This window comes from Caretta caretta, chromosome 3 (genome assembly GCF_965140235.1).
Source record: "Caretta caretta isolate rCarCar2 chromosome 3, rCarCar1.hap1, whole genome shotgun sequence".
NCBI lineage: Eukaryota > Metazoa > Chordata > Testudines > Cheloniidae > Caretta > Caretta caretta.
Genome location: NC_134208.1, coordinates 81754143 through 81826231, shown reverse-complemented (window position 1 = coordinate 81826231; position 72089 = coordinate 81754143).

Sequence of the window (72089 nt, the reverse complement as noted above, 5' to 3'; positions counted from 1 at the left end):
GACTCCAGGCATGAGTTTGGCTCTTTCAGTTTACACTTTAATAAGGCACAGAGTCAAAGGAACAATTATCTGAAGGGGGAGGTATTGGTGTTATTATTGTAAGAGTTAACACCCTGTGAAGGATTTATGCAGCAGCAGGAACACACCCTTTCATTGTGTGTTTGTTTCTGCCCTGTGGACTCTTTAGGTCTTTGCTTTCCCCTCCTCCTCTTGTTTCTCCCTTTTATCACAGCAGGTTTGGAAAGGGAGGATGGTTTGGTTTACAGTGCCAATATCCCCCCAGCTGTAGACTCTTCCCATTTCCAATTACCAGCTGCCAACTGAGACAGGAGATTTTTTGACCAACATTTTTATTAAACTGTTCTCTGGTATGATTGAACTGAATACCAGTGAGAAAACAAAGAAGGCTTGAGTCTCCACTGCTTTAAGGACGCTTTATGCCAACCAGGGAGGAATAAAAACAATGACTTTCTCAGGGTTCCCTTACTGGCACAGAGCTGGCAGAAAACTGTTTCCTGGGGCCTGATCCAGAGCCCATTTAAGTCACTGGGAAGATTTCCTTTGACTTCACTGGAGCTGGATCCAGCATCATCACAGCCACTGTTACAGCAACTAGAGCACAGAGAGCATGTTGTAGGATGAAGAGGGATGGAATATGGCCAGAGAGCCTATTCCCATCAGCCCATGGTCCCCTGGCGGCAACAAGCAGCTGAAACCTAATTAAGAGCAGACTGTAGGCTGTCAGGTCCCTTGCCATCCTAAAATTGCTGGATGCATGTTGCAAAGGTGGCTATAAGGTTAAAGTTTACCTTTGCTTCCTTATGGTGCTTCCTTTCTACACATTGCACAGGGAAGAGGGACTTGAGATCAAGGGCTACGACATCTGCATATGCACATGAAAAATGCTGGGCATTGGATCACTGTGCATATGGAATTGCTCAGGGCCGCCCTTACCCATACGCAAAGCACGCAGCTGCCTTATTGGGACCCGGGAATTGCCCCAAATTTCCTGGTGCCCTGCGCAGCTCCACGCTGCTCCAGACCCTGCCCCGCCTCTCCCCCAGGCCCCCGACCCTGCTCCGCCCCAGCCCCGCCCCCACTCCCCTGAAGACTGCAGATAGGCCGGACCCTGCGCTCCCCGCGTGGTAAGTGGAGCGACCCGGCCCCAGCCTGCTCCGCCCCCCGGCTCCCAGCCGCGCCGCTGGTGAGTACTGGGGGGCGGTTCTCCCCTCCCCTCAAGCCTGGGAGCCAGGGGAGCAGAGCAGCCTGGGGCCCCAGGCCTCCGTGGGGGGTGGGAGGAGAAAGGGGGGGTTGGCCATTTCCTGCGGGAAGTGGAATGACCTGACCGCAGGCTTGGGGGGACGGTGGAACCGCCCCCCAGAACTCGCCGGCGGCGGGGCTGGGAGCCAGGGGAGCGAAGCAGGCTGGGGCCGGGTCATTCCACTTCACGCAGGAAGTGGCCATCCCCCATCCCCCACGGAGGCCTGGGGCCAGCCCCCACCCACTCTCCCCGTGGAGGCCTGGGGCCCCACACAGCCCCTACCCCGCCAGGGGGCTGTGTAGGGCACCAAAATAGCTAGGACGGCCCCGGAATTGCTTCCTAAAACAATAAAATTATAGTATAAGTGCAAAAGTTGCATAGGATTAATATAACTGCAGATGTAGCCCTTTAATTAGGGTGTTCCTTTATATCGTAAATTTGCATGACACCAATATCTAGGTATGTATACAGTGAATGTTAATTGGCTGGATTCTGAGGATTGGCTCAGCAGCAAGTGTTAGACAGAGCAGCCCAAAGGCTGAGGTAACCTATGCCCCTATCTTCAAGAGACTGCTTCAGCAGCTGGGAACTTCTAGAACCCCTTTTACTTCAGTATACAGCAGCTGCAACTTGCGGGCTGTACGTGCATGTGTGATAAAGCTGCTAGTTTTATTATTTGTATCACAAGACCAGTCATAGGATATGTCTACACTGTAATGTAGCCCGTGCTTGAGCTCTGGCCCTGGCTCAAGCCGTGGGGGGCGGAGAGGGGCACACAGCCCCAGCTGAAGCCATAGGCCAAGGATGTACAGCCCTGCCTCTAGTTCCACCACTGACAGCTGAAGCTGGAGTCATGGAGGTCCAGTAAAGTGATTCACAGATTCCGTGAACTCTGTGACCAAATCATATCCTTAAAGATGATATAACAATTAGTAGTCACATTTTTCTGCCTCACTGAATTACTCCTTTAGTTTCCTAATGCCCTATGTTATATTTTCTGCACACATAAAGCAACCATGCACTTCCACTTATTTTAGACTGAGAAAAAACAGTTTAACATTAAAGAACTAAAATCAACTCTCTATGTCACCTCCATAACACACTGTACTTGAACTGAAGACAAAATGGTAGCTGCTGGAAGTAGAAGGCAGACTTCTGGAAATTTAAATATGCAATAGCTAGAAAAGAAAACCGTATCAACTCAAACAGCACACTCTGTACTTCTACTGATAAAAACAAATACAGTCAAAAACAGAGGTAATTATTACCTGCTTTTGGAGCACTCTGACTACCTAGTCAGCTAGGGTGGTGAACTACAGTGTCCTTCCAATTAGCACTCCACCCAGGTTGGAGTTCTAGTTGTGAAACAATAAAACTTCCAGAAGATATCTGTGCTGTCTCTGGAGGGGGTTGAGTGGTGGCATGATAATGCAGAGATGGGAAAAGGATTTGAGAGCTAGGCCCAGCACAAGCTAGCTGGAGAGGAAAGGAGACTAGCTGTCTCCTCAAATAGGAGGAGACATCAATGGAGCATCCATTGAGGTGCCAAGAGTAAAAAGTGCCTAGTAAGCTTTACCAGCGTTGTATTTGCTAAATCAGTATGAGCTCTGATTTAGACTCTCAGGGGCCAAATTTGAAGTAAACAGGTTTGCATGCATGGGCATAATTCAAGTACATAGACTGGTCTTAAGGAGTCTGTGGAAGGTAAAGTCAGCACCAGCAGCTGCTGGAATTTGTAGCACAGTACCAACAAGAAAACCTCCCCATTAGCGTACTACTATTTCAGAAAGGTTGAGTTTATAATTGAGTGGGATTTGTAAAGTAACACGTACTGAAGCAAAAAGGAAGCAGAGGTGATTGTTGTAGAATAGGAATGCATCAGGTATAACTTTAACCTTTGCACAGTATGAGCGAGCAGCACATCACAGGACAACCCACTAGACCAGCAGAGAGTCGGGAGGATTCGAAGGGGCAGTGGTAGGGAAATGGAGACACTTCTGAAGAGAGTGCTAACAGTATAAAGTCTTTGAACCTTGGCTACCAGACTATTAAAGATCCAGGACTTGCATAGGCAGTTTTTTTTTCTTCTAAGTTGTAGAAGGGGGCTCATGGGTAGTGTTTACCTTCAAGAACTCCCTTTTGCGATACTGAAAAATGTAAAGTGAAAGTATAACGTTAATTTGTCAAATAGATGTTTTTTCATTTATTTAGTTTGGCAAAAAATGTTACTGTGAAGCATTTGGCACAACTCATGCACCTAATGGGAACAGGAAGGAGGAGAAAAGCTTGTTTTATGTGTTCTCAGAACTATAGTAATTGTCTGAATTTTTACTAACAGACACACAGAAGCCTATGACGGACCTGAGGCTCAATTAATCTTGCTGCAGCTTAAGCTGGTATATGTCCAGAAAGAACCAATCTACCCTGACCTCCTACACAGTCCTCAGTAGACAAAATATATAAAGAAATAAGAAATGTGGAATCATTTCAGTTCTGCTTCCCAATGGAAACAGTTCCTTCTGACACACCCTTTACCCCTGCTTCAGAAAACAACTCTCTCTGGCTACAGTAAGTGCATGGGTGTCACTACCAGTGGGCAGAGCCAAACAACTCATGGCTTGCATCTGTGTTTATACTTTTGTAAGAGACATATGCATGCTGTATGTGAAAATGAGGTAATCTGGCATGTAAGCAGCTTTTCTTAATAAAAAGAAAAGAAAAGAATTGCTGGATGTTGATACATGTTTACTGCCACTCCTACCAGGAAAGTTAAAAAAGAGCAGGCGTTTTCTCAGTGCTCATTGTCTTTCACTTTATTCCAACCTTGAAGGTTCCATTAGTAACTCCTTTGAGGTCTGCACACCGGCTGCTTCCCCAGGGCTTTTGTGACACTTTCATAATGAGAATTCTGAACTCACTGTTCCTAGGGAATAAGTAATCATATGTGCCTATTATATAAATTACTAGCAATTGATAAATCAGCTAATTGTACCTGACTGTTTCTTGAGTTACATACTATGGATATATCAACTTAAAACATGTACATAGGAGAAATGCCTGAATATGGCTGACAGACAAGGTGGGTGAGGTAATATCTTTTATTGGATCAACTTCTGCTCGTGAGAAAGACAAGCTTTCGAGCTTACACAGAGCTCTTCTTCAGGTCTGAGAAACTCAGCATGTCATAGCTAAATACATACTCAGTATGTCATAGCTAAATACAAGGTGGAATAGATTATTTAGCACAAGTATCGAATTGGCCTTGTCAACACTGGTTCTCCACTTGTGAAGTAACTCCCTTCTCTTCATGTGTCATTATATAATGCCTGCATCTGTAATTTTCACTCCATGCATCCGAAGAAGTGGTTTTTTTACTCAAAAAAGCTTATGCCCAAATAAATCTGTTAGTCTTTAAGGTGCCACCGGACTCATTGTTTTTTAGCACAAGTAGTTAACATATAATGTGACAGGGTCGGGCCAGATGGCTATAGGAGAGTAATTTTTTTTTTTTTTTGAAGCATAAAAGAATTTTATTTGTGTAACACTTACAAAGAATCACCAAAGAGAATAAAGCAAAACTATGCAACAAAACAAAGCAAACAGAAGGTATAACACAGCAGCCTTCAGGAGGGAGAAGTGTTCAGGCTAGCCTGGGCCCAGAGCTGGGGGGCTTCCTCGACACTCATGGTCTTCCACCCTCCTGAGTTACCTGGTGGCCTAGAGCTTCCTCGACACTCGTGGTCTTCCACCCCCTCGAGTTACCTAGTGCCACGCCCAGTGTCACTGATTATTCCTCTCCTGAGAGGGCCAGACAAGATGGGCACGGCTGCGGGGTGGGCGGTTTGGGGGTGGGGGGGGTGTACACCCACGTGTTATAGGACCCCTCCTAGGTGACAGTGATGATGGTATCTACAGCGGCAACGGCTGGGGCTGGGGTCTCTCGCTCTTTCCCTCAATCAAAGGGTCAGATGGAGGGAACCGGACGGGGTCGCCAAGCAGAGAACCTCGGACAGCGCCCACCGCTCCTCGAAGGCATCAAGGGAGTCGGTGGACGCCGCCCAGAGGAACTCCGCCCGGATACGTGAATGTACTGAGGATCGAAAAACGGCCCTACAATCGCAGGACACTTCATTAGCCAACCTCCCCTCTCTGGTTTTATAAATGGCTGTTTTAGCTAGGGCTAGGAGGAGGTTAACCAGGAGATTTTGTTAATCTCGCGATTTTGTGGGGCCACGGATGGGGAGTGTGTAAATAAAAAGGTGAGGGGAAAAGTGAAGCCAAAAGCATAATAAAATATTCGTGAGGAGCCGGAAAAGGGGCTGCAATCTGGCACACTCTAAATATACGTGTGCCAGGGTTTTCCTCACGTTGCAGAAAGGGCAAATATCCGGGATGGGGGTAAAACGTGTCAAAAACACGCCCGTGCTCACAGCTCCGTGAAGGAGCCGACAACTAATGTCCCCAACGGGCCGTGGGACCAAGGTGGAATACAGGCTGGCCCACCGAGGTTGCTCACCCTCCAAAGGTGGCAGGAGGTCCTGCCACTTTGTATCAGGGCGGGACACCAGGGTGTGGGCATGAAGGGTGTGAAGTGTGAGTGTGTATAGATATTTCCGTGGCGCAATTTGAAAGCTGACCGGCTGCAGTTCATGCAGCTGGCTTGCAGTGAAAGGGTGAGGGGTTTGTTGGGATCTACGGGGTAGGGGCCCAATTGAAAGGTCCGGCGGGCCTGGGGTGAGGGTGGGCAGGGGGCGCCCTCGCGCAAGGCTCGGTTGAGATAAGCCTGAGCAGCGGGCGTCAAGGCGGCCTTCACCTCCTGAAGTACGCGCCAGGGGGTACGAGGTCTGGAGAGCCCCATGCGCTGAGCGAGCGTCAGGGGATCCAGCCAGTCTCCCCGGTCATAGTCCAGGAGGTCTCCGACTCTCGTGACTTCCGCCAGGACCAAACTCTGGCGCACCGAGCGGAACTCCGCCACCTGCACACGAAGCTGGGGGTTGTGTAGCAGGGGCTCTGCGAGGAGATCTGCTCCCACGGTGACCGCCACGGACCTGGTTGTTGAAAACAGTTTCCAGGTCCGGAGGAGGTCCTGGTAGAAGACCGGCAGCCCGGAGAGGTCTCGCAGAAAACCTCTCGGACAGAGATAAAAGAGCTGCCGGTCGTATCGGAGCCCTTGGAAGCGGCGCAGGAAGGCATGCGCCAATATGCTCCACGTTGAACTACCTGCACTATAAAGGAGCCTCTGCAGGGCCTGGAGGTGGAAGACACGGACCTGAGTGTGCAGACACTTCAGGCCCTGTCCTCCTTCCTTCAGGGGTAGAGGAAGAACCCCAACAGGGGCCCAGTGCATTCCTGACCAAAAGAACTCTAGAATCGATGTCCGGAGGTTGGTCAGGAAACCCGGGCCTGGAACCAGGGTGTTGAGCCGGTACCAGAGTGTGGACAGGACTAGTTGGTTAAGCACCAGTGCTCTCCCTCGGAGGGAGAGACATTGGAGTAGCCTCATCCATTTCCGGAGCTGCTCTATCACCCCGCCTTTTAAATTTTGCCAGTTCTCCAGCGGAGAAGGGTGCGTGTCAGAAAGGTAAACGCCTAGGTAGAGCAGTGGACCCGCACTCCACCGGATGGTCTGAAGCGCGGGTGGGAGGGAGCTCACCTGCCGCCAGTCCCCCACCGCCAAGCCAGAGCTCTTGACCCAGTTGACTCGGGCGGAGGAGGCTGCCGAATAGATGGCCTGGCAAACCTCCACCCGTGCCAAGTCGCCCGGGTCCTGGACCACGAGGAGTATGTCATCGGCGTACGCCGACAGGAGCAGCCGCAGCTCCGGCTCGCACAGCACTAACTCTGTCAACCTCCTGTGGTGGAGACAGAGGAAGGGCTCGATCGCCAGAGCATACAGCTGGCCCGAGAGGGGGCACCCCTGCCGCACTCCTCGCCTGAAGCTACCGGTTTGGTCAGGGTCCAGTTGAGCTAACCAGACACTCTGCGGAGGCATACAGCACCTGGAGAAAACTCACAAACTGAGGTCAGAATCCAAATGCCTGCAGAGTGCTCAGGAGGTACCCATGGTCCACTCTATCGAACGCCTTCTCCTGATCAAGAGACAGGAGGGCGAACAACAGACCGTCTCTACACCAAAAGGTCTCGGACTAGAAATAGGTTATCAAAAATGCTGCGACCCGGGACAGTGTAGGGCTGGTCTGTGTGGATCACGTCCGCCATCACGGGCCCTAGCCGCAGCGAGATTGCTTTCGCTACGATTTTGTAGTCCGTGCTAAGGAGCGAGATGGGACGCCAATTTCGTAAATCGCGGAGGTCCCCCTTCTTCGGCAACAAGGCGAGCACCGCTCAACTGCACGAAAGAGGGAGGACCCTGCCCTGCAAAGACTCGGCCCAGACAGTGGCTAGGTCTGGGCCAAGGATGTCCCAGAACGCGCGGTAGAACTCCACAGTCAGCCCGTCCATGCCCGGAGATTTATTGGTGGGCGTGCGACGGAGGGCTTCCGAGAACTCGGCCAGGGTGAGAGGCAGCTCTAGTCGGTCTCGGTCACCCACGTTGACTGTGGGGAGTTCCTCCCAGAGCACCCTGCAAGCGCCAGGATCTGTCGGATCCGGGGAGAAAAGGCTTTTGTAGAAGTCACTGGCCCTCCCACACACCTCCACCAGATCCGTGAGGGGGGTGCCATCTTCTGCTAGAAGGCAGGTGATGTGTTTCTTGGCCCCCCTCGCTTTCTCCAGGGCATAGAAGAAACGGGAGCCGCGGTCCACCTCCCGAAGGAGGCAGATGTGGGATCGAACAAAGGCACCTCGGGCCCGGTGGTCCTCGAGGGCCCGGAGCTCCTCCTGCTTCTCCCAGCACGCTCTGCAGAGGAACGGGTCCTCGGGGCTGGCAGCCAGATGCCTCTCCATCTCTATGACCTCCTGTTCCAACTGCTCTATCGCTGCATTTCTCCGTCGGCTGGTGCCCCGAGTGTAGTCATGGCAGAAGAGCTTGGCGCGCACCTTCCCTAGATCCCACCATCGTCGCGCCGAGGGAAAGGCACGCCACTGCTCTCGCCAGGCCAGCCAAAACTCCCGGAAGGATGTCACGAAGCCCTCATCCTCCAACAGGCTGTTATTAAAATGCCAATAGGCCGGCCCCGGCCTTTCTGCACGGAGGGAGGCTGTTATGGTGGCTAGATGATGGTCGGAGAATGGGGCCAGCCGAATGTTGGAGGAGTGGGCTTGTGAGAGATGGAAATGGGATAAATAAACACGGTCCAACCGAGAGTGGTGTGACCGATGGGCCTCCACCCAGACAAAGGTGAACGTAGAAATGTCATCTGGGTGGTGGTCACACCAGACGTCCACTAGGGAGTGATGTTCGACTATTCCTCGGAGAATGTTCGCGGCGGCCGAGCTCAGCTCGGCTCCTGAGCGGTCCTGTTCCTCGAGGGTGGTGTTAAAGTCCCCTCCCAGGACTAGGCACTCGTGAGAATCTAGGGTGCCAAGGAAGTCGGACACCCGCTGATAGAATTGCGGCCGCTTCGGGCTCGTTGTCGGGGCATAGATATTAACAAGGTTGACCACGAGCCCCTCCATATGGACTCGGAGATGCAGCAGGTGGCCCGGCCCGGCCTCAGTGACACCTAGCACCTCGGGCCGTAGGTTGGGGGAGAACAGGGTCGCCACTCCAGCTTGCCGAATTGTGAAGTGGTTAAAGTAGACCCCGTCCCCCCACTCCAGCCGCCAGCTGTCCTCGGCGGTAGGATCCGTATGGGTCTCCTGCAGGAAAACTACAGAGTACCCCCCTTCCCGAAGGTAAGAGAGCACCTGGGACCTGCGGAGGGCCATCGTACAGCCCCTGGTGTTCAAAGTTGCGATAATGAGAGGCGTCATGCGGAGAGCTGGGGGGGTGGGGGTTCCTTATTGGCGGGGGTGTTCGCGGCCCCCGGCGGGTCGCGCAAAAATCCGTGACCCATCCCGTAAGTGAGTAAATCATCACGGAAGCCTCAGGCCCGCCCGTAGGCCGCAGCACCGTGCCTTCCTTTCCCTCTACCCTCCTTTATAAGGGCCCTTGTGGCCTGGAGGAGTTGATCAAAGTCCCCCCATAGCTGGAGAGCCAGCTGTACCCTGTTGCGGGAGCCACGGATGTTTTCTAAAAACTCCCGCAATGCTTTTCGCAGCTCATGGGGGGGTGGGGTTGCGATTTCCAGGTTATTCCCTGGTGGGGCTCTTGGTGCAGCCTCGTGGTCCGCTGAGGTGGGCAGGCAGGGTGCAGACCACCGACGGGGCGTCTGACAGGCTAAAGTTATTAGGTCCATCTCACGCCTTGGGGTAGAAGGGGATGGCGGAGGCAAAATTGCAGCTCCTAATGGGTCACGACAGGAAAATGCAAAGGCTGCTCCCTGGGGGAAATCCACAGAAAATGGGAAAGAAATAACCCCAGGGGCGGCAATAGCATTGCAGGAGGAGGTGGATTGGGCAGGGACAGGGGTGGGGGCAGGGGCAAAGGCAAGGCTCTGGGCTTCGGGAGGCAAGCAGTTGAGAGGTGGTGCCGCCTGAGCAGATTCGAGGGTTGAGGGGTGAGGGAGGGGGCTCCCAGTGATGCTAGGCGCAGGCTCTGTGGTGAATTTGGCAGCCATGGCATCAGGTGGTGGACCACCTTCTGTAGGGTGCCCGCCCAGGAAGGCGGGTTAAGGGGAGGGAACATGGGGAAAGGGGGACTGGGGTGAGGTTGCCCAGATCGAGGCCAGCCGGCAGTAGATCATCCTCTCCCTGGGTGACCGGGGTCAAACCTAGGGCCTTGATCTCCTCATACATGGAGGAGAGGTCGTCTTCTGCCACCCCGGGGGGCTCTCCTCTGGGGCCTGCCTTGACGGTCGCTTCGAGGTTCGCAGGGGGTTCGGGTGGTAACCGGGCTGAAGGGGCTTCCTCAGGGGTCTTGGAGGGGAGGGTCTCCCATGGAGGGGAGATCCTACCTTCCAATGCTATTCTGTCTTCCCCTCCCGACACCGGCGGATGGATCTCACTTGTGGGCATAGCGGAAGGCTCAGTATCAGTGCGTCCCTTCCTGGTCTTCCGGGGGGCCTCCGCATCGGATGGGTGCAGCGGAGCTCGAGCCTTCCGCTTGCCTCACTTCCCCTGGACTAGGGTCCAGCCCTCCATAGCATCGTCTGGGGGTTGGTTAGCAGGGGTTGTGTCGGGGGGCAGAGGTGATGGTTCAGGGGTTCGGGGGGGTAACGGTGAGGCAGCATGAGGGGCGTGGGGTTCTCCTTGGGGGGGGCCCTCTCCTATACCTGGTAATATCTTTGCTGCACCCTCCTCCATAGGCTCTGCCGGATTGTTAATAGCAAGGGTGGGACTCCCGTGCTCGTCTGGGCGTTGTAGGGGAGGTGTCTCTTGGGCCCGGACGGGAGCAGCGATGGATCAAGCAGGAGGAGAGGTGGTTTCAGGTGCCGGGGGGCCAGGGGTGTTGGCAACGACGGAGCCGATGTCTTGCTGGGTCTCGGGGGTCTCGGGTGCCCCTCCCCACTGGGTCAAAGGGCAGTCTCTTCGGACATGCCCCGCTGATCGGCAGAGGTAGCATCGGGCCTCTCCCGTGGAGTAAAAGACCCGATAGCGGGCTCCCTGGTAGGGGACTAGGTAGGACCCCTCGAGCGCCTCTCTGTCACGCGCCGCCGCTGGTGGTAGAAGCTGCACTTGCCGGCAGAACGAGAGGACGTGACGGAGGGTGGGGTCCTTGCAGCCCAATGGGAGAAGGCTGATGACAGAAACGAGTTTCCCCAGGGTGGAGAGAGCAGGTAACAGGGCGGCATTCGGTAGAAAGGGAGGGACGGAGGTGAGGACTAGGTGAACGCCCAGGTCCTCTAGTGGCTCCAGGGGGACAAACACCCCCCACACCGCCAGGCCCTTCTCCACCGCCTCCTGGGCGGCAGCCTCCAATGCTAAGAAAAAGACGACCTTCCCATACATTTTGGAGGCCGCCACAATAGCCGTGGGTCCTACCACCCTCGCCAACGCCTGCACGTATGTCTCCACGTGGGGTGAGGCGGGTACCAGGAGGCACCGGATGCCGTGCTTCCTGGTCATGGTGGGAAAGGGGCCCCGGCCGCTAGCGATGGTAGCGGAGGCGGTGGGTGGGCGAGATAACGAGGCGGCAGGCATGCGGGGAGCTGCCACCACCCGGGCATACGTCCTGGGGGCCGGGGGAGGGACGCTCGCAGAGCTGGTGGAGGGAACAGCGGGGAGGGACGCCATGGTCAATGACGAGGCCACAGCAGTGGGGGCAGCCCCTGCCATGGAGGGCCTGGTGGTTTTAGCAGGGCCCTTTCCTTTCTTCACACCCTGGCCTTTCCGGCCAACTGGGGGGGGTTTCCTAGAATCTGGGGGGGCGGTGGGCGTAGCAGCAGCAGTAGTCGCCCCGATGCCTCCTGCTGCTGATGCCCCAGCGGGGACGGTGGCAGGTGTTTTGGCAGCAGTGGTGGTGGTGGGGGGCTTGGGGGTTGGGCAGGGGGGTAGGTGGGGGAGGGGCAACTGAGGTTGTTAGAGGGGCCTCACCCCTCTCATTCCCCGCCATTGTGAGCAGGGAGAGATGGGGAGACACCAGAAGGAGGAGGGGGGAGGGGGAAGCAGATTAACCACTCCTCCCTGCTGGGCTGCAGGCGGGCGGGGGGGGTGCCAAATGGGTCGGACTGGACGGGGGAGGAAACAGGAGTTGGGGTCTGGTAATAGGGGCAAACTGTGGGGTAAACAGTCCGGGGTGGCGTGGGGGGGGACGTGGACCCACGCGTGTTTGTCCAAAGAGTCTCGTTTGGTCAGCTGTTGTTTCCGGTCTGGACAGTGGAATTCAGGGAAGCAGCTGAATCCAGAGGTAGATGGCAAACTGCCAGCAGGGACGGACGGCGGGGGGGGGCTGTGACGGTTGTAATAGTGTTGGGGGGAGCACCGATAGATCGGGGGGGCGGCTCCGTGCTACACCCCCTGTTCCACTACAAACGCAGTTAAGACACAGTCAAACTCCCCCCACATGAGAGTACAATTCAAAAGTTACTCAGTCTTACGGCCCCCTCCATGATGGTTCGTAGCTTCCCTGGGTGATTTTTTCTGTCGGCTATCTTCTCTTCCAGCTTTGTAATGAGGCTTTCAGCAGGCCAGGAATGTTGCAAAGATAAGAAAAATCTTCTTAGCTCGGTACGGGTTCAGAAATAACAGCAAAATGGCTGGGTCTGGGGGCTTCCACTCCCCTCCTCTGGGGAGCGGGTCGGCGGTCCTCCCCGCCCCCCCCGGGGGTTTCAACTAAAGCAATAGCAGCATCCGAGGGCAGGCGTGGGGGGGGGGGGGGGCTGGCAGCAAGCTGGCAACCGACCAGCACTCGAGTGGCAGCAGAAAAACAGCAAAAAAAAACCAAAATGAAGAAAAAGCATCTGGCCCGGTCGGGGGGGGAGGAACTGAAGCAGGGTCAAAAAGTAAGAAAAATCCAGGCCAGGGGGCTTTAGGAGAGTAATAGAAGGCAGATATATTAGCCCCCGGCTAAGTAGGTCCCTTTTCCCTGGGTAAGGGAACAGGGAAGGTTCCAGAACAATCAGGAAGCTTCTGGAGACAATTAAGACAGGCTGATTAGAACACCTGCAGCCAATCAAGAAGCTGCTAGAATCAATTAAGGCAGGCTAATCAGGGCACCTGGGTTTTAAAAAGGAGCTCACTTCAGTTTGTGGTGTGCGTGTGAGGAGTTGGGAGCAAGAGGTGCTAGGAGCTGAGAGTGAGAACGCGGACTGTTGGAGGACTGAGGTGTACAAGCATTATCAGACACCAGGAGGAAGGTCCTATGGAGAGGATAAAGAAGGTGTTGGGAGGAGGCCATGGGGCAGTAGCCCAGGGAGTTGTAGCTGTCACACAGCTGTTCCAGGAGGCACTCTAGACAGCTGCATTCCACAGGGCCCTGGGCTGGAACCCAGAGTAGAGGGGGGGCCCGGGTTCCTCCCAAATCCTCCCAACTCCTGGTCAGACACAGGAGGAGTCAACCTGGACTGTGAATTCAGAAAAACAGCCAAGCTGAGGGCTTCCATGAAGCTCCAAGGCGAGCAAATCCACCAATAAGCACAAGACCCACCAAGGTAGAGCAGGAACTTTGTCACAATAGTTTAGACTCATAGACTTTAAGGTCAGAAGGGACTGTTATGATCATCTAGTCTGACCTCCTGCACAATGCAAACCACAGAATCTCACCCACGCACTCCTATAACAAACCCCTGACCTATGTCTGAGCTATTGAAGTCCTCAATTAGTGGTTTAAAGACTTCAAGTTGCAGAGAATCCTCCAGCAAGTGACGTGTGCCCCACACTGCAGAGGAAAGCAAAAAGAACCCAGGGCCTGTGCCAATCTGCCCTGGAGGAAAATTCCTTCCCGAACCCAAATATGGCGATCAGCTAAACCCTGAGCATGTGGGCAAGACTCACCAGTCAGACACCCAGGAAAGAATTCTCTGTAGTAACTCAGATCCCACCCTATCTAGTGTCCCGTTACAGGCCATTGGGCATATTTACCGCTAATAGTCAAAGATCAATTAATTGCCAAAATTAGGCTATCTCATCATACCATCCCCTCCATAAACTTATCAAGCTTAGTCTTGAAGCCGGATATGTCTTTTGCCTCCAATGCTTCCCTTGGAAGGCTATTCCAGAACTTCACTCCTCTGATGGTTAGAAACCTTCATCTAATTTCAAGTCTAAACTTCCCAGTGGCCAGTTTATATCCATTTGTTCTTGTGTCCACATTGGTACTGAGCTTAAATAATTCCTCTCCCTCCCTGGTATTTGTCCCTCTGATATATTTATAGAGAGCAATCATATCTCCCCTCAGCCTTCTTTTGGTTAGGCTAAACAAGACAAGCTCTTTGAGTCTCCTTTCATAAGACAGGTTTTCCATTCCTTGGATCATCCTAGTAGCACTTCTCTGTACCTGTTCCAGTTTGAATTCATCCTTCTTAAACATAGGAGACCAGAACTGCATACAATATTCCAGATGAGGTCTCACCAGTGCCTTGTCTAATGGTACTAACACCTCCTTATCTCTACTGGAAATACCTCACCTGATGCATCCCAAGACCGCATTAGCTTTTTTCACAGCCATATCACATTGGCGACTCATAGTCATCCTGTGATCAACCAATACTCCAAGGTCCTTCTCCTCCTCTGTTACTTCCAAGTGATGCGTCCCCAGTTTATAACAAAAATTCTTGTTATTAATCCCTAAATGCATGACCTTGCACTTTTCACTATTAAATTTCATCCTTTTACTATTACTCCAGTTTACAAGGTCATCCAGATCTTCCTGTATGATATCCTGGTCCTTCCCTGTATTGGCAATACCTCCCAGCTTTTTGTCATCCGCAAACTTTATTAGCACGTTCCCACTTTTTGTGCCAAGGTCAGTAATAAAAAGATTAAATAAGATTGGTCCCAAAAACGATCCCTGAGGAACTCCACTAGTAACCTCCCTCCAGCCTGACAGTTCACCTTTCAGTATGACCCGCTGTAGTCTCCCCTTTAACCAATTCCTTATCCAACTTTCAATTTTCATATTGATGACCATCTTTTCGAATTTAGCTAATAATTCCCCATGTGGAACTGTATCAAGTGCCTTACTGAAATCAAGATAATTAGATCCACTGCATTTCCTTTGTCTAAAAAATTTGTTACCTTCTCAAAGAAGGAGATCAGGTTGGTTTGGCATGATCTACCTTTTGTAAAACCATGTTGTATTTTGTCCCAATTACCATTGACCTCAATGTCCTTAACTACTTTCTCCTTCAAAATTTTTTCCAAGACCTTCCATGCTACAGATGTCAAACTAGCAGGCCTGTAGTTACCTGGATCACTGTTTTTTCCTTTCGTAAAATAGGAACTATGTTAGTAATTCTCCAGTCATACGGTACAACCCCTGAGTTTACAGATTAATTAAAATTTTCTTGCTAATGGGCTTGCAATTTCGGGTGCCAATTCCTTTAATATTCTTGGATGAAGATTATCTGGGCCCCCCGATTTAGTCCCATTAAGCCAGAGGTGGGCAAACTACGTCCCACGGGCCACATCCTGCCCACGGGACCATCCTGCCCAGCCCCTGAGCTCCTGGCCCAGGAGGCTAGCCTGCGGCCCCTCCCCTGCTGTCCCCCCTTCCCCATAGCGACGCTGCCGCACTGGCAGCACTCTGGGCTGTGGGGCTACGCGCTCATGCAGGGCAGCGCTGCAGCATGTCTGGCTCCAGCGTAGCTCCCAGACATGCTGCTCTGAGTGGCATGGTAAGGGGGCCGGGGGGTTGGATAAGGGGCAGGGGGTTCTGGGGGGCTGTCAGGGAGCAGGGGGCGGTTGGATTGGGGTTGGGGTTCTGGGGGGGGGCGGTTAGGGGCACTTGTCCTCCAGTCTATATCTGGGAAGTTAAAGTCTCCCATGATCACACAATTCCCATTAGTATTTACTTCATTGAAAACATTAAAGAGGTCTCTATCCTTATCCAGATCGGATCCTGGCTGTCTATAGCACACCCCAAGCACTATCCCAGGGGAGGCTCTATTAGCTTTCTTCCCCAATGTGATTTTTGCTCAGACAGATTCTGTCTTATACATTCCATCACTTCTTATTTCTTTACAGTCTACCTCATCATTGATATACAATGCTATTTCACCACCTTTGCCTTTATTTCTGTCTTTCCTAAACAGCACTTTCAGTTGCCATGTCATGATCTGTGGGAAGCTTGCTTCTGATGATGAGCTTGAGGGGTTGTTTGAAGGCCAGAAGAGGGTGTTCAGGAAAGATTTCTTTCACGATGTGTCCACATCAAGTATTGGTTGTAATTACTTAATGATACCTTGTATGGGTTGCAGTGTGGGGTTGTAGGTGACAACTTGTCTAGGGATGTGCAGTCAGAGGGGTTTTTATTTCTGTATTGAATCACATTCTCCTGTGGTATTTAGGTGACCCATTCATGATTTAGTGAAGATGGCTATAAGTGTGTTAAAGGACTTTCTCCTCAGAGCATATTCAGTGGTATCGGAGTGCTTGGCTGTCAATAACAGATTTATTGGTATGTTTGGGGTGGTTCTGTAGCTGTGAAATAGGTGTGGTGATCTGCGGGTTTCTTGTATATAATTGTCTATAGGATTCCATTGCTGAAGCTGATTGTGGTGTCTAGGAAGTTGATGCTAGTGTGGGGAGAGTTCTAAAGAGTTTTATGGATGGCTGGTGGTTGTTGAAGTTGTAGTGGAAATCTGACTTCAGGTCATCTGTCTGGAGGATGAAAATATCACGATGTATCTCAGGTATATCATTGGTTTTGTGATACATTTGTCCAGAAATTCTTCCTCAAGATGGCCTGTGAAGAGGTTGGCATTCTGGGGAGCCATCCTAGTACCCATAGCTGTACCCATGGTTTGGACAAAATGTTTGTTGTTACGGTTGAGGATGAAATAGATGTGTTTGGTGAGGTTTGGGCTGGATATCTGAGGGTTGTCCATTGTTTTGTAGATATTTGAGGCAGGCAGTGATGCCATCATTGTGAGGGATGGTGGTGTATTAGGAGATCGGAGAGGAGCTATGCCATTTTCAGATGGAAGGTCTGTAGAAGTCTTGATCATCCCCAAAAATGAGTGTTGCTGAACATCCTCAAACTGATTCCTCACATCCCCTCAGCAGCTGCCATTGGGAGCACTCCTATGGAATGCCCAGCAAAACTTAAAATTGCCCTCCCCCCAGCAGAAAAGCCCAAGAGAGGGCACCCATAGCACTGGAGTGCCTGGGGTGAATACCGTTGGGAAACGGGGTGGTCACCAGGTACATGGATGCCATTATTATAGGTGCCTTGCAAGACAGCTTAGATAAGGAATTGTATATTATACCTCCTACAGCCTGAGTGAGTTTGGCCCGCTGTTTTACATTTACATTTAATATTCTTGGTTATTTATAAAGACAAAGAGAAGAGGGGAGAGGAAAAAGAAATAAATGTATTGTGTATGACAATGTTAGTTACTAAATGATTCTGTTAAAGTTCATAGCACATATCTCCTTGAGATGAATAGGGTGAGGAAGTGGGATAGGATCCTGCAGTTGTTGGGCTGGAAGAGTTATGAGATGGCTGTATCATCACAAAAGAAGAAGATAGAAATCTGCAGTCTGAAGGAAGCATGAATTCTGTTTAGACCCTAATATCACAGTTTCCTCATTTTTGATTATTGACTCTTAAGTCTGATCAGGGCCAAAGTTTTTGGAAAGGGTAGGGGACAATTTCCTGGTGCAAGTGCTGGAGGAATCAACTAGGGACAGAGCTCTTCTTGACCTGCTGCTCACAAACCGGGAAGAATTAGTAGGGGAAGCAAAAGTGGATGGGAACCTGGGAGGCAGTGACCATGAGATGGTCGAGTTCAGGATCCTGACACAGGGAAGAAAGGAGAGCAGCAGAATACAGACCCTGGACTTCAGAAAAGCAGACTTTGACTCCCTCAGGGAACTGATGGGCAGGATCCCCTGGGAGAATAAAATGAGGGGGAAAGGAGTCCAGGAGAACTGGCTGTATTTTAAAGAATCCTTATTGAGGTTACAGGGACAAACCATCCCGATGTGTAGAAAGAATAGTAAATATGGCAGGCGACCAGCTTGGCTTAACAGTGAAATCCTTGCTGATCTTGAACACAAAAAAGAAGCTTACAAGAAGTGGAAGATTGGACAAATGACCAGGGAAGAGTATAAATATATTGCTCAGGCATGCAGGAGTGAAATCAGGAAGGCCAAATCACACCTGGAGTTGCAGATAGCAAGAGATGTTAAGAGTAACAAGAAGGGTTTCTTCAGGTATGTTAGCAACAAGAAGAAAGTCAAGGAAAGTGTGGGCCCCTTACTGAATGAGGGAGGCAACCTAGTGACAGAGGATGTGGAAAAAATTAATGTACTCAATGCTTTTTTTGCCTCTGTCTTCACAAACAAGGTCAGCTCCCAGACTACTGCACTGGGCAGCACAGCATGGGGAGGAGGTGACCAGCCCTCTGTGGAGAAAGAAGTGGTTCAGGACTATTTAGAAAAGTTGGATGAGCACAAGTCCATGGGGCTGGATGCGCTGCATCCGAGAGTGCTAAAGGAGTAGGCGGATGTGATTGCTGAGCCATTGGCCATTATCTTTGAAAACTCATGGCAATCGGGGGAAGTCCCGGACGACTGGAAAAAGGCTAATGTAGTGCCCATCTTTAAGAAAGGGAAGAAGGAGGATCCTGGAAACTACAGGCCAGTCAGCCTCACCTCAGTCCCTGGAAAAATCATGGAGCAGGTCCTCAAGGAATCAATTCTGAAGCACTTAGAGGAGAGAAAAGTGATCAGGAACAGTCAGCATGGATTCACCAAGGGCAAGTCATGCCTGACTAATCTAATTGCCTTCTATAATGAGATAACTGGCTCTGTGGATGAGGGGAAAGCAGTGGATGTGTTGTTCCTTGACTTTAGCAAAGCTACGGTCTCCCACAGTATTCTTCCAGCAAGTTAAAGAAGTATGGGTTGGATGAATGGACTATAAGGTGGATAGAAAGCTGGCTAGATTGTCGGGCTCAACGGGTAGTGATCAATGGCTCCATGTCTAGTTGGCAGCCGGTATCAAGTGGAGTGCCGCAAGGGTCGGTCCTGGGGCCGGTTTTGTTCAATATCTTCATAAATGATCTGGAGGATGGTGTGGATTGCACTCTCAGCAACTTTGCAGATGACACTAAACTGGGAGGAGAAGTAGATACGCTGGAGGGGAGGGATAGGATACAGAGGGCCCTAGACAAATTAGAGGATTGGGCCAAAAGAAATCTGATGAGGTTCAACAAGGACAAGTGCAGAGTCCTGCACTTAGGACGGAAGAATCCCATGCAACGCTACAGACTAGGGACCGAATGGCTCGGCAGCAGTTCTGCAGAAAAGGACCTAGGGGTTACAGTGGATGAAAAGCTGGATATGAGTCAATATGGATATGTTGCCAAGAAGGCCAATGGCATTTAGGATGTATAAGTAGGGGCATTGCCAGCAGATCAAGGGACATGATCGTTCCCCTCTTTTCGACATTGGTGAGGCCTCATCTGGAGTACTGTGTCCAGTTTTGGGCCCCACACTACAAGAAGGATATGGAAAAATTGGAAAACGTCCAGTGGAGGGCAACAAAAATGATTAGGGGACTGGAACACATGACTTATGAGGAGAGGCTGAGGGAACTGGGATTGTTTAGTCTGCAGAGAGAAGAATGGGGGTGATTTGATAGCTGCTTTCAACTACCTGAAAGGGGATTCCAAAGAGGATGGATCTAGACTGTTTTCAGTGGTAGCAGATGACAGAACAAGGAGGAATGGTCTCAAGTTGCAGTGGGGGAGGTTTAGGTTGGATATTAGGAAAAACTTTTTCACTAGGAGGGTGGTGAAACACTGGAATGCATTACCTAGGGAGGTGGTGGAATCTCCTTCCTTAGAAGTTTTTAAGGTCAGTCTTGACAAAGCCCTGGCTGGGATGATTTAGTTGGGGATTGGTCCTGCTTTGAGCAGGGGGTTGGACTAGATGACCTCCTGAGGTTCCTTCCAACCCTGATATTCTGGTTCTATGATTCTATGAAGGCCACTGTGAATGAATGTGTGACATTGCACTCCAAATGATTTTATTAAAGTGCTAATGAGTGTGAATATAATGTAAATGGAATATGCTTCATGCAAAAGGTCTCTTGTAAGGTATCATTACAAAGTTTATATATACATCTGGGTGACCAGATGTCACGATTTTATAGGGACAGTCCCGATTTTGGGGGCTTTTTCTTATATAGGCACCTATTACCCCCCACTCCGTCCCGATTTTTCACACTTGCTATCTGGTCACCCTATAATCTACTGAATGTGGTCATCCAATTTGTATAAATGTATCATTCTTGTGTCTGAAACTAGAAATATGAAATATAACTCTGAGGTCCTATTGTAATTATGCAAAGTGTGGGCCATTAATGGTCGTTTGGAATCTTGATGGTTCCCATCAACTAGGACAATTGGTTGTAAATGGCTCTGTTTACTTGCAAGCCTTCCTGTGAGTCAGGCCAGGAAGAATGAAGGCTTGGGGTCTCACAGGACATGTGATCATGTCACCTGGTACTGGAATCCATCTTAAACCTGGTGCTTTTCCATTTAGAAAGAAGGGTGGGGACCCAGAGAGACAAAAGATTCCTGCCTTGTGCCAAAGCTATATAAGGGGGTGGAACAGAATAAAGGAGGTTCCAGTCATGAGAAATCCCCTAGTTACCACCTGAGCTGGAGCTAACAAAAACCGTACCGGGGAAGGGATTGGGCTCAGACTAGGAAGGAGTCCAGTCTGTGAAAGAAGCTTGTGGGAACATCTCTGAGGGTGAGAATTTATCTGTAATCAGTTTCTTAATGTATTAGGCTTAGCCTTGCATGGTTTTTTTTTTATTTTGCTTGGTAACTTACTTTGTTCTGTCTGTTATTACTTGGAACCTCTTAAATCCTACTTTTTATACTTAATAAAATCACTTTTGCTTATTAATTAACCCAGAGTAAGTAATTAATACCTGGGGGAGCAAACAGCTGTGCATATCTCTCTATCAGTGTCATAGAGGGTGAACAATTTATGAATTTACCCTGTATACGCTTTATATAGAGTAAAACGGATTCATTTGGGGTTTGGATCCCATTGGGAGCTGGGTGTCTGGTTGCTGGAGACAGGAGCACTTCTTAAGCTGTTTTCAGTTAAGTCTGCAGCTTTGGGGTGCGTGGTTCAGACCCTGGGTCTGTGTTGGAGCAGACTGGCATGTCTGGCTCAACAAGGTAGGGTTCTGGCTCAACAAGGAGGCCCAAACTGGCAGAGAAAACAGGCTCAGAGGTAGTTTCAGCACATCAGGTGGCAGTCCCAAGGGGGTCTCTGTGACCCAACCCGTCACAGAATGCATTATACATTTCCTATTATAAGCAGTGTTGTTGTTGTAGCCATGTCAGTCCCAGGATATTAGAAAGACAAGGTGGGTGAAGTTGGTCCAATAAAAGATACTACCTCCCTATCATCAGAAGACAGTTACTATTTCTCTTATGCAGATTTTTCCAGCACTGGTCTGTCAGGTTGAATTTGATAGTTTAATCAATTCTTCACATACAATTTCTGGCCACGCTGAGAATTTTTTTAAAAAAATTGCTTACAACTTGTTTTATTTTATGATTTTTTTCCAGCTTTCAGATGCAGCGAGTTGTGAGTTATCAGCAACAAACAAACAACCCTGTGGCCAGACTAAGAGACAGTGCTGGTTAAATACTGGCCCTTTGAAGTCAATGGGAGTTTTGCCATTCATTTCAATGGAATCAGAATTTGCCTTTCTTTATATTTTTGGTGGAAATGTGACATTACACCAATGACACATGGTAGCATAACCCTCAGTCTTCACCAGAGGCTTCACTGGCCCCTTGCACACCTCCTGAAAAAGCTTCCTACCACCTGTCCCTGTGCCGCTGCTGCCAGTGTGCTGTCCGCCATCTGGACTAACATACCAAGGTTTGAAACAGGGACCTCCAGGGCTAAAAGCAGGAGCTACAGTTTGAGTTAGAGAGCCAGAGTCTCTTGCTAAGAGTTGTAACAGACTCACATCCTCTGTGGCTCAGGCACAAATGGGGCATGTAATACACACTGACCAGTGAGTTGTACCGGCACAGGGAAGCATGTGGCCCAGTGGAGGTAGCCAGGCCCTGTGAAATCTGACCCGTTCAGTACTAATGGACTTAAGTTCCAACATGAAAGATCCATGGATAGCTCCTAAGCAGAAGCTGCCTATCAGGTTGCTTTATAAACTAGGTTTGAGAATGCTGTGCTAAAACCTGGCTCTGGTCTCACATCTAACACTTCCAGTGACGTTACTCCTGATTTATACTGGTGTAAATGAAAGCAGAATCAGACCCAATCAAACTCATTTTCACTTGTGCGCTAAACAGGACCCCGGGTCCTCTGCTTCCATGGTGAAAAAGGTACCCTTTTATTTTTTAACACTGAAATGGCCCCTGTTCATCGTGAAGGAAGACTGCCTACTACTGCGTGTTCTCCTTGTAGTGCATTTCAGATAGGATGACAGCATGGAAAAATGTAATTATTCCAACATGCTCTGACTTTTTCTATATTGTTCTCAAGCTAAGGTTAATTTGTGCCCTCCCTGATCTGCTAATTGGGATTTATAAAGAGTTTAGGGTTTATTTCTAAAGATAACTCAAAAATGTATCCATGGTCAGATAAGCATGTCTCGCCTCCTGAACTAGGGGAAGGAAGGAAGGCAACTTTTTTTTTTGCTTGCCCGATTTTCTTTTTGACTTTAGCACACCCTCCTGACTCTGTCAGGTTGTTTCATATTCTGAAGGCAGATTTCTCTGTATTTGCTGAAGATCATCTTCTTTCTCACGTTTTACAATTAGGAATACAGCTCTATACATTTAAATACAAATGCGAAGTAAAAAAAACCTTGGAGATGGAACCCCTCTATCAACAGGTAACGCCTGGGGAGTGGTAGGGCAAGTTTCTCCACAAACCCGTTGAAAATTACTTCCTGATTTATTGGACTGATTCAGGATTAGCCTAAGGTCTTCTGAACCATTCAAGCACGTGATATCCATGGACACAGGGGGCCAAATTGTGGTAGTTAGCCACACTGCCCCACTGGGAGTTTGGAGAGGAGCTATACTTCAAGAAGGCACAGTCTTTCCCAGAGTGACCTGCTGTGCAATGGGAACCACGCAGGCTGCAGCACCCTTTAGCTTACGGAAGCCAGCTCTCCCAGTGTGAGCTGGGCTACTCCATGAACTAGTGTAGGGAGAGGAACCATGGCCTTACCTCCTCCTTCAGTTCCCTCTTTTGGACACTGTGCTCAGGAGTTGCACAGAGGAATCAATTCCTATACTCCTGTGAATGCAGGAACTGTAACAGTGACAGGTCACCGGTGTTGCTTGTGCTCTCCCTCTCCCAGTCACCATCCTGACTCTGCAGACAGTCAGCCTCTCTTGGCTAGCTTGATAAAGAAAAAGGAGCCCAACTCTTAAGCACCACTGCTCCCTAGTCTCAGCCTGGTTTTCTCCCAGTGCTGCATCAGTGCAGCATGGGGGAATTACTCCACTCCCTAGGGCTGGGGAAGCCCCCCATGGACCTTGATTTGAGAGACAGTTCGCTCCAGGGTTGTCTTAGGGGCAGGATCATAATTAAAACATCTTGACTCCGGGGGACGAAGTCTCCTTAAAAAGGTGCCCAGATTAAAGGAAAAATTACAGCAACCCTGGCACCACTAAGCACTGCTGCTTTAGTGCAGTCACAGCTATTTCCATAGGTAGGGTCAGATTTTCATCTCCTGTAAATCGGTGCAACACTTTTGACTTCACTGGAACTACATTGATTTCCACCAGCTGATTACCTGGGTCGCTGTGCATTTTTAATTCATCATTAATTCTTTTTAGCTCTAAAAGGCTTGACCCTGCATGGTGCTGAGCAAATCCAGGAGCTGCTAAGCACCCTCAACTACTCTAAAGTAGTTATTATAGGGTTAGATAGAGAGAGGGGGAAACTAATGAAGGGAAAACCCTGTAATACTGAGACACAGTTAAGGGTTTTAGATTGTCTCAGATTGACTGAAGTCAAGGGGAGCCCATTTCAGTGCCTCTTGAGTTGCTCAGCACCTTGCAGGATGGAACCCAAACACTAGACATGTAAGAGGAAAAATGGGATGTGAGGAGAATCCTTTTATTAAACAAAAAGCAGCAGTCTTTGTAGTTTGATATCTTCTGACAGGAATCAGCTAGAATGATCAAGGTTACTGCTTGCTTTGGAGTAACCCCAGTTATCATTACAGAGTTTTTTGTAATGAACACACAGCACAAACCATAGCCTATGATTTTTTTGTGCAGACTTGCAATTAAGTGAGTAATGATGTTGGAAGGTTAAGTAGATAATAAGATTGTGAAAAACCTATTAAAACATTTTTTTTTTGGTCTTCCGTGACTATGAAACATAATCTCAAAAAGCTGCTATTGTGTAACTGCATGGAAGGGCTCACAAGCAGGTATCGCACCAAACAAAAACAAAAACAAAATCCCAACTGATAAACGAAGAGTGCCCTTTTTCTCCAGTTGCCTATAATTGTAACCATCTGCAACGCTGTGTGTTTCTGTTCAGACCTTGCTGAAAAAACATCGCTTTGGAAATCAAAACAGAGAGCTGAGCCACATCATCATTTAAGGTCACTTTATGAGTCTTGATGGTATGCTGTGAATTTTGCAGTTAGAAATTACATGAATAGGTTGAAAGTTACACAATATATTTACCAAAAGCATTGGCACTTCAGTGGGGAAGTTCTGTTTCCTCCTCAAAATTGGGTCAAACTGGATTCTGCTTTGGGTGAGAGTCAACCTGCCAACAGTTGTACCTAAAGTCCATCTTGAAGGTCCATCCAAACTGCTTGTCATAATAATGCTTAGAAAGACATGTATCCTGCATGCACAAAGCCCAGGAAAATGTGATGGGATCCAAAAACAGCAAAGAGGTGTAGAGCAGGTCTGCAGCCCCTCCACAGCTATTATCCCAGCCCTTGCAGGAGGATTTGGGGGCATTCAATAGAGTGCTCAGGGAGGAAAAAAAACATTTCCCCTTGAAAAATGTTCAGGTTTTTACTGAAAACCCGCCAAACCATTTTTTTCTCCCCAGTTTTAAACCGAATTTGGTTTTAAGATGAAAAAAATTGCTTTGGGGAATTTTGCTTTTTAATTTTAATGAAAACCTGAACATTTCCAACAGAAATGGAAAGTGTTCTTTTTAGTCAAAGAAGTCATTTCCAACAGAAAATTTTCAACCATCTGTAGCACTTTAGCCACATAATCCCAACACAGGGACAAGCTCCCTGCTCACCTATTGCCCCCTCATTCTATGGTCTCTTATGCAGAGCTAGTTGTCAAGCCCACTCAGTGGCATGCAGGAAGTGTGGAGTCCAATACCATGCCTGTTTCATGGCTGCCTACCTACTTCACACCTGGAGCTAGCAAAACCTTGTTGCATTCTGGGTCCACCACAGGAATTTTATCCTTATGTATTACTTTTCATCCAATGATCTCAAAATACTTTGCAAACATTAAGACCTCTTAATATGAAATGAGTAAGTCCCCCTCTGAATTCTTTCCTACTACATGCATAGACTTAACATGTCACTCTTACAAGTTAAAGAGTTAAAACAAATAGAGCAATAACTATCACATCCTTATCTGGATATATGCAAATGAGCAGGAATCATTTTCTTATCTGTATTTTCAGCAACACAGTGATTACTAATTTGCATATATACCAATAAAAGTGTAGTGGAAGGAAATAACTAACATTTTGTGGTCTGCTATTTGCTTTACCAGTTATAGCTTAAAATGTGATTTATATTTGGACATTATGGTCCAAATTCGCTCTTGCACCAAGGAAAGGGACTGGTCACAGCTCACTGATTCTCATGGAGCATCTGCACTGGCCTGGCCCCAGAACAGGTTAAAGCAACCTAAAGCTGCTTTCATTTATGCTAGGTAGCAACAACCCCTAAGGTTAGGAATGCAGAACTCTCTGGTCATGCCCCTTCCTCTCCTCCAACCTGGGCCTGATGGAGTAGTGTGCCAGGGTTGGATGTGCTGACTCTGTAACTGATGCAAACTCCCCAGTGCGTCAGCTGGCACAAAATGGTAGAATGCAGAAGAGAATAATGGCTGGTCCATTATTTACATTGTAGTTTGATAATTATTCATATTTATTATTTGAATTATGGTAGCATCTAGGGGCCCCTGTCAAGGATCAGGGCCCCATTGCATTAGGCACTGTACAAACACATAAATAAATACGCATATATTGAAATTGGTCAACATAACATTCAAAGCTCTGGGAAATGCTTGGCAGCTGGAATGTAAGAGGCAATAAAATAGAGCAGAGATAAGAACATTAGGCCTAAACTCCTCCTTTGAGGGGCATTAAGGAGGGATCAGGTATGGATGGCTGAACCTTTTAGATGTCTGGCTGTGTAGGATCCCATGCTCAAATGATACAAACAAACATCTTTTGCTGGAGCATGCTGATTTGAAATGTTCAGAAGGACTCCTTGAGGGCTGTTACATGACAGCATACAGGCCAGAGGCCTTTCAGTCAGATTGGTAGCGTAATATGCTGACTGGCAGCCTTTCCTTTATTACTGATACAGCAGCACAGGTGTGCATGACACTTTACAGAACAAGTGGTTAGCCATGTCCCTGCCCTGCATTGTCTAATGCAGAGATAACAGAGCAAAGGAGGACAATAAACGAAGGGTGGGGTGTCTATGCGAGGGAAGGACAAGGGTTCTTGCAACAGTAAAAGATCATGAGACACACTCATGGTACATATGTGCCATGTTAGCTCCTTTATTGTTACACAGTGGAACTGAATTATTTCAATCATTCTTTAAAGGCTACCTGAAAGGAGAATCAGAAGAGATTTACTGGAAGAGAGCAAGGTTGCATGGCACAGAGGAGGATGTTCCAGCCATAAGGATAAGGAAAGGGGCGGAGTTGCTTGTGGGAGAAGAGTAGAGGACAGTCAAGCTTCACCCAGCTGATGAAAAGTAGGACACAGACAGGGGAGATGAGAGATAAAGTGTTGGCAGGACCCATCCAGTCACCCACATGAGATCATGTTGTTGATTATTTGAAATGTTTTGCATGCAAGCAAAGCTTGCATGTGTTTATTTACTGACTGGCACCTGAAATACTTGTCTGGTGACTGATTCACAGTTCATTGAAGTCAATGGGAGTCTTTCCATTGAATTCAATGAGCTTTGGATCAGGCCCTTCAAGACACTCCATTAGTCCAGTGTCTGCTCCAGACTCTGAATTAAAACCATCCCTTGGTTCATTTGATTGCCAGAAGGAAAAAAAAAATACAACCACTATATGGAAAGACTTTATCATCTGCAATATCGTCAAACTTGTCGGGAACTACCTGGTGTGTTTCTCAAGCAAGCACATTTCTTTGGTAAGATTTACAGTAAGAATTGCTCAGACTTGCCAGCATTCATGACCAGCTAACATTATCATAGTTTAAACCTGTTTGCCCCAAAAATGTTCTATGACCAACTCTGCTTTCACTGTAGTTTAACTCCAGACTTCAGTGGAGTTATTCCTGATTTACACTGGCGTAAGTGAGATCATGATCACACCTGCTGTTTTTTTTTTTTTTTAACAAAGATTGCTCTCTGTGACCACATACAGTATGCACAAAAATCACTTCATTGCAGTGAACAACACAAGCTAATGGCCCCCTTTGGGCTTATTTCTTACAGGTGATATTCACGCCTGTGCAGAGGGCCAGCACAAAGCCCACAGCCCACTTAAGCTCTTAAAATAGAACTTAAGTGGTGCATAGGTGTGATGCTGGCCTTCTGTACAGAAGTAAAGTTCACCTTAAAAGACACGGTAATATTAAGGTACATTCAGCTTTCCCATTTATTATTATTATTATTTATTCTGTGTGTATTACTGTATACCATTGCTTGGGGACTACACATTGATGCGGTGGGAAGTTGTGTGTGTTTCAATGACCCTGAGAGCTTTAACGCCTAGTAGGGCCACCCAAGCCAGGCGGATCAAAGAATAGGGACCAGATGAAAAGCAGTCCACTGGTCCTCCAGGCTGGAGATTGAACTATAAGCCAACACCTTATCCTTGTTAAAAAAAAGTTCAGTAATAGAAATGCAAGAAGATAGCCATTCTGACAAACAGCACAATCAATGGGACGGTAGAACATTGTTCATGCCCTAGAGACCCCATCCCCATTGTGCTAGGTGCTGTACGAATGCATAAAAAAGATGACCCCCCCCGTCCCCAAAAGCTTACTGTCTAAGGGTATGGCTACACGACAGAGCTTACAGTGGTGCCTCTGTAGCGCTGTTGGTGCAGATTCTCTAAGCTGATGGGAGAAAGCTCTCCTGTCAACTTAATTACTCCGGACCCCGTGAGTGGCGGTGGCTTGTCGGTTGGAGAAACTCTTCTGCCAACATAGCGCTGTCCACGCCAGCTCTTAGGTCGGTGTAACTGACGTCACTCAGTGGGGTAGATTATTCACACCCCTGAGCAACATAATTTATATCGACCTAAGCTGTAGTGTGTACATAGCCTAAATAAGAAAGACAGCATGTGGCTACAAGAAAGAGATGCAGCAAAAACTCGGTACCAATGAGATGAATTGTGGCTCCTTAGAGACTAACCAATTTATTTGAGCATAAGCTTTCGTGAAAAGAAAAGGAGTACTTATGCTCAAATAAATTGGTTAGTCTCTAAGGTGCCACAAGTACTCCTTTTCTTTTTGCAAATACAGACTAACACGGCTGTTACTCTGAAACCAGTGAGATGAATAGCATCAGCTTCTCAGCCACTCTTTCCCACGTCTGTTTTCAACAGCTTTTTACCTCTTCCCTGCTCTTCATGCTCACCACCCCTGAAGGCCAAGGGTGAGTGGCCATTCCCAGCACAGATGCTGAGCTGTGTATTAACTGACAGGGACGGCTGTTAATAACGACACAGATAGAACCTCACCCCTCCATGATTAAAAGCAGGATTAGGAGCCTGAGAAGATTCTGATGACAAAATTGGTTGTAATGGGTTTGTTGAAGTTCCATGTTCATCTCAATAAAAAATACAGAGAAATACAGTGAGCAAAATAAAAAAAAAGTGTAATGAAGGTAGATGCTGGAAGCAGTCCCTATGGTGCTACAAAAATAATAAGAGATGAAAATTAATAATGGACTAGATTGCCTCCTTCACCAGGAAAAGAGCCTAAAACAATGTGCCTTTTTGCGCCCCCACAAGGCTTACATCTCCAGTGGAGAGTCAGCTTAAGAGGTAGCTTCAAACTTGCTAGCTCAGCTGCTTTCCTCATGAAATTCACCCAATCAATCACCTACACCCACACCAAGCCATCTACCATCTCTATCAACACAAAGCCAGATAGCAAATCAACTGAAAATTACATACATAATGTGTGGGAATTCACACTTCCTACCCTTGAAGTCACGCAACTCAAAGATATCAGCCACAATGTCAGAAAAGGGAACCATATTATCCTTCTCTGTTCCGTGGGTGAATAAAATAACCAAAATAATAACTTTACATAACATCCTGCATTGTAAGCGCTCCCAAACTCTTGCCACACTGCCTACATATGGGTTCAATTGTTTACCAATGTCTTGGAGGTGGAACTCAGCAACATTTTGTGCCAGCAACACTATCCAAAAAGACTATTGATTTTTCTTCTTCAGAATGATTATATAATAATATATCCAGACCTTAGCCCTTGAAACAGATCGTTGCAAATTCAAAATTAAACTTTAAATTGTGGTTCTGCATCAAAAAGTGACTATGAAAAGAAAGGTTTCAGAGTAACAGCCGTGTTAGTCTGTATTCGCAAAAAGAAAAGGAGTACTTGTGGCACCTTAGAGACTAACCAATTTATTTGAGCATGAGCTTTCGTGAGCTACAGCTCACTTCATCGGATGCATACCGATGAAGTGAGCTGTAGCTCACGAAAGCTCATGCTCAAATAAATTGGTTAGTCTCTAAGGTGCCACAAGTACTCCTTTTCTTTTTATGAAAAGAAATTCCACCTTTGTGCCCAATAGGCCTGCTCTCTCTGTGTTGTCAGAATCATCTCTGCTAGGAACAAAAATTAACTTACTTTTTTTATTCCAGTTAGTCCGGCAGAGCCAACAGAACTCTGGGAGAATGAAATAGTTTCCCTTTGGATCTCACAATATCAGAATTGTTAATTAAGGCTTCAGTCCAGCAAATCACTTAAGCACATATTGGATTGGGGGCTACTTTGAACCCTGGCTCCTGGCTTGCCCTTGGTTACAGTGGGTTTGCAGGGGTGAAATGGTGGGCATGATATAAAGACAATGTGTTTGGACAGTTGTAACTCAGAGAAGAGTATGAAGAGAGTTGTTATTATTAGTAATTATTTCTGAGCAGCCAAAGGTATGGTAGGTTCATCACAGAAAGTGTAAGGATACAGATCCACCCTTAAAAACTTGCAGTGGAAGGCCCCAATCCTGCAAATACTTATTTATGTGCTTAACTTTACTCAACCAAAATCAATGGGACTGCACACAGTAGTAAAGTTAAGCACGTGAGGAAGTGTTTTCAGAATTTGGGTCCAAATTTGACACAAGTGAGGCAATACAAAGAAATGAAAAACAAGGGTCACAATGAGCTAACACAGTCATTCAGAAAGGCATGAACACATCTTGATGGTTCTGTCATTTTATTTTACTTCCTTCACATAGTGGATGAGGCCAGAAGTGAGTTTTTAGACAGGAGTTGAATGAGGTGAGACAGGTAGTTTGAGAAAGAGGCTTAGGGATGGTTCTCCATGTGTAGAGGGCAGCATGGAAGAAAGCATGGAGGAAGGGAGATATGAGGGAGGACATGAAGGCTGGAATTCTATTTGGAACAGAGGGATCGGGGAGGAACAGGGAAGGAGACAATGGGTATGTCTATACATATATTTTAAAGGTCTAGTTTACGCCAATGCCTGCTCCTTGTTTATTGTTCTGACAATGCAGGGGCCATTGGGCTCACCTCCTCTTATCTATGACATTAGCCTCACCCTTCTTTTCTCTTGTCTGCAACATGCACATCTCAGTGTTTTCCCTTAGCGTATGTCTATACTGCAATTTAATCCCAGGGTTAGTAGAACTCAAGTTGGCAGATCCTGGGTTTGTTAACCTATAACTCATTTGTAATCCCAGATGAGGAATTATTGAACCCTGGGTCCCAATTTGGGCTTCAGTGTCTACACTGCATTATGCAAGTTTGAGTCCAACCACCCATATCCCAGCCTTCCTACCACTCTCCCAAAATGTGGCTGCTCTAGCCCTGTGTTTGTGGTGCAGGGTGGGAAAACTTTACCATCCACCAAACTTGACAGTCCAGAGGACAAAGAAAGTTAACCTTTGGGATTATCGGATACTTTTGGCAGAGCCCCAGAGCACAAATCTAGTGGGGCTGTGTCTACACTGCAAAGCAATAGGTCTGAACCCTGGGTCCTGGCTTGAATCAGGCTTGGACCTCCACCCCCGTGGGGTCCTGGGACCATTGAACTGAGGCCTGGGTTAGTGTGAGTTATGTGTCAGAAGGGGGGTTAGATTTGTGCCTGAGTTTGAACCCCAGGCTTATGCTGCAGTGTAGACATACCCCTAGTTCTCTGTTCCTCTGCTAGTTATTTCTGCCTACCCAGGCAGTCAAAGATTGTCCTGCCAATCACTGGAACTAAATCCCACGCCTTTGCTCCCTCTCTCCCTCCATTGCTCTTGAATGCTACAAGATTTTTATAATGCCCTGCAGATGTCGAAACCCTTTTGCAACTGGCAAAAAGTCAGAGATGTTGAACCTGTGAAGAGGCAAAAAACCAAATCCCTTCCCCTTTTACAGTTTGCAAACACCTCTCTCTTTCTCTGATCTTGAGTCCTGAGGTTTTCTTTGCTGTGGTTAAATTGCCGTTTGAAAATGTTTCAGTTGTCATCTTGCATTGTGGTGCATCACATGGTTCCTCAGCCGCAAAAAGGCCTAGTAATTTGGTTCCATCCTGTCACTGATTTTGATGTGTCTGATGCAGCTGGATGTGGGCATGTCACAGGTTCTAACATTATCATTAACAGTAAAACAAATGTCAAGAAGAAAACACTATTGTCTCAGAATTAGTTTTAAACCAATCAGATACTGAAGAATGGCACAGTTCTCAGATATGTACTCACACAGGAAAAGGTTTGTTAAAGTGGAGTTAAAGTTTTAAAGATGTAACAACTATTTAAGAAATGTTTTAAAAAATAATCTCTGGAGGCTGAAAATGTATCCATCTCTTGTCTCTTGGCTTATACTTAGAGTGTAAGCTTTTGGGAGAAGGGACTGTCCTTTGGTTTTGTGCTTGTACAGCACCTACCACAGTGGGGTCTTGGTTGATGACTAGGGCTCCTAGGCATTGCTGCAATACAAATAATAAATAAACATGAAGTTCAGGTACAAGGTGTTTAAAAGCCCCAATGTTTATGGCTGTCTCCCTATCCCCCTGTTCATTAGAGCAGAAGGTTACAGTCTGTTATGATTTATAAAAGCCAGTTCACACTCCCAACCTGCTTTTGCTGAAGAGCAGTTTGGGATGCTCTAGTCTTTCAAGTCTTTTCTTCTTTACTAGGTTGCATAAGGACAAGTGGGGAGGCGGCAGCAAGGTAAGCCTGGGGCTAGAACAGGATCTGTCAGTGTTTAGGCTCTTTACACAGAGCACTAAGGGTTATTTAGGTTTACCTGTCTTTGAATAATAAGCACATCTGATTTATGGTTTCTAATCTTCTATTCTCACTCTCTGTCTCCTATCCCGCCATTGGTAGGGCAATACAATACCTTTTGCCCCCAGCACAATCCTGGTTAGGTTTTGTTAAAGATACAATGGCCAATCCCTGCTCCTAAAGCAGCTTGTTCAGATTATGAAAGAGTCTTTGCTAAAATAAATAGGCAAAAAAGTAGATTGTAGAGTATTCATTTTAAAATCACAGATGAAAGGAAAATAAAAACTACATAAAGAACAACTAGCCTGAATTAATCTAAACTGTTCTGTGCTCTAATGGAGCCAAGTAGTTTCTGGAATTGTTGACTGTTATGGAGCATTGATTTATAATACAGAGTCAGGTTGGTGGTCTGATCCCAATCTTAGGAAGCAGAAGTTATGTGCCATTAGGCCAGTATTAATCATGTTGTAATGATGAGGTTCAGCTGGGAAAGAAACAGCAAAGATCCACATGTCTCAAGAGTGGTTTCAGTTAGTCCACGGCGTGAATGACATCGGTGTGTGCAGATTATTTATGTGCACTGCAGGAATGTGTGTAGAGCTGCCATTTGAATTTCAGTGGCATCTCGGTGCAAAATCGTTCCTGAGGTATTTGACACTCTGACTCCTCCCAGCAAAAGTGTGAAGAATGCTTGTTCTTATAGCATTTAATTGGTAGCATTTAAATTCTTTCTACCCTCTGACACTTTATACTTGGAACAGAAAATCTCAGCTTCAGACAATGGAATGCCCTGAATGAAATAAATCAGGCATTTCTATGGCTCTGAGGTCCCAGTGTGGTTGCTAGCCAGAGCTATTCAGGGGCGATGATAATAGGTTCCATTAACAGACTAAGGAGAAGAGACAACAAATTGTATAAAGAGTTGGCAACAGGCTTTGTTGCAAGGATAGGTTCCGAGTGTTTTTGTTGTGTGGTGTGTAGTTGCTGGTGAGTATTTGCTTCAGGTTGGGGGGCTCTCTGTAAGCGAGGACTTGCCTGTCTCCCAAGATCTGTGAGAGTGAGGGATCGTCCTTCAGGATAGGTTGTAGATCCTTGATGATGCACTGGAGAGGTTTTAGTTGATGACTGAAGGTGACAGCTAGTGGTGTTCTGTTACTTTCTTTGTTGGGCCTGTCCTGTAGTAGGTGACTTCTGGGTACTCTTCTAGCTCTGTCAATTTGTTTCTTCACTTCAGCAGGTGGGTATTGTAGAACCTATCCTTGCAACAAAGCCCATTGCCAACTGTGTCCACATATCTATTCAAGGGACACCATCATAGGACCTAATCACATCAGCCACACTATCAGAGGCTCGTTCACCTGCACATCTACCAATGTGATATTTGCCATCATGTGCCAGCAATGCCCCTCTGCTATGTATGTTGGCCAAACTGGACAGTCTCTACATAAAAGAATAAATGGACACAAATCAGACGTCAAGAATTATAACATTCAAAAACCAGTCGGAGAACACTTCAATCTCTCTGGTCACACAATTACAGACCTAAAAGTTGCAATACTACAACAAAAAACTTCAAAAACAGACTCCAACGAGAAACTGCTGAATTGGAATTCATTTGCAAACTGGACACCATTAAATTAGGCTTGAATAAAGACTGGGAGTGGATGAGTCATTACACTAACTAAAAACTATTTTCCCATGCTAATTTCCCCTCACAACTTCTTGTCAACTGTTTGAAATGGGCCATCCTAATTATCACTACAAAAGTTTTTTTTCTCTGATAATAGCCCACCTTAATCGATTGGTCTCGTTAGAGCTGGTACGGCAACCCCCATTTGTTTCATGTTCTCTGTGTGTGTATATCTATCTTCCTACTGTATTTTCCACTGCATGCATCTGATGAAGTGGGCTTTAGCCCATGAAAGCTTATGCTCAAATAAATTGGTTCGTCTCTAAGATGCCACAAATACTCCTCGTTCTTTCTGCTGATACAGACTAACACGGCTACCACTCTGAAACCTGTCAACAAATTTTGTGACATTCTATGAGGTTGACGGTTGCACCATTGCAGCTGGTGTATTAAAAGACAATATTCTGTTTACATTAGAGAGGAGCCCCAGTCAAAACCCTGGATCCAAGTTTAAACTTTGGGAAAGACTGGACTTGGAGTCAAATTCAAACACAGCAGCTTGGGCCTATCTCTACAGCAAGCCTCTTTCTAAAAAGAGATTGAAAATGCCTTATTTCTAAATATGTGGTGAGCAAATCATATAAAAAAACTTTCCACAAATATTTGTTTAAATATTTATACATGAGTTGGCTTCATCCACATTCATGTCCCTTTTGTATTTTGCTAAATGTGTCTGGAAAGCAATCACATTTTAGGGCTGGTTTATGCACATACTATTGAGCACATATTTAATGAAATCAGTGTAGAACATGATTTTGTTAAATCAGTGCAAACTCCTTGCTTGGCACTCTTTTTAAAAGTGAGTGCCACATTTCAGTTTAGCTTAACCCATTAAAAAACCAACAATTTAATCTAAATTGACACAGGGCACTCTTATGAGACTATAATGATGTTCACAGAAGGTGTCTATACCAATTTACCTAAATCAGATTCTAAAGTGATGTAGTTAAATCAGTCCAACCATTCTGTTTAGACAAGCCCTTCCTGGAATAGATGTTCATTGAGAGCATTCATAGAAAGGAACATGAGAACACTATACATATGAGAATTCATGCCAGAAGTGCTTCCATGCTCACTCAGTCAGGAAACAGAAACGATACCAACGGCTAGATCCACAAAGGGGATTTAGGGGATGTCCACACTTAAAATGCTACAGAGACAAAGCTGTGCCACTGTAGTGCTTCAGTGTAGATACTACCTATGCCAACGGGAAGGATTCTCCTGTCAGCATAGGTATTCCACCTCTCTGAGAGGTAGTAGCTAGGTCAACAGAAGAATTCATCCATCAACCAAGTGCTGTCTACATGGGGACTTAGGTCAGTTTAACTGCATCATCTTCTTGCCTAATGTAATGCACAGCCCTGAGTTATACAATGCAAAGGAAGAGTTAGATGCCAAAGAATGGATCCAAAAAAGCCAGCAAACTGAGCCGAAAGCTGCCTAAGCTAGCCACTTGGAAATACTGAAGAGAGGGATGTGGGAACAGCCCCATTCCCAAAAAAGATTTAGGTGCTCAATTCTGGGTTGGAGGGAGGCACCTATCTCGGCTTGGGATGCACAGCCATGAACCCTCTGCTGGAGTTAAGTGACCAAGCCGTTTCTCACAAAAAAGAAAAAAAAAAAAAAGACAAAAAAACCATGAGCCGGTGGTGTCATTATAACCTTTATCTCAGTGATTAGAGCTCTCATCCCAGAGTGGGAGACCTAGGTTCAAATCCCCCGCTTCACCTGAGTACAAGCCTGCTAGGGACCTTGGGTATATACTTGGATGTAGGGTTGCCAGGTGTCTGGTTTTTGATCGGAACACCCGGTCGAAAAGGGACCCTGTCAGCTCCTGTCAGCACCACTGACAGGGCAATTAAAAGTCCAGTTGGGCCTTGCTGCCCCCACCCCAAGTGCCAGCTCCACAGCTTCCATTGGCTGAGAACCACGGCCAATGGGAGCTGTGGGGGCAGTGCCTACAGACGGGGCAACATGCAGAGTCGCCTGGCTGTGCCTCTGCGTAGGAGCCAGAGGGGGAACATGCCACTGCTTCCAGGAGATGCTTGAGGCAAGTGCCATCTGAAGCCTGCACCCCTGACCTCTTCCCATCCCCCAACCACCTCCCCCAGCTCTGATCCCCCTCCTGCCCTCCAAACCCCTTGGTCCAATCCCGGAACACCTTCCTGCCCCCCAACCCCTCATCTCCAGCCCCACTCTAGAGTCTGCACTCTGCACACCAGAGCCCTCACACACCCCCTTCACCCCAACCCCTTGCCCCAGCCTGGAGCCCTCTCCAGCCCCCAAATCCCTCATCCACAGCCCCACACCAGAGCCCACACCCCCAGCTGGAACCATCACCCTCCCTGCACCCCAACCCCCTGCCTCAGCCTGGAGCCTCCTCCCATATTTCAAACCCCTCAGCTCCACCCCCAGCCCAGAGCCCAAACCCCCAGCCAGAGCCCTCACACCCTTCCACATCCCAACCCACTGTCTCAGCCCAGAGACTCCTCCCGCACCCTGAATTCCTCATTTCTGGCCCCACCCCGGAGCCCTCACCCCTTCCCACAAGCTCAGCCCAACCCTGAGCCAGCCCAGTGAAAATGAGTTAGTGAGTGAGAGTGGGGAGAGTGAGCAATAGAGGAAGGAGGGATGGAGTGAATAGGGGGCAGAGCCTCAGAGAAAGGGTGGGGCCTCAGAGAAGGGGCGGAGCAAGGGTGTTCAGTTTTGTGCGAGTAGAAAGTTGGTCACCCTACTTGGATGGCTAGCCTGCACTGAAGCCTATGCCACCACATTTAAACTACTATTGTTACCCATGCTAGCTAGATTAAAGCTAGCACAGGTATGCCTGCCCATGCTACAGTCACACCTTTCCTTACTGTGTAGACATACCCTGACACAAATCTTGAGTGGTGTGTAACGAATACTCACACAGGGCTATTTGTGATCCATCCACAAAGTTGAAAACAGTTGAATAAATAATTTTGAATAATTAATAAATTCAAAGACATCATTATTTGGTTGTAGATGTTCTGTGAAAGAAATAGAAGCTAAATCCATCAGACAAATTAGTCATAATTAAAAATTGATTCTGTTCTAATCCAGATTCAGAAGAGTCTGATTAGTCTATAAAGGGAGAAAGACTAGTAAATTCAGAGTTTGGTGCTTGTCATTTTCTTTAACCATGTGAAAAGGCTTGTGGCTGATTTGCCAAGAAGTGATGTTGAGATTAATGTGATTCTCTGTGAAATAGGAGGACAGCAAAAGAGGTGGGTCTAGGTAGTTAGTGAAGAACTGCATCATTCATCTTCACCTTAGCATGATAGGAAACAAAGGTGGCAAGTGGGCACACCTAAGATTCTTTAACACTTTAGTCTCATATTGTATTACTGAGGAATAATGGTTATATGCAGTTTTATTGGCAATAAACCCAGTGTCTGAAGCCAATTTTCCCTTTTATTTTTACAGACTACAAATTCTTCTACATTCTTGTTACTGAAGACGTAAAACATAGATACAAACATTTGAAAGCTATTAGGATCATTTAGAGAACTAATCTGGCTCTGCTTTGAACCCCATTAAAATGGATTAGATTATATCCACTGCAATTGGAGTGATAGAGTAGAAAAATGGCATAAGAGAGAGGATGCCTCTGAAACTAGGACAGCTGGCAGGAATGAGAGAAGCTGGGATGAATGAAGAGGAACTCACTTTTTTTTTTAGTCCTCTCCATGGGCATTTTGCCATTTCATTCTGGCTAGCACGTCACAGCTAATTATGATGATGAAATCATCCCCACGTCTCGAGGTAACTATTCACAGCTTTTCACTGCTCCACTACATTGCTCATGAATGTTGCAAGATACCCTAATGCCCTGCAGATGTCAAAGCCTGCCTGTTAGGCTGCAGTGATAACAAAACCAGTCAAAAGGCACAGAGCTATACCTCTTCCCTATATTTAGCATTCAGGTGCCTGATTTGACATTCTCTTTGTTAGAATATGAGTCATGGGCCTGAAGTTTTCTTTGCTGTGTTCTGAAGATGAAGGCAATTTTCAAGGTACTCTTACATAAAGGCATGCTCTAGTATTGTGTAAGTTTAAGACTGGGAGCAAAGAATTCCTGAAATTTAATCTTGGCTCCCCTATGGATTCCCTCTGGATATATCTACACTGGAATGTGAGCCTGGTTTAGTGGGGCTTGAATCAGCTGACCCTGTGTTAGAGAACTCAGGGCTTGAGCATCTACACGGATTGTTCACCCTAGGTTAAAATTTTTCCTAACCTGGGCCTCTGGCATCCACATTGCAGCATGCAGACCTGAGACAAACTAATCATATCTTAGACTTCTAGTACACACCTGTTGTAGGAGCAGCAGTGATCCGATGAAGTGAGCTGTAGCTCACGAAAGCTTATGCTCAAATAAATTGGTTAGTCTCTAAGGTGCCACAAGTACTCCTTTTCTTTTTGCGAATACAGACTAACATGTCTGTTACTCTGAAATCTGTATAACCTGTATGTTCAAAAGGTCTGCTGCACCTTCTCCCTTCCCCCCTTTGTCTAATCTCCCTCTTTGAATACCTGTGAAGTGGCTTTCCCCTCCCTCCCGGAATGCTTGTGGAATGAATGGGCTGCTTGAGCAGCTGGAAGATCAGAAGAGCTCCCAGGTAGACAAGGTGTCTGGGACTCTGATTAGGTAGCGATCACATGCCCAATGCATGGACACTGCCCGAGGTGGAGTGAGACCAACCAGACGCAGCCAAGTCATCTCTAGTTGCAGGCCATGAGGAGCAGGTCCTTAAAAGGGGAAGGGGCCATGTGCTTGGCAGTGCACTCACAAGATTGTACCTCTGTGAAGGCCCTTCACCCGGACCGCCTGGCCAGTGGTTCGCCGCATTGCATTCCATCGTGCCTCAGGAAGAGTTACCTTCATCACACTGTCAATCTCTGTGCTGTGGGACACTTACCTTGAAGGATCCTGATATCTCCAGTGCCGTGCCTGTCCTGGGAGTGTGAGATTGCGAGTGTGAGTGTGACCCACCCCCCTTTTTTTTTTGAGTTTAACTGTCAGTATAATAAACGTGCTGCTTTCTGCCAAACTCTGGTGGGTCATTAGTCCTCCCTAAGCTTACTAGCTGGCCCAATTTCAGGTAACACCACCTGAAATGTGCCTGCTCTAGCCCTTTGAGTGTGGTGCACTGTGGGAAAATTTGTCCGTCCATTATGAACATTACAGGCAGTTTGATCAAGCACCAACACATCCTGCCCAGCAGCCATTTTGGTCTGTGCGCTCCCAGCTACTGGAGCCAGCTATATAGAGGAGACACTTTTTGAAGAATGTCTCTTGCTTGCACTTTCACTCCTGTGTCAGGAAACAGGCAGAACTTCCGTGAGCCGCTGGCAGACATTTCAGTGGCATTTTCTCACCCAACAAAGGCACCTGACACAGTTTATGATGGCGGAGGAGGAGGAGTACCCAGGCATGGCAGATGAACGGTCTGATGCTTCTCAGTACACTTGGTACATATTCTAATGCCCCCTATGTAGACTGGTGTTCTGGAGCAGGACCACAAGCAAACACTGGTGGGATCACATCATCATGCAGACCTGGGATGACCAGCAGTGCATCCTAAACTTTCACGTGAGGAAAGCTACATTTCTGGAGCTTTGTGAGCAACTTGCTCTGAGCTTCCAGCATAAAGACACATGCATGAGGCCACCCCTGCCAGTCCAGAAGAGGGTTGCTATAGCTGTCTGGAAGCTGGCTACCCCAGCTGGCTACTGGTCCATTGTAAATCAGTTTGGTGTTGGAAAGTCAACGGTGAGTAAAGTCGTTATTGAGGTTTCTGAGACAATCAGTTTTGTGGTTTACCCAAAGTAGCCATGGCCACTGATGTGCCCAAAATTTGCCCTCCTCAAGGAGCACATAAATCTCAAAGGGTACTACTCCATTGTTATGCAGGCCCTTGTGGACCACAGAGGACAATTTATGAATGTCAATGTGGGTTGTATTGGGAAAGTTCATGATGTTTTCCACCAATCAGGAGTCTACATTCATGGACAGGCTGGAACACTATGCCCACCAAATGACGTTGTCATAAATGGAATTACTGTCCCCACTGTTATTCTGGGGAACCCTACATACCTCCTTTTGCCTTGGCTTTTGAAACCATACCCCGATTTCAGAGGCCCTTGCAAAAGATGGTTCAATTACACTCTCAGCAGGTGTAGAATGGTTGCTATATGTACTTTTGGCAGATTGAAATCCCATTGGAGATGTTTACAGACTCATTTGGATGCCAGTGTCATCAGTGCTGATTGCAGTACTGTGGCTTGCTGTGCTCTTCACAACCTTTGTGAAGCCAGAGGTGAGCCATTTCCCCGTTAATGGACCTATGACTGCAAGAGGCTGCTGAATCAGTATGCTCAGCCAGAAAGTGCAGCTACCTCTGCTGGAGCTGGATGCACCCAGGCAACAGAAGTTAGGGATGCTTTGTCTGCCAAATTATGGACTTGAATGGCCCCAGGGAAATGGTACCTTTATGAATATGCTTGTGCGGAGTGGTATGAGGACTCATTGATTGTGGGAAGAGGTGTGGCATTCTAGGGCCATACAGCGTACTTATAAATAACATGACCACTTGTGAAGTGGGGAGGAGAGAGGGTGGTTCCTCACAGTATGGATGATGTAAGGATGTAATTGCTATAGATAACTATACTGAGGAACAGTCTTTGCGTACTAATTCCTAATGGTCACTGATCACATGTTTACCTTTATTGTTTTGAATCCATGCTATATGGTGTGAAAGTGATAGAAAGGAACATTCTTGATGAAATAAAAAAAATATTTATAAACCTGTATTAAAAAAGAACAATATTCACCCATTCCCAGGCAGGCCAGCTGCCATTGCCACACCAACATACTAGCAACAACAGAACCTTACAGGGAAAAAAACCAACAACAATAAAAACTACATGCATGAACTAGTGCAAACAGTGAGACCATGTACAAGACAGAAGCCCCCTGCTATGACATGTCCACTGAGCACCTGTTCTTCTTTTCTTTCTTTCTTTCTCTGTTTGCCATACATGTGGTGCTGTATGAGGGAGGTGGAGGCATTTGTAGGGTGGGGGGGGGTCAATATGGAGGGCTGCATGGGGCCAGGGTTACCCTGCTCAGCCGATCATGGGGCCTGATTTCATGGGCCACCCTGCCATGGAGTCTTCCAAACTGCATTTGGACTGCAGCACAGGGTTGTGCGCAAGGGATTCAGGCTGCAGTGTGGGTGATGCAGGATCAGGAGCCGCTTTTCTTGTAATCACTAGTGATATCAACTACTTAGACAGCTCTCTCTGCTGAGCTCTGTCCTCCTCCCTTAGCCTCCGTTCCTCTTCCAGGAACTGCATATCAAGCACCTTCTCCTGCGCTCAAGCTGTACAGCCTGTTCTCAAACTGTGCAGCCAGCCTGAGCCTTTCCTCTTGCCTCTTGTCATGTCTTTCCTCTAGCCACACATCACTCTGTCTTTGGTACTGGATTTGCTTGTAGGCCTTGTCCAGAACCTCAAACATAAGTTCATCATGGCTTGCTTCCTCTTGGAACTGCCAGTGAAGTTACAATGAGCCAGGCTTGTACTGCAGTGTGGGAGGTATTGCAGCCAGTAGAGGTTGTGGGCCCTGGAACAGGACAAGACAGAGGGTTATTGTCTCAAAGAGCTCAGTGCAGGAGCACAGAAAAAAATCCTTGTGGCATTTCAAGGACATAAAATGTTACTTTTACAACCTGAACCTCAGACCACAGAAGATCCCTGGACGCAGCTTGGTTAATCGCAGTGACAGAATTGAAGAATTTTAAAAATTAAAATTTTGATTTTAGAAAACTGAAAAACTACTTGGGTTTGGAGGGAGGGGGGCGCTGCCATCAGTGGCTGTGCTGCAAAAGGTTTTTCTATCATTTCAGGCCTTCCACATTTTGGAGGACATATCAGTTCTCGTGTGGAGCCTGACTGGCAAAGGGAGATGTTATTCGAAGCTGCTGGTGGGAAACCTGCAGTGTGTGCAACAGAAGTATTCAAACGTAGAGTGAATGAATAGCACATCTATGAGTGGTATGGACTCATCAGCTACTGAGCTGGCTCTGGAAAACACACCCTTCCCTGCAAAGTGACTACCTATCTGGAGTTCCTGCTTCAGGAAAAGTTTGAAACTATCAGCACCCAGGATTAAGTCAGAATTTATGATGGAATCAACAGGATGCTGTGTTAGTTTCCACATGGATTAGCCTGTTATGGCTGCATGCAAACACACACAAATCCACAGTCTTCCTCCTCCCCACCCCTGGCACATTTCTGGACAAAATTTCAAACCACATTCATATTTGGGACAAATGATTTTTGTCACCTATGGACTGCATGGACTACCTCTAACTGAAATGGACTAGATTTGTGAATGGAACACATTGCCCCAGCCCAGACACACACACAGCTTACTGTTTCCAGGTGATTCAACAGACATAGAATGGTTACAGAGAGGCATACTTAGAGGCATGGCAATGAAAGGTTATTATTTTTAAGAAACAGGAATGGCCCAACAGAAATCTGTGCCTTTCCAGTAAAAATACCCTTGAAAGGTATTCTTTACTGTTTGCACTTCCCAGTCACCACTGTGAATCCCAGGTGTTTGTATGTGGAGTAGCCACACTGCTGGAATACAATCCATCATTAGCAGATACACACTGCTGGCTGTGGCTTCTCATAACTTTTGCATGGTTCATAGAGCAGAAATCCCTCTCATTCCTGTAGTAACATTAAAATGGAGCCAGAAACTTACTGGATTTAGGGGTGGCTTCTGTCCCATCTGTGACTGCTGCAGGCTATGCAGCAGGCTGTTCCTCAGGGGATACTTAGCACCTCTGTTTATGGCCCCAGAACGTGCTGCTGTTGCTCCTGCTCCCAAGTCTGCTCTGGAACCAGTTTCAGCAACAGAGAGACTTCATTGTCCCTCCTGCTGCCAGCTTCCGTCAGTCCCTGTGCTGGATTCTGGGGCCAGCAGGGCATCATCCTGCCTGACCAGGTCATCACATACCATGGTTGGCTCTGGGCTGGGCACATTGTCCAGCACCAGGTCAAATTCCTTGTAAAACGGGCATGATGTCAGCGAATTGCCCAAGGAGAAGTTATGGTCCCTGTTTTTCCGGTATTTATTCTTGAGATGCTGAATCTGCTCCTTGCACTGGTCACCGGTCTGGTAAATTTGCAAAGCTGCCAGGTTCTTCACTATTTGCTGGTATGAATGGTCATTCCTGGTCCTCTTACTAAAATCCGCAGTATTGTGGGCCTCACATCAGAGATTCACCAAAATCTGGCTGTGCTTCACTGGCAGTTCCAAGAATGAAGCTCTGCAAAAGGCTTGTTCAGTTCAGTTTCTATTGCAGACACAGAAATCTCTCAGATGGGGAGTTTGCAGCTCAGTGTTCAGAAGACAATAGAGCAGATAACGCTGACTCACAGATCTGCTGTAACACCAAGGTGGTTGCTTCCATTTTCAACAGAGTCAAGGTTTTTGCGCTAGAGAGGACAAAGGAAGTTGGCCCATGGGATTGTGGGATACTTTTTGGAGGATTTCCAGGACCTGAGTAAAGCAGGGCTGCATCTACACTGCAAACAACCATTAGGGCTCGAGCCCTGGGTTAAGGCTTGACCTGGGCTTAGACCCTGCGGCCCTGTGTCCAAGGGTTCTGGGACCCAGTGACCGAGCCCTGGGTTAGTGCGATTTGTGTGTGGTCAGAAGGGGGAGTTAGGCTTGAGCCTGAATCTGAGCCCAGGCTTACATTGTGGTATAGACATACCTCCACTGGCCCAGGGAAAGTCACATAACAAATTCTGCCTCGGTTTCTCTTTCTGTAAACCAGGTGTATAACAGCACATCCATGTCAACATCTTCGAGTGTTGTGAGGCTGATTAAGCATGTGCAAAGTGCTTTAAATAAGAAAAGAGCTATATACTCTGAATTCGAAATATTATGGTTGAAGTATTACCTCTCTAAAGGGCCTGATTCTCTTGTACACTAAGGCCTCTTTACACCACTCTGGCAGTGCAAAGGGTACTTAATGTGGGTACATTTACACCCACTATAAAGCCCAGTAGAAGGGCTTCACTGTAAATGAGAATCAAATACTAATTCGGGTTCTACTGCTGACCACAATACACTAACAAAATAACAGTTCAGAACTTGAACCCAAAAGCTGAACCTTCCTTCTGCCTGCAATTCAGAGCATGGAGTCCTCTGACTAGTACTTCCGGAGGCCAGCATCTGCTGTCTGCCTGCACACTGGAGAGGGATAGCCAGAACATGATCTGTGTCCTTCATATACCTGCAATCTTCTTCCCTCTTCTCAGGAGATAAATCCTTCTGCAAGGCACTGAGGTCCTCCGGCATGTAAGACGGGATGGTATGAAGATGTCTGACCAACCACAACATATAGAACAGTGGTGGGCAACCTGCGGCCCACGCCGCTTCCCGCAGCTCCCATTGGCCAGGAACAGTGAACCATGGCCACTGGGAGCTGGGGGCAGCCATGCAAATGTAAACAAACTGGCAGCCTGCCCGCAGATTACCCTGATGGGCTGCATATGGCCCGCAGGTTGCCCACCACTGATATAGAGGATTAAGTCCAGTAGGAGTGACTACCACATGTTCAGTTGGATTTGGATTATTATCTGAACCATTTATGCAGCTGTATAGTTCAGGTCTATCATGTCACAGGTGCTGCTGATGTGTCTGATGCTTCTGCATGGGGACATGTCACAGCACTGTGTTTATTGAGGGAGAGGGAAGAGTGTGAAGATGTAATGGAATAAGCTGCAGTATAACAAGTACTACACAATGTTCTCAAAACCAGAATGAACAAATCTCTCATTGAAGAATGCTGCAGAGTTTGTTTTATTTGTCATATATTAAGATTTTGACACTTACAGATGAAAGTGCTTATTACTAGGGATGCTGTGCCGAAACAATAAGGACAGAAGGTTCTTCTGTTTAATAAAGCCCCTGAGATTCTAGTGAGGGAAGACTTGTTTGACAGAACCATATCTCACACCCCTGCTTTAGATCCATGGCCTGTTTTTACTTGCGCAGTTTAGGATTCTTGAGTCTTTCAAGTCTTTATTTAGTAAGGTTACATAAGGAGAGGCGGGGGGAGGGAAGTAGTACATTGTATTGGCAGCAGAACAACAGGATATTTCACAGTTCAGATGCTTAACAACAGAGCAGTAAGGGTTAGTTAGGATTAATTGTCTGAGGATAATGAGCAAGTATGATTTATGGGGGTAAGGCCCTGTCTTTTTCCCATTGATTTCAATGGGTGTGGACCCTTAGGGAATGTCTACACTGCAGTAAAATACTCATGGCTGGCCTGTGTTAGCTGACTCAGTCCCTGGGGGTTCAGACTGCGGAGCTATAAAATTGCAGTGTAGATGTTCAAGCTTGAGCTGGAGCCTGGATTCTGGGACCTTCCTCCCTTATGGGGTCCCAGAGCCCAGGCTCCAGACTAAGCCTGGGCATCTCCACAGCAATTTTTACCCCCCGCCCCCAAGCCTGAGCCCCATTAATATGAATTAGCTGGCACAGGCCAGCCATGAGTATTTTACTGCAGTGTAGACACACCCATAGTGTCTCATTTTGATACCTTACGTGGCAGCATAGCACACCACTAGGACAGTCCCATTCAGTTTTGTTAAAAGTGAAGCAGCAACACCCGAATCATCAGACAAATTCTGCAAACTTAACAAAGAGGCCTTTGCCTAAGGAAAACAAAATTAGGCATAATGTGACAAAATCAAGCACAGGGAAGTTTAGGATGATTATCAACGCCAATTTCTTAATAGTGAAATCTATTGTACTGTAGGATATTCTCCAAAGGGAAGTGGAAGCTTTATTATTACAATAATTTAAAATTGAACTGGACACAGCACTCGAGACTATACTTTGGGGAACAATCTTGCATTGTCAAGAGGAGGATCTGAATGACCTGATAATGGAGGTGTAGTTTCATTCCAATTTCTAGGATTTTGTTAAAATCTGACTGTGGTCTTTTCATGGTAAAAGTAGAGTGGGAGATTTTCCCCCAGTGACGAGTAAAGTTGCTGAAAAATGTGTTTGGGGGCACTGAAACTATTTGTGAATTCGGGTCAAACTCGACAAATAGTTTCAGCTGAAAAAATAACGAACCAAATCAGAAGGTTTAAATGTTTTGTTTTGACTTTTTTTAAAATGAATGGCTTTGATGTTTCCTTTCAAAAATGTCATTTCAAATCAACATTCAAAACATTTCATTTGACCCAAATGAAATGTCTTGGGTTTTTTATTTTGACAAGAAAAAATGAAAAAAATTAGTTTGGTTTCAATTTTTCCCCTGGAATTTTTGGTTTGGCCACTTAACTGAAAACACTAGTTATTCTCTCAGCTCCAGTAAAAAGTCATCACACGGAAAATAAATAATATCCTGTAACAAGAACAACCAGAATTCAACTGCTCTCTTCAGTTTGACAACTGGAGAGAGTTTCCAGGCTGGTGATGCAGACACAGTCCTGGGAAAATGGAAGGAACCAATGAGGTTAATGCTAAGTATATAAAAGAAGATTTGCCTCAGCAGAGGGCCTCCATATTCACATATAACATCTTCATTCAGTGCATGATCTATGACTGTGCTACTGATCTTATGTGGAAACCATTTACCAGCAATGATAGAATATGCAGTGCATTTGGTAACCAGTTTGATATGAATGAATAAATATTGATGAGTCTACATGTCAAAGAAATGCTCCTTACACAGTTTGATGATGGCAGTGCGCAGTTCTCGGATATCATGATGATGGACATTTTTAAAATATTCAGAGGGTGAGAAGCACTTTTTTCCCCCCACAAAACAAAACACATTTTATAAACTTAAAAATAAACCACAGATAACCTCATTAAAATGGAAGGGCATACATTAATTGAGACTTTCTGCAGCCTTTGGTTCTGTTAATGTCTAAAGCAGGAAATGAGGAGATAGGTTAGATAAAAAGTGATAACTTTTGTGCAAATATTTTAATTGAAATTTTGAAAATTCAAATATATTTGACCATCTGTAGCACTGAAAACTCCATCCAAAACCAAGAGATCTCATTTGCGGCATTGCATTGAGCTGACGTTGTGACACATTTTAAATTTAATGTTCTAGAAGCCTCACATGCGAACCTTTCCCGCTCCACTATTTAGAGCTTTAAGTGTGTGCACGTGTATGTCTGAGTCAGAGAAAGAAAGGGATTCTGTCATCTACCTTCCCCAGGTAGTCAGAGAGTCTTTTAATGACTGAAATTGGAAAACATCAAGGGTTGAGCTTGACAGTCAGTTGAACACTGCATTTTCAGGCATGCTTTCATCCCACCCAGCTAGGGCAGGAGCAGGAGGTGGTGAGCTGGCATAGCATCCCTTAAGGCAAAAATTGAAAGTTCAGAGTTTTGGAAAGGTGTGGAAAGGTGGTCTGTAAAGCTGGAAATTTCCCTTATTTTATGGAGTAAGTCATAGCGCTTTGCTATCTGAAGACATGGTAGAAGGGGTTTTTGGCCTGAAACAACAGCTGTCACCAGGGCAGCAAAGTTTTTTATCAAAGGATCAAAGGAGGTGGTCAGGACTGGGATTTGTGGGAGGAAAAGAAAGCTAGATGTAGGCCCGACGGCAAAAGGCTGTGTTGTAAGAAGTTGATTCCTTTGGCTAATGGGTCCAGTCCTTATTATAGGATGAGAAGGATAATTGCTGGAGTCAAGCAGGATTGTTAAATAGCAGGGATCTCAGTCATGCTCACTTTATTCATCTGGGCATTACCACTGAAATTAATGAGATTGGTTGCATGGCACGGTGAGCAAGATTTGGCCTAGCATATTTGTCTTCTCATCTGAACTGAAACAATTTGCCTGGGAGAAGGGTTAGATTACTTTATCCTAAACTTATTTGCTCATCCCTGATCACAGTGTGTGCTCAGTTAAAGGTATTAGGAGCTGAACCCTGGAGTAACAAGGCAAGGTGAGTATTGTACAGAAATAATCATAAACATCTGTAATGGTTAAAACCACTCTTTTACATTTGGCCCATTTAAACACAGTTGAGAGTAAGTCAAATATCATTGTGCTTTTGGAAGATTTTATGTAGTTGTCTATTCTGCTTACCAAAGAAGAAATTTTCCCTTTAAAAAGAGGGAACTAAAGACCAAAGTAAGCAGTGCAGGAAAGTCAGATGATGTTGAAAATTAGTTGTGTAACTTGTACTTTTAGTTTCATAATGAAAGTTTTACTGGGTGGAAAATACCTGTTCATCCTGTGTACTGCAGTTTTGTGTAGGTGGATCCAAACCTTTGCTATCCATTATACAGGTACATATAATGGGCCAGATTCACCCCCTCTGTCTCAACTCTTACTGTCACAGGGAAAAGGGAGGGCCCACCAGAGAGCCAATATGTGCTGGCCCTAATGTGAAATGGAGCAACCTAAGAGTTTCTCTGACTTACCCCAATCAAGCACTGATATAGGATATCTCTGACACACCCCTTCCTACTGGGAGTAAAGGGCAGTTGGCACAGGAGTTGGCTGTGATGGCTTTATGCTAGTGGAAAGTTCTTCTATGCCAGAGAAACTCCCGGCTGACAGGCTGCAACCAGATTCTAGCTCCTTTGTACCACCCAAGAACAAAGGGGCTAGAATGCAAACCAGAATCTTGTCCAATGTATGTGCATTTATAACATGACATATTTAATAACAATGGCTTTTTATGCTTTTTTCATTAAGAAATGCGTGCTAGGTTTTATGGCCAAGGCTGGAAAATGACACATTTGAAGACAATGTAGTAAAAAACCTTTAAAAAATACAGTACTGTGTTCTTAAACTAAATGGAACCTGCAGTCTTTATTCAAGCAGAACTCTGAGTTCAATGCAGTGTTAGTTTTGCCTGAATAAGGCCTGCTATAGAAACAGTTGGAGCCAATAGTTTGGTACACAGTTTGTCAAATGAATTGAGTTTTTTGGATATTGAGATATGAGCCTGTCCTACAAAATAATAGTCTAGTGAGAGATGCAATCTATCCCACAGTGCAACTCCGTAATTTTCCCTATTTTTCACATAGTATAAACTCCAGCCACACAACTACTCCACTTCTTTTGCCATAGGAACAGAGGTTCAAGGCTTGTGCTGCATCTGAGTTGTGCTTGGCACAGCAGAAGGGATCTGGGGCAAAACTCAATTAAGCCAGTTTTGTAGGTCCCTAATCCTGGGGCCAGCCAGCCTGTAAATTAGACACTGCTCTAATTAATATCAACAGCCCATAGCCCGAAAGAGGCATTTCAGTAGCCAGGGATTTTCAGGGCATAGAGACCACGTCAGCCATGCCCCCTTCCTGGACCTGCCCATTGTGGCAGGGGCTGGGAGGGGGTGCTTTACCACCCTGATTTCCACACTGATGATGCTTTGTGGTGCTCGAGCATCACAAAGCAAAGAGAAAGTGCCAGGGTCTGTTACATGCAACAACTTTTCTTCCTGATTCTTTTTTAAAATAGTGCTTCATTCAGTCTAGGCCATGTGAAGCCGGTTCCAGTGGTATACAGTTTGGTGACATTTAGTGTCATGAACTACAACAAGCATTTATCTGAGGCCATGTAACCATTAAGATGCTAGCAGGTGAGAGGGTTTTTTTGGGTGATGTCTCCAAGATGTTTTTAAATTGCTAAATCATTAACAATTAAATTGTTTATAATATATTTTAAAATACTCTTCAAAATATGATTTGTTCTGCTGCATTAGGTGCTTGCCTAAACCTGTAAAATGCTTTGTTTGATTTTATCATTAGGCACTAATGGCACTTTTGAAGACAAATCCAGGTGCGGTATACACAGAATCCCAGTAAAGTCATTCTGAGTTTCACTTACATACTGAGGGAGAAGAAGATTAAGGTAGGAAAAGCAAATAATAGGAAGGTGTAAGAAAGTAAAACAGAAAGACTAGATTTCTCATACACTTTCTTCTATCCTCTTCTTGGTTGCTTTTCTTATTGTAACCTTGCTGTTCCACCCCCACAGTAAATTACATTAACTTGAACTCCCGAGAATTTACTGGTATATAATTTATCACCATTTACATCACCCCTGAATTTGGCCCTCTGTTTGGCTGTCAGTGCTTATTATTGTATTCAGCACTGTAATGCCCAGTAAATGAATGGATATGTGACCTTCTTTCCTTTGTGTAATTTTTATTTCATAATCCCCAAGAACTCCAGTTTACTACTGTGCTCCATGTGCTTGGAGAAAGTACTCACGGAATTGAAATAAGTACAATGTTTCTCATTTCATAGGGCCTTGTTTTGGTTATGGAGGGATGCAGATTGAAAGGTACCAGTGAGGAACAGAATTGCCCTAACCATGCTTCCCTAAGGAATACTATGGGAGGCAGGGGTAGAGGCCCAGGCCTCACCCCTTGGCTGGCTCTGAGCAGAGAAACAGCAGCTGCCACCTCGCCTCCTGGTCATGACTAAGACAGCAGCACGACAGCAGCTGCCCCATGGCCAAGGACCCGACTCCTGCACAGGAGGTAACATGCTGGATGCCCACATCCACCCAAGTGAGGAGTCCCAGCACTGTGGGCTGAGAGGGGAGGATCTGGCCCTTTCTTGGGGCCCCTGCCCTATGAGGGAAGTAAGGGGGAGGGGGTCAACAGCATAGATGCTGTGGCTTTCCACAGAGAACATGGGTGATGGGAGCCTGTGAGCTGCATTTTACCTTCACCTGTGACCTCTGGGCTGCACCATACCCTGACACAGGGGCCTGGGCGTGGCACATCCAATGATTCCTTTCCTAGCTACTGCCTGCAAACCTGCCTGCAGCTGTCTCTGCTCTCTGTAAGCCGTGCACTGAACCATGCCTGCGAGGCACCCAGGCTGTACCTCACTATATTCTCCACCTCCGGACAGGTGACCTACTGAAGTGGAGTCCTTTCCCTTGGCCCCCTTCCTTAGGTAAACTTTGGTAGCACCTCCAATCCCACAAAAGAAACTGGCTTGTTTTACACTGCACCATTCATGGGTTTGTCTGGCTTGAATATTCCCTTGAATAACTTGTTGCCCTTTCTGATCAGCCTGGACAAGCTGGAAATCTAGGCCAAGATCCCACATTCAGATCCAAATGGGTGGATCCCTAGTAGAGTCTTACTGAGCTCAAATTGGACTGTGTGAAGATGTAAAGTCCACCTGGGCAGATCTCAGGCTCTAATCCTCCTGTCCTTACACACCCAAAATGCCAACTAGAGTCGATGGCTATTTTGGGTGTGCAAGGAATTCAGGGTTGGGTGCATAGCTCCCTGAAAATTCCCAAAATAAGGCTAAATCATTTATTTATAGATGGGAAATTAAAATATACAACCTATATACAGCAGACATTTAATTCTGGAGTAAATGTTCAGGCTAACTGTATAAGAGAAACTTGGTGATAGCTAATAAGCTGTTTGCCTGAAGGTAATAGTGTAGTCAGTGTTACTAATAAAGCTAATTACTCCCACTACAAGATAAATTAGTCAAGGTAAAAAAAAAAAATCAGCATGCATGAACAGGTTGATTAACTGCTGGTTTCACTTTTTTCAAATACATTTAAATTCTGCTGTAGTAGTTTTATACTAGTTAACCAGAGTCACAAGGCATCAACATGAAGAAAAGGAGTACTTGTGGCACCTTAGAGACTAACCAATTTATTTGAGCATGAGCTTTCGTGAGCTACAGCTCACTTCATCAGATGTATACCGTGGAAACTGCAGCAGACTTTATATACACACAGAGAATATGAAACAATACCTCCTCCCACCCCACTGTCCTGCTGGTAATAGCTTATCTAAAGTGATCAACAGGTGGGCCATTTCCAGCATAAATCCAGGTTTTCTCACCCTCCACCCCCCCACACAAATTCACTCTCCTGCTGGTGCTAGCCCATCCAAAGTGACAACTCTTTACATAATCAAGTCGGGCTATTTCCTGCATAGATCCAGGTTTTCTCACATCCCCCCCACCCCCATACACACACAAACTCACTCTCCTGCTGGTAATAGCTCATCTAAACTGACCACTCTCCAAGTTTAAATCCAAGTTAAACCAGAACATCTGGGGGGGGGGGGGGTAGGAAAAAACAAGAGGAAACAGGCTACCTTGCATAATGACTTAGCCACTCCCAGTCTCTATTTAAGCCTAAATTAATAGTATCCAATTTGCAAATGAATTCCAATTCAGCAGTTTCTCGCTGGAGTCTGGATTTGAAGTGTTTTTGTTTTAAGATAGCGACCTTCATGTCTGTGATTGCGTGACCAGAGAGATTGAAGTGTTCTCCGACTGGTTTATGAATGTTATAATTCTTGACATCTGATTTGTGTCCATTTATTCTTTTACGTAGAGACTGTCCAGTTTGACCAATGTACATGGCAGAGGGGCATTGCTGGCACATGATGGCATATATCACATTGGTGGATGTGCAGGTGAACGAGCCTCTGATAGTGTGGCTGATGTTATTAGGCCCTGTGATGGTGTCCCCTGAATAGATATGTGGGCACAATTGGCAACGGGCTTTGTTGCAAGGATAAGTTCCTGGGTTAGTGGTTCTGTTGTGTGGTATGTGGTTGTTGGTGAGTATTTGCTTCAGGTTGCGGGGCTGTCTGTAGGCAAGGACTGGCCTGTCTCCCAAGACTTGTGAGAGTGTTGGGTCATCCTGTCTGAGGGGTTGGAGCAAATGTTTCATCTAAAGTGTGGGGCCATGCGGGTACCCATGCGGGTATGCCAACATTTTTATGGCTGATTTAGAACAACGCTTCCTCAGCTCTCGTCCCCTAAAGCCCCTACTCTACTTGCGCTATATTGATGACATCTTCATCATCTGGACCCATGGAAAAGAAGCCCTTGAGGAATTCCACCATGATTTCAACAATTTCCATCCCACCACCAACCTCAGCCTGGTCCAGTCCACACAAGAGATCCACTTCCTGGACACTACAGTGCTAATAAACAATGGCCACATAAACACCACCCTATACCGGAAACCTACTGACCGCTATTCCTACCTGCATGCCTCCAGCTTTCACCCTGACCACACCACACGATCCATCGTCTACAGCCAAGCTCTGCGATACAACCGCATTTGCTCCAACCCCTCAGACAGAGACAAACACCTACAAGATCTCTGTCAAGCTTTCTTACAACTACAATACCCACCTGCAGAAGTAAAGAAACAGATTGATAGAGCCAGAAGAGTTCCCAGAAGTTACCTACTACAGGTCAGGCCTAACAAAGAAAATAACAGAACGCCACTAGCGGTCACCTTCAGCCCCCAACTAAAACCCCCTCCAACGCATTATTAAGGATCTACAACCTATCCTAAAGGATGACCCAACACTCTCACAAGTCTTGGGAGACAGGCCAGTCCTTGCCTACAGACAGCCCCGCAACCTGAAGCAAATACTCACCAACAACCACATACCACACAACAGAACCACTAACCCAGGAACTTATCCTTGCAACAAAGCCCGTTGCCAATTGTGCCCACATATCTATTCAGGGGACACCATCACAGGGCCTAATAACATCAGCCACACTATCAGAGGCTCGTTCACCTGCACATCCACCAATGTGATATATGCCATCATGTGCCAGCAATGCCCCTCTGCCATGTACATTGGTCAAACTGGACAGTCTCTACGTAAAAGAATAAATTGGACACAAATCAGATGTCAAGAATTATAACATTCATAAACCAGTCGGAGAACACTTCAATCTCTCTGGTCACGCAATCACAGACATGAAGGTCGCTATCTTAAAACAAAAACACTTCAAATCCAGACTCCAGCGAGAAACTGCTGAATTGGAATTCATTTGCAAATTGGATACTATTAATTTAGGCTTAAATAGAGACTGGGAGTGGCTAAGTCATTATGCAAGGTAGCCTGTTTCCTCTTGTTTTTTCCTACCCCCCCCCCCCAGATGTTCTGGTTTAACTTGGATTTAAACTTGGAGAGTGGTCAGTTTAGATGAGCTATTACCAGCAGGAGAGTGAGTTTGTGTGTGTATGGGGGTGGGGGGGATGTGAGAAAACCTGGATCTATGCAGGAAATAGCCCGACTTGATTATGTAAAGAGTTGTCACTTTGGATGGGCTAGCACCAGCAGGAGAGTGAATTTGTGTGGGGGGGTGGAGGGTGAGAAAACCTGGATTTATGCTGGAAATGGCCCTCCTGTTGATCACTTTAGATAAGCTATTACCAGCAGGACAGTGGGGTGGGAGGAGGTATTGTTTCATATTCTCTGTGTGTATATAAAGTCTGCTGCAGTTTCCACGGTATACATCTGATGAAGTGAGCTGTAGCTCACGAAAGCTCATGCTCAAATAAATTGGTTAGTCTCTAAGGTGCCACAAGTACTCCTTTTCTTTTTGCGAATACAGACTAACACGGCTGTTCCTCTGAAACAAGGCATCAACATGTTCCCAAACATCCCTGTGACAGACCACAGGTGTGATTATAACATAACTACTTTAGTTTCAAACACAGCATGACGATCAAAGCCTGATATGTATCTGAAACCTATTTTAGTTTGTTTTTTTTTATTAAAGAAGGATCCTTTCTCCCACAAAGACTTTCTAATAACTTTAGTTATGATATTGTACAATTTTAAAAACTCTTCAGTATTTTAATATATTTTAGGTAGAGTCCTCTCAACAGGAAACCTTTTCATAGCTTGTCATATTATACTCCTGATCTTCCAACAGGACATAAATAGAAACTACTAAGAAAACCAGCATGAGATGGCTAAAATGCCCATTGTATTAAATGGACTTGCTATAATGTTTATTTAGAAAAAAGAACAAAATCAAATCTCAGGCGTATTGTTACAAATATGCTCACTGGATGAGTTTTCATTGATTTCACAAGGTTTTGGATCCAGCTTGGACTAAAATTCAGGAGCAACACTAGGAAACTTTGTCAAGGCTTATTTGATCATGCAGATTTCCAATTCCACATTGACCAAGAATGCAGGGATAGAAGAAGATTTTGTAAGGAGCTATCCTCCCTGCTCGCAGGGTCCCAGAGCCCAGGCTCCCATCTGAGTCCAAAATCTACATTATAATTTTATAGCCCTGCAGCCCAAGTCCTGCAAATTCGTGTCAGCTGACATGGGCCAGCTGCGGTTGTTTTATTGCAGTGTAGATATACTCTTTATAACCTAAAAAGAAAAGGAGTACTTGTGGCACCTTAGAGACTAACCAATTTATTTGAGCATCAGCTTTCGTGAGCTACAGCTCACTTCATGCTCAAATAAATTGGTTAGTCTCTAAGGTGCCACAAGTACTTCTTTTCTTTTTGCGAATACAGACTAACACGGCTGTTACTCTGAAACCTGTCTTTATAACCTATTATCAGTCATCTGAATTATATGGTCATTATTATTATTTCTATTGAAGGAACATTTTTGAAAGGCCACTTTTTTTGCATTTGAACCTATTTCCTGAGGTGACATTGAAGGCTGGTTTTGAAAGATGAACTAAGCCACTTTATCAGCTAGCCTTTGGAAATTATAACCTGAATTCTCATTTACATGAAGGCCTTTATACACCACTTTCTCAGTACAAAGTAACCTTACAGTGGGAGTCAATATAATTTCCTCCCTCTTTACATTGCCAGAGTGCCTTAAAGGGTGTAAATGAGAATCTGTTCCTATATATATTTACAGTTACTACTGCTTTCCTTCTTTTTGCCTTTTCTCCTCATTTGTTTCCCTTCTTCTTTTTCTCTCTTTTCCTCACATATTATTCTACCATTCACACATCCCAATCTCTTTTCACCTATAGCCATGCTCTCTCTCTTCTCATTTCCTGTTCTTATTTAATATAAGCGTATATGGTATTAGAACTGGCATCTACCTATCTACATGCATATCTAAATTGTCACTGAGGTTTGGAACTAGCAGTGCCATCAAAGTCTAAATATAAGAACAGGTTTCAGAGTAACAGCCGTGTTAGTCTGTATTTGCAAAAAGAAAAGGAGTACTTGTGGCACTTTAGCGACTAACCAATTTATTTGAGCATAAGCTTTTGTGAAGTGAGCTGTAGCTCACAAAAGCTTATGCTCAAATAAATTGGTTAGTCTCTAAGGTGCCACAAGTCCTCCTTTTCTTTTTGTAAATATAAGAAATCAATCAAGAGAAGAAGGTGCAACTTTCAAGAAAGTCCTGGCTCTCAGTAAACTATTCTAACTGTTAGGTAACACTGCTCATAGACTATCAGGGTTGGAAGGGACCTCAGGAGGTCATCTAGTCCAACCCCCTGCTCAAAGCAGGACCAATCCCCAATTTTTGCCCTAGATCCCTAAATGGCCCCCTCAAGGATTGAACTCACAACCCTGGGTTTAGCAGGCGAATGCTCAAACCACTGAGCTATCCCTCCCCCCCGCTAGCCAAGTAAAATTATTATTAATAATTGGCTTTCCAAATAATTCATGTTTTCTCTAATATTGTACACAACTGATATGTAACATTCCTGATTTTACTTTACTTTCATATCAGAGGCTTTCTGATCAGAGTGGAAATATTTCTATTATGCAAATTAAAAATAGCTTCTCTCCAGCCTGGGCCTCATGCAGATACACACAAAAAATGGCAAACAACATATAAAAGTTTTATTGTATGAGCTGCTTTTTTTTTTGGTCTCGGGTGTGAGAAATTGTTTTATTTATGTATTGTGAGCTTGGCAGGGTGGGATTCTTATGTACAGGAAGTGCTTTTATAAACTGGTTTGATTAGCTTTGCAATAATTATTCCAATCATCTAACTTTAGAACCTCAGCTCCATTTTCTTCCTCCCCCTCCCAACAAACCAGGGACAAAGGTCCAGTTGAGCCTAGCTATCATGACGTTTTCCAGAATTTTTGTCATTCCATAATCAACCCACACAACTGGTAAAGCTATAACCCAGGATTGCAGAGGTCAGTTGTACCTGAGCAGTAGAAACTTTGATGTTAAACAGGAACCAGCCTTAACACACCTTCATGACGGGGTGGAGATGATGTTTCATTATTAATATTTGACACGCACGCTTGTCATGTCATGAAGGCAACAACATCACCTGGAATGAAGGCAGCAGGGAATTTACTCATCCAAGTGGATAATTCACTCATTTACATAGTCAAATTTTGTCTGGCAATTAACACGCGTGTTTACAGCATGCCTCAGCGCTTTGTCATGTGGCACATCAGCCTTCATCTCCTGACATTTTTCAACTACACCCAGGACTGTCGCATATTGATCCTAATAATAGACACAATGGAAATTACCTGCACTTAGAGTGAAACCACAGGGCTATGACGATGGCACAGTAGTGACTAGTGGAAATACACATGTCCCACCCAGACTTCTTACAAATGTATCATTAAGAAACAAAACAACCTGCCTCATGCTAATTAACTGCCCCTGGATTGGGCTTGGTAGCTGACCATGACCTCATTCACTGACAGGGGCCCAATCTAAATGAAAGTATTTTTTATTTTTGTTTTGTCCTTTTAAATTTCTGAAGAATGCATTACTTCAAGAATACAGGTTGCGTTAGACAGAGTGCCGTGAACTGTTACATCACTCAGGTGAGCCCACATTGTGTAACCCAACCTGTCAGGTAATTAGCAAGAGCTTTCTTTCAGCCAGGAACCTGTTGTCAACTCAGATAGTGCAGCAAATACCTGATATATATTGATTACTGTGAAACACTGAATCATAGAAACTAGACGTGGAAAAGACTCATTAGGTCATCCAGTCCTCCTCCATCCCAGTGCAGGATTATTCCCTTCAGTTTATCCCTCAGAGATTTTCCAGTCCAGTTTCAAAGGACTCAAGCAAGGGGCTCCTACTGGCACTGGAGGGCTGTTATAATAATATTCACACAGGCCTGCACTGGACTGCTGGTGTAATTTCCAACTGAGAAATACCCACACTTGCTTTAGTCGAGCTAGTGCACTAGCGGTAGTGTAGCCATGGCGATACGAGTGCCAGGACAGGCTAGCTGCCCAGAGTACATGCCTAGTGTTTCAGATGGGATTGTACTTGCCTGTGACTAACTCGCTGCCAGCTACACTGTTATTGAGCTAGCATACTAAAAGTAAGAGCTACCGTGAGTGTGTCTACCTGAGGTGGAAACGACACCACTAGTTCCAGAGTAAGGCACCCGCAGTCTCTACTTATGGCTCCCTGCTACCATGACTCGGCAAAAATACCTCTGCCTCTTGAAGCATTGTTTAAGAAACGGACATCAGATTGATTCAACAGAAGAGACCTGATTTTCTCTGCAAGGGAATAGACTGCTATCCTATTATGCCAATACCCAAACATCAACACCATTGCCCAAATTGAGTACTGACTGGTAGCATGGGCATCAGCAAGCATAGGCATGGGCTAGCCACACTGTGTACATACCACAAGATTCATAGAATTCATAGAATATCAGAGTTGGAAGGGACCTCAGGAGGTCATCTAGTCTAACCCCCTGCTCAAAGCAGGACCAATCCCCAATTTTGCCTCAGAACCCCCTAAATGGCCCCCTCAAGGATTGAACTCATAACCTTGGGTTTAGCAGGCCAATGCTCAAACCACTGGGGTCAATTCTAGAGGGGAAAACCCCAACTAGAGCATATCTACATCTTCGGTCTCCTTGACCAGACCCTTCTACTCACAGAATGGTCAGATTATCTGCTCTTCAAAAAAAACCCCAAAAATCTAGGTACTGTTTGTCTGTAGACTGACCTTACCTCAGGGAGACCTGGTCAGTCTCTTCACGCTCACTGACCAGTCTATTAACCATGGCTTCTCCACCCAGAGGAACCCTTTGTCTCACTAGTTGTAGTATTCTCCTCAGAGTGGGCCCCTCTGTTAATATCTATCCATACAATTACCTACAGCTTTTTGGCAGTTTTGTGGGGCTGATTTAAATCCCTGGCTCAAGGACAGGCTATTTTCTTTGAAGTTGAATGAATGTGGGATCAAGACACTGGCTTGTATGCCACAGATGATGTAGAACACTTAATTCTGGGTTTGCAAGCATTCACATATACACACGTGTACAATAAGAAACTGCGGTGCAAATGGTCAGTGCATGCTGATGTATGTTACAACTGGTAGCTTCCCCACAGGGGGCTGCAGACACCCAGAGTCTTTAAAACAATATTTCCACTCTCTTCGGGTCCAACTAATTCAGATTTCTCAGCTCCCCTTTTAGTTTCAGGTTTATATAGTCTTCTCTCTTGGGGGCCTATGTATTCAGACCTCACACGGTAGACTCTCTCCTCTGGATGCACAGCCCTCTTTCCTGAGGCCTTTGTGCTCTGCTTTCAGTTCTAGCCTCCCCAGCCTGTAGACTGTCCCCTTCCGGTTCAGGGGTTGCACAGCTCTGCTGGGGACTGTGAACTTTGCTTTCAGTCTTAGGCTGTAGATTTCCCCTCCCACACTTTTTTTTAAAGATCTTGGTGAAGGCCTTCCCTCAGCAGCTTCTCTAGCAGCTCACACTCTCTGACTAGGCTTGGAATCTCCTTTTTGTGTCACCCTCCTGCTGTCACCTAACCACTCCTTGGCCCTTTCCAGGTGGGTCTAATTATCCCAAACACCTGCCGGGGCCAGCTGTGGGCGAGAGGAGCCTTACCTTGTCCATTCTGCAAGGCTCCTGGTCCTGGGCCCTTAAAGGAATAATAGCCTGGGTTTTTCCCAGAGGCTCAAGTTGAATTTTCCTAAGGAGTGGGCCCAGGGAGAGCACACCTCTCCAGTAGGGCACCTTTCCTGGGGTGGAGAATATGGTAAGGTGCATGGTGCCCTGCAGTCACAGCTCAGCTTGGCTTACGGTTCATAGAGGGCAGAGCCAGTTGCAGGTAGGTTTTCAGGGCTGCAACCAGGGAAGGAAGTGCTGGGATGTACTGGTGCCTAGGCATAGCACAGCCCAGAGAGCACTGGGGGAGGTACTGTGCAGTCCTGTGGGGCCTTAGCACCTCCGTTCCCCGTGGAAAACCCTGACATCTGGGCTGCAGTATCCCAGAAGATTCAGGGAAGTGCTGGGGCCTCCCCCTCCAAGCCTGCCGTGCCAGGGCTCTGGCACAGGCTCCCCTGTTAGGCGGAAATGCAGCTGCCCAAGCCATTACCTCCAGCTGCAGGGCTGCCTTGTGTTGCTGTCTGAGGTATAGCTGGGTCTCTGCTCACAGTCAGACAACGGGGGTGGGGGCTGGACCCCTTCAGCCCCCACTTTTCATTGCGCCCTTGATTTTTTCCCTATACTTTCCCCATCCCAGACACTAACTATTCCCCAGAGCATCTTCTTCTCACCCAATGTTCATTTCTGGTTATTCTGGACCCCTGGAATTGGGTGACTGGCCCTTCATACCACCTCAAAGGGCCAGTTCCCCCTTAGAGGAGTGTTCTAGTATGAGAGTGTGTATGTTAGAGAACTCTACTTTCATGAAATGCTTGATGAGACAGGACTAGGACTAGGACTGTGTATGTGGAGGAAGGAATGAAGCCTGTCTCTTGCACTGGCTTGCCTTTTTCCCTGTTCTCGTGCTTTGAACACTGAACAGTGTACATGAACAAGACACTAATACCATCCGTGTATTACCCAGTGTCAGGATGCAGCTCAGAGAGCTATTATTGCCTTCACTTACCACTCATTTGCTCTGTGCATGCCAGACATCCACATATGTACACCATACAGCAGCACATTGCTGCAGCTGCTTACCTCAGCCCCACAGCCGACATCTACAGAAGAGCAACACCACAGAAAGAAGTTGTAAGGTCCTCATTATCAATGAATACAACACAAATGGTGAAAGTAGCCTTTTATTTACATGGGATGTAGAGACATACACACTGCAAACACATGCCACACATCATAAAAGCACAGGATACTTGGGAGATCGCAGCAAAGGAACATAAGCATCTGCTTCTAATAACCATCATAAACCATACAAACTCTAAGTTTCTCATGGTGTTTCTGAACAGAATCCCACAACAGCTATCCATATTGCATAAACAGCAGTCGTTAACACCACCCAAACAATCACACAAGGCAACCAATAGGAACACAACCCTATACAGCCCTGCTGATGAAACAGAGCTGGAAAGAACAGCCTGTCACCCAGCTTCAAGTCACCCAGAGAGCCTCAATGTCCCCTCACTGCTGCAATGAACAGTATGCCAATGGCCAGACTCACTCAGACCTGAATATAAGTATGTGCCTGGGGAAGCGAAGGGGTCTCCTTGCAGAAGAGATGGCTCCTCTGAGCCCCTCGTGTACCAAGAGTGTTGTGTGTTCCATGTATCCTGTCATCCATCATCCATGTTCTCCACAACATAACCTAAGCTGGCATAGAAATGTCAAATGCCTGGAATTATTACAGGAAGCACAACATGAAAGTGCTCAGAGCCTTGCTGCTCAGTCTGGCCTAGCACGAAATCATCTGTAGATTGGGTAACCAGAACCCATGCTGGCCTAATGAGACAGAATGCAGTTAGCTGAGTAAAGACACATGTGCAGCCCTGAAGCCTGGCATGATAAGAATAGATACAATTACTGGATAGGATGATGGTCAGGATACCCCAGGGATGAGTACAGCTTGGGCCCAATGACAGTACCTTAATTGCTATATGTACTCATTAACCAGATAGCTCACCATTGACTCCACTTCCTCCATTACTGTGTTCAAGTGCACAGTCATGTAACAGTTTTGAGTGCCCATGATCACAGTGATTACATCATCTTGTGGGCAATTAGTTGAGGGCTGGCTTTGCTCAGGTCCACATTCCAGTATGTGATTATTTCAGCTCCCCTGTCACCCCATTTCCCTGTCCCTGTATGAGATGGTATATTCAGCTGTTGTCTCATGTGTACATGAATTTATTTACACACTAAAATAAAGCTAAGGAGTTCTGTACCTCCTGGGATCCTAATGGTCACAGCAAACAGGCTTATGGGAAGTCCAAGGTAGCCCAATTGGGGGATGCATTCTGTGTGGTTCTGACCTGGCCTTTGATTGCTCGGCCACATGCAGTATTTACTGCACTGCCCAGTAGCACAATTGGCTAACTGCGGGGTAACCAATGGTGGCATTAGCAGGAAGACTGATTTCTTTGTGATACTGCCTGCTTTTTATGCTGGTGTAGTGCACTTTATGAAACATGCAATTATTCATATTCATCAGCACCACATTCATTTACACTGCTCTGGCATTTGTAGGCTTCCCATATTGGGTCCTTCAGCAAGCTATTCCTGATGTGTTCAGTTTGTCATCTGCTTTCAGTAGTCCTGAGAAACATATAGGTTATGCAGAGATCGTTCAAATTCTCTGTTTCTTAGACAACCTACATCAGTTGTGTATCGGTGCACTGGAGTTTCTTAGTGATGGATGGGCACCTGTTAACATCGCATCACTCACATGTGTGTGTGGTTGCAATACATGGCATATAGATTGTCAAAATTTACCAGGGAAATGTGGTTTTGATTTTACTATAACTATTGTGAGCCTATGTGGTAGTGGTGAAGCAAAAGCCTAGGAATACAACATGAGTGCTATGTATGTGTGTGTGCTAGGTAAACTACCTACCACAGTGGCTGCATCCTGTGATGGTATACTGCATGCATGCAGCTCTATAATATCTCTTTAACATCGGCCCATTTTCTGACTTTCCTCTGGGCCTCCACTCTTTCCATGTGCTCTCTCACTGGTCACCGGTCTGTGCTGAGAGCATTCTCACATTTTAAAATTAGTAGATTTTCTCTTCCAGATCTTCCCTTGTTTTGTGCTCTGGCAGTTTGAGTTCCATAGGACAGTGGTTAATTTTCAGGCTTTGTTAGCATATTTGTTTAGGCTTTTGTCATCTGTTATTACGAGCGTTGTGCCCTATAAGCCTTTCCCGATGTGTACTCATAGCCCCCTTTTTATTACACATAGCACAGTTGGCTGGCAGTACTACTGAATTGCCATTTGGGTGCACCATGGTGTTTGTATGGTCTGTTTGGGCTGTACTGGAACATCAGCTACACCAATACATTTGGATGTGTATAGGGATTTGGTGTGAGATCCAAATATCTTCATGTTGGCTGAAGCACTGCATGCAGTCCTGACTTGCTTGTTTTGGCCATGCTCCAGTGTATGCCCTTGTATACTACATTTCTGGGATGGTTTTGGCAAGAGATATCACTGATAAAATTTGAGCAAATTTCTAGCTGCTTAGTTCCTTTGTTGATTGTGCAAAAAGTGTTAGCTAGCATTGATGTCCTAGAGCTATTCCTTGCACTAGCTAACTCTCTATCATCGCACTTAATAGTTTCCCTGTGTTCCCTCTTTTTCTCCCACCCACAGTGTTAAGTCTTTATCTCTACTGGGTATGCAAAATTTGGCTATATGGTTCGGCTGCTGTTTGACAACACAGAATACTGCATGGCATGGTTTTGTTAAGGATATCTTTTATAGAGATTCCTGACACAATGAGAAGTCTCCTGAGTGTACTCACTCATGCCTGCTTGGCCTCTTTGTCCCTGCTTTGGTATTTGACTGAACTGGTGCGGGAATTCTACATATCATAACCACAGCACTGCTTTTGGCCTGCTATAACCTTCTTTTGTGAACATTACTGCCCATTACATACTGCAGCTCGTTCACCAAACTGGGTTTCTGATCACTCAGGCATCTTTGCCCTTCTTTTTGTTGTGTATATGGAACCTCAATCCACGTAGCCTCAAATGCCAATGGCTGCTAGCACTTGCAATGACACTGTTGCTGTATGGTGGGGTATGGAACCTTGGACTGATTAGCCCCTGTGTCTGGAGCTATCTGTGTGGGGCACAGCTGGGGACCTCAATGTGCTAAATGTAATTGGCATGGAGAAGAAACACACAGATCACCCACTGTCAGCACATCTGTGTCTTTTTATTTTGGATACATTTAATACTTCTAGCATTTCAGCTCCGTCAGAGCTTTTATGCAGTATGGCATTGACAATGGTTACCAACATATTTACATTTTGCCTTTATGACAGATTTTTTACTTATTCCTTGTCTGTCTGCTAAGCCATCTCTTCAGCCGCACACATTTCAGTGGTTAACAGTAGAGATGGCATGCAATGATGGTTACAAGAAGCTGGTTTAGGGACAGGCATACAGGATACATCATGGCATGCAGCCAGGAGTGTAATAATGGAAGTCTTCAATTATTTGTATATTTGGTGTGACATTTCATTTGTTTAAGTATACATTTTCTAGTCCGTATGCATCAACATCATCTCACTTCAACATTGTTCTTAATGGACATGTCCTCATGTTCTCTGTGTGGGAGAATGACATTTTAGTTAGTCCAGGCCTGTGTTGATTCCCCTTGCTTGTGAAGACCTGTATGTTACTTGTTCCGTTTTGCTACTGGCTTAACCTGTTACTGTTGTGTGGCACAGGGAAGGGTGGAACCCCTGACACAGAACAGTGCTTATTTTTAATTTCTATTCAACAAGAGGTGTTGACTCTGAACTGATAGGGTCATTGTATGCATATTTATGTATGATGCTACCTCAGATTGCTCCTCTGGGCTTTGGATGCTTTGCTATCCATACACTAGCTAGATCACTTGGTGTATGTTGTGCATGTGAAATCCACATGGGATCACCTCTCGTTTACTGAAGCCAGTCATGGGCATTGAGTACACATACCATAGTCCAGGCTTGATCAGTCTAGATTGCATGAGCTTGAAGGCATCTACAAATGGTGGAGAGGTAAATAATGATGGGGACAGGTCAGTTATACAGACAAATCTGAATTTCTTAGTAAGGTGGGCTCATTTGAACAACATACTTTTAAATTCAGCCAAATACAAGGTCCTTTGATTAAGAACAAACAATGCAGGTCATACTTACGAGATTGGAGACCGTATTCTGGAACGCAGTGACACCGAAAAGGACTTAGGGGGATGGTAGGTAGCCAGCTGAACATGTGCTCCCAGTGCAATGCTGTAGTTATGAGGGAGAACACAATCCTTCATTTCATAAGCAGGGGAATATCAAGTAGGAGTAGAGAAGTGGTATTACCTCTGTGTATGGCATCAGTGAGACTATTACTGGAGTACTGTGTCGAGTTCTGGTGTCCACACTTCAGAAAGGATGTTAACAAATTGGAAAGGGTTCTGAAAGGAGCAGAAAGAATGATTTGAGGTCTGGAAAGCCTGCCTTATGGTGAGAGACAAAAGAAGCTCAATATATTGAGTTTATCCAAGAGAAAGGTAAGAGGTAACTTGATCATGGTCTACAAATACCTACATAGGATAAAGATTTCTGATAGTAGACGGCCCTTTAGGCTTGCAGAAAAAGACATAATAAGATCCACTTGTTGGAAGCTGAAACTCGACAAATTCAGATTAGAAATAAATTGCAATTTTTTATAACAGGGAGGGTAATTAAACATTGCAACAATGTACCTAGGGATGTGGTGGATTCTCAGTCTCTTGAATCAAGATTGGATCTCTTTCTAAAAGAGAAGTTTGAGCTTGAAGCAAAAATTAGTAGGCGAATTTCTATGACCTTTGAAATACAGGAGGTCAAACTTGATGTCCCTTCTGATGTTATATTTTGTGAATCTATTATTCTAATATGTGTGACTCTCAGTGTTCTTGAGACTAAATACCACCACCAATGTTGTATTACAGATCTTTGGGGGTGGAGCTGAATGGTATGTACTTGCACAGCTACTGATCAATTTCCCTTTGGTTCAGGAGCAAGGGTTGGCTTTTCTTCCTGCTGCCAACACATTATCAATCTTTCCTCTTGCACACATGTGAAAGTTACTACCTACTGTGGGGCATTCCCTTGTGTCTGTCACAGCACATGTTCCTTGAGTCTAGATGGCTTGGAGGTGGTATGTGAATGAAGCTTTGCCTTTTCTCCACTACTCTTTAGACATTGCTCCTCCTTCTCCTAACCATATGTGACCTTTGGTGCATTCTCTGCCTTTTCCTTTTTGTGACCATTGTGGAACTTTTTGCTAGAGTGAACCAAGGAACAAGCAATCCAGATAGAAGGAGTATTTCCGATCCCTTTCTTTATCACACTCAGGATGGATGGGCTGAAAGATAAAGTTTAAAACCAGTGGGTTCATTGCAGAGTTCGCTTTGACTAGCTCTAACGTTGATCCCCAATGTGATCTGAAAATTTGCCATGCCTCTTGCTAGATCTCTCATGAGAAAAGAAGGAAAGAAAGGGTGGAGAGGTGAATTGCTGGGTGGTAGTATTATCCTGAAAATGTGTCACAGGCTTTCCCCTTTAGATTTTTAAAAATTACATCATCCTTAAAAATAAAAGTTGGACTTAAATTACAAGAAAAAATAGTTTGCAAATTTGAGCCCTGGGAATACAAGAATAGCTAGTGAAGTCTGCAAATCCTCAAACCCCATGAGGTTCTCCAATCCCTACTTTGGAAATAACAAAAGAGGAATGTACAAGGAATGTTAAGGATAAATGGTAATGCTCATCTGCAACTTGTTATTCCATGATACATGCTATTAATAAACTGAATTACCCCCAAAAGTCTACCTTGCCAGAAGTGCTATATTTCCTGCATCTGCTGCATCTGTTTTATCACATCTTTGTTTCATTTTGAAAGCATTGTGTAACTTGTTACAAAACAATCACAACTCAGGCTGAATTCTCCCACCCCCTTTTACCTCCTCTGAATTGCCTTTCTTTCTCACTTCTTACTAACTTTGAATGTAAGGAACAAATTCCCCCTAAGAAAAGCTTAGCATAGCTCTTTACTGGATTCGCCATTTGGTGTCACCTGATAGAGCTGCTGCTTACAGACTAAGGTTTCCAGTTTGAGGCTTGGTTGATGAGGATGGTCAAATCAGCTCCAGTAGCTGGCTACCGACTGGAAAATTTCACTCATAGTTTAATCCAATGCCCACTGAAATCAATGTCTTTCTGTTGACTTCAGTGAAAGTTGGACTGGACCCAGGTGCAGATCCTCAAAGGTATTTAGTGACCTAACTCCCACTGAAATCAATGGGTATTAGACACTTAAATATCTTTCAGGATCTGGGACACAGTGCATAAACATAGCCAGTGGGTTGAGTGTGAAGGGGTCATTCACCTTGTAAGGATGAAGCCTTTTCCTGCAGCCATATTAAGAGAGTAGCAGCCATCAGCCAAGAAATAGAAAGTCACATCCTCACACTCCATGTAAATTACATTAAAACAATGTAATATTGGCCTGTTAAGAAGGTGATCCTGTCCCAATAGTACCTATTATCACCAGATAAAGAAACAGATCTTAAGATGGTTAAAGAAAACTTTGATAGCAAGAAATCACTTAACAGTTGTGGTTGTGAAATTCCTACTTCTTTATTGTTTTGTCTTTATGGTCCCCACTTCTCTATTGTTCATCTGTATGGTCTCTGTCTGGTTCTTTGATTGTTTTTGTCTGTTACATAACTAATTTTGCTAGGTGTAAATCAATTAGGGTGCTGGGGTATGACTGGTTAAAGAATTGTTTTTCAATATGTTAGGATTGGTTAGAAAATTGTTTAGTGATATTTTAGTAAAATGATTGGTTAAGGTATGGCTAAGCAGGACTTAATTTCACTATATAAGCTGGGGTCCAAAAAGGAGACCAGCAGAAGGAACAGAAGAAGAATAAGAAGGAAAGACTGCCTAAGATCAGAGCTGCTAAGAATCCTCTGCATGACTGTGACATTCAGCAACCAGAATCCAGACAAGACGGACCTGGCCTGGCCAACAGGGAAAGTCCCTCTGCATGATCAGGATTGGTGAGCATAGCATTATATGCCTAGCATTTGTATTCTGCTTGGTAATTGTTAATAAATAGATAAGAATATTACTGTGTAAGGCTCTTTCACTGGTAAGATCCTGAAAACCCACAAAATATTACTCCCTGAGCCCTAGGAACTGGGTAAGGGTAGATGCCTTTTGCCTGGAGCCTACAGAAGGGAAAGGTGGGGTCCCTAAATTAATCAGGTTACGCCTTGAGCTCATGGAAGGGTAAAGGTAGGGTGTCCTCGAGTGTACGGTAACAACCTCTCACTGCCAGGCTTTTACTATCCTGTTCTTCCTGGTTCCAGTTACAGGATTCTCATTCCGTGTTCACTCTTAGTTAACTTTTGTGGTTATGCCACTGGAATAAAATTAACCTCCATCCCCCTTAAGACTAGTTGATAGCTAATGTTATTACTGTTAAATTATTTATTACAGAAATAACGGCAGATGAGAAATAAGTCATTCCCACTGGAAGCAGCCACACCAACACCTGCAGTGCACTGGGTATGAAAAGTTTATTGGGAAATACAAAACTCAAGATGGTGGGTTTTTAAAGTTCAGTCATGCCTAAGTGTTATGATTTTTTATGGAGTTATGTGCTGATTCTCCTTGTCTATTAGAAACATGCTGTAGAGGCTTGAGGCAGTACACTAGTGTGGTACACACTGGAGTGGGATTCAAGAATTCTCAAGTCTTAGCTCAGCCCTAGATTTCTGGTGTGATCGCTCCATACCTCAGTTTCACATCTGTAAAATGAAGACACTAATACTTCCTTTCTTCCATATTTTGTTTGTCTTGTCTACTTTGTCAGCAAGCTCTGTAGGACTGTCTCTGAATATATGTAATTACAGCACCTAAGCCAACAGGTCCCTGATCTCACAGACAGCTCTACATATTTACTAAGTACAAATAATAATAATAATCTGATTATACTATGGGTACATAATTACAGAATATCAAGGTTTAATGCTTTTTCACAGATTGCAGGGAATCTATTGTTAAGCTGTACTGCTAGTGAAAAACAACAGCAACAAGGAGTCTTTGTGGCACCTTAAAGAGTAACAAATTTATTTTGGGCATAAGCTTTCATGGGCTAAAACCCACTTCATCAGATGCATGGAGTGAAACATACTGTAGGGAGGTATAAATACATAGAATATGAAAAGATGGGAGTTGCCTTACCAAGTGGGGGGGTCAATGCTAACGAGCCAATTCAATTAAGGTGGAAGTGGGCTATTCTCAACAGTTGACAAGAAGGGGTGGAAATAACTTTTGTAGTGCTAATGAGACCTAATTTGATGGTGTCCAGTTTGCAAATTAATTCCAGATCCACAGTTTCTCATTGTAGTCTGTTTTTGAAGTTCTTTTGTTGAAGAATTGCCACTTTTAGTCTTTTATTGAATGTCTGGAGAGATTGAACTGTTCTCCTACTGGTTTTGAATGTTATTATTCCTGATGTCAGATTTATGTCCATTTATTCTTTTGCATAGCGACTGCAGAACTGGAATTAATTTGCAAATTGGACATCATCAAATTAGGCCTGAATAAAGACTGGGAGTGGATGGGTCACTACAAAAACAAATTTCCCCCTGCTGATACTCACACCTTCTTGTCAACTGTTTGAAATGGGCCACCTTGTTTACATTGGCCTCATTAGCACTACAAAAGTGATTTCCACCCCTTCTTGTCAACTGTTGACAATAGCTCACTTTCACCTTAATTGAACTGGCTCGTTAGCACTGACCCCCCCACTTGGTAAAGCAACTCCCATTTTTTCATATGCTGTGTATTTATGCCTCCCTAGTGTATGTTCCACTCCATGCATCTGATGAAGTGGGTTTTCGCCCACGAAAACTTATGCCCAAATAAATTTGTTACTCTTTAAGGTGCCAAAAGGACTCCTCATTGTTTTTGCTGATACAGACTAACCCGGCTATTGCTCTGAAACCTGTCACTGCTAGTGAAGTTTTCCTTTCCATAGTCTTTTCCTTGTGGGAGTAAAAAAGGAACTAGAAATGATTTAGGGATAACAGGAAATTTGAATATGCAGCATATGGAAATATTTATTTTCAGTCTTTTGTTAGTAGATTGATATTCTATGATTTATCAAACGGATTGTATGTGTATATAATTGTATATTTCTCCTCTCTGAAACTGTTGAATGAAATCATTAAAAAAAAATGTACTGAATTGCTGAATCATGAAACTGAAGATACCAAAAATATCCTTTATGTTTAAAAGTTGTCTCCCATGGTATTTGAACATTCTTGCACTACTACAATATTGAAACCTTCATTTGGGGTCATTCTACATTTGGGCCTCATTAGGCTGAGTCTGGTCAAGCTCTTGGTAACCATTTTCTAAGATTTTTCTTAATCAGTTTGCATGGTGACAGGCAGAGATCTGGAGCAGCCAAAGTAGTAGAAGGATAAAAGAAGCAGGATTAAAAGCAATATATTTTTATAAGCACAAAAAGTCATAACAGAATCCTGAATTTGCAAAAATAAAATAAAGGATAAGAATACCAAATAAAAAAAATCTAATCTCTTTTTCAAAGAAAATGAATGATTTCATCATGTGAATTGCTGTCTTCATTACCGTAACACATATGTTTCTATGCATACAGTACTGATCATGGGTATTCGTTCACCTTTTAGTGTCACATAGCTTTCTAAACTTATAGTGACTAGAAGTACCACCTGATGATGAGAAGCAGAGCTAGGAACTTAAGCTCATGCAAAGCCTTGTAAGAATCCATGTAGACTGAGGCTGCCAAAATCACCACTGAACATCATAATTTGAAAGCTTCCTATTTGTTAGTTTGCTTCGGTGAACTTCAGAGCCTGGTATTAAATGAGGATATTGGTATAATAGGCATCACAGAAACTTGGTGGAACAATGATAATCACCAAAGTATAATCACCAAAGTATAAAATACATAGGAGTGACAGAATAGGTCATGCTGGTGGGGGAGTGGCACTATATGTGAAAGAAAGCACAGAGTTAAATATAGTAAAACTCTTAAATGAAGCAAACAGTACCATGCTTGAATAATAAGAATATAGGAGTAGGAATATACTACCAACCACCTTACTAGGTGATTGTGAAATGCTCAGGGAGATTAGAGATTAGAAAACCCAGTAATAATGGGGAGTTTCAACTACCCCAATGCTGACTGGATGCAAGTCACCTCAGGACAGGATGCAGAGATAAAATTTTTAGACACCATTATTGACTGCTTCTTTGATCAGCTAATCCTGGAACCCACAAGGGCAGAGGCAATTCTTGATTTAGTCCTAAGTGGAGCACAGGATCTGGTCCAAGAGACGAATGTAGCTTTCTCGCTCAGTAATAGCAATGTGATGGGGTTGCTCTACTCACCACTGGACAGCACCTCATCCTGGAGATTAGCTCTGCTAGGACAGTGCCCCTTCCTGCAGTTGCATTCCATCTCTCTCTCTCTCTCTCTGTCTGCAGCCCCTCTCTGTCTCCAGGTGGTGCTGCTTCCTCGTTGTGAGTCGGCCTTTCAGCCAGGGCACTCAGCGGTTTTCTCTTCTGGGGTGGTCTTTCAAAGTCTCTTACCACAAACAGCATCAGGCCAACCACACGCCTGTTTCCCTGACTGTGTCAGTCCAGCAGTGACTCTGTCAGTCTTTGTGTCCACTGCCCTTAACAACACCACTCTGCAGTGGTTGGTAGGGGAACCCAGTCCCATTCTGTACACTGGATTACAGCCCAGGGTCCTACAGAGAGCAGTTAAGGTCTTCATTTACACCACCTTAATGCTCTCACCCATGGATTTCTTCCTACCGTGCTTCTTCTCCCCTTCCTTCTCCCTTACCTCAGGGAGAGGGACTGCAGGATGGATGGATGGATGGATTGATTGATTGATTGATTGATTGATTGATTCATTCATTCATTCATTCATTCATTCATTCATTCCTCTCCTCCCCTCTCCCCCCACA